Source organism: Podarcis tiliguerta, assembly GCF_965153285.1.
Source record: "Podarcis tiliguerta genome assembly, chromosome: 7".
NCBI classification, from domain to species: Eukaryota; Metazoa; Chordata; class Lepidosauria; order Squamata; family Lacertidae; genus Podarcis; species Podarcis tiliguerta.
In genome coordinates this window covers 84,172,385-84,235,470 of record NC_139540.1, presented here as the reverse complement: position 1 = coordinate 84,235,470, position 63,086 = coordinate 84,172,385, and the positions used below count along the sequence as shown (strand labels likewise).

Genomic DNA, 63,086 nt, shown 5'->3' with positions numbered 1-63,086 from the left:
TACATGGTACTCTACAGAGGTGCCCAATATCTGCGAAACCACTTTCTTCCATATCAGTCTGCCCATGCTTTAGCAGATGAGGCCCTCTTGGTGGTCTCTAAACAGGATGGTGCAAGGCCCAGGGGAGGGCAGTGTCAGTGATGGCTCCTCACATGTGAAACTCCCTCCCTTCTAAGGTGCATCTAGTCCCATATCTATATAATTTTAGGTGGCTAGTTAAGGCAAACCTTTTTCAGGTGATGTTTGGAGAAGGAGAGACTTGATTAGAAAAAAAATTGTTTAGTTTGCTGTTGCTGTTCCTATTAGGAAATTGCTACTTAGTTGAATTGTTATGAGTTGCCATGTTTTCCATTTAAAAATTTGTACTAGTCTATGGATTTTATATATTGATTTTATTTTATCTGATTGTAAACCTGTGGCTTGAAGAGTAGTGTATAAATCAAGTAGATAAATAAGCAAAAAATAGACAAATCTATTCCTCCAAGGAGCAAGTTGCCTGACGTGCACAAGGGGTGGGGAATGGAATGATTAAAGATGAATGGTAATAAACACATTTTTACATGTGCTTAAGTACCATGTTACTCTATCAAACTTTTGAATCCACGAATATGTATCCATGCATAGTTTCTGGAGTCTGGAAAATAAGTGCCTTAAAATGTGAATTATAACAAAATTCTGTACCCGTCATCTTGTATATTCATATAATTTTATCATTTATATTCACACTTCTGTGATCACACATATGTAAGTTTCAACATTGTACTGAGTTGTTCATTTCTGGAGTGATCCAGCTCTCTGTTTGTTCAAACTGAAGGTAGGACATAGAGGCATCCATGGATCTTTACAGGCCCTGGACTCCAGGTATGGATGCCAGGAGCAATATTATCCTGTATCTGGGGACCACATCTGTATCAGGACAGCACTATGGGCATGTCAAGTGTCAAGATGCATGGTGTGGTTAAAGGAGGGTCTTTTCTAGAGCATTCAACACTGCAAACACCATCTGGTACAGACACTCAAGATGCTTACTGACAGTCAGTTTGCCTGGGCCAGGAAGAGCAACCTGCAAGGATAGAGTGACTGATGAATGAGATGGGCGGGCAAGGTGGGTCTCCAAAGCTCATACAAAAACATGTTTTGTATATGTAGAGGTCTCAGACTGTGAATCCAACCCTAGTACAATTCTCATGGCATACTCAACCTCATGAATCAGGTGGCAATGGTTATGATCTGGTGCTGAGGTCTTTCTGCTGCTTTCAATATTTTAAATGAAGTTACATAACTATTTCAGCTATGTTCCTAGAACTGTGCAGCTAGAATATAAATGTTAACAGTATTGCAGCATTGTCAGCCTGGATAGCTCAGTTGGTTAGAGTATGATGCTGATGATGCCAAGGCTGTAGGTTCTATTCCTGTATGGGACAGCTGCATATTCCTGAATTGCAGGGGATTGGACTAGATGATCCTCAGGGTCCCTTCCAACTCTACGATTCTATGTCACAACAGTATTTGAGGATACGTTGACAAACAGTTCAAACTTTGGCCAAACTGTTATTTAGCACTCATGCATGCCATTATGTATTCACCTTAAACCCAGGCCAACATTTTAGTGACAAATGATGACAAAGTTAACTACTTTTAAAGGTCTCTGTTTTATTCCTCTCTCTGTATTTTGTACCCTGTGTGTCATGCATAAAATGAATTAGAAAAATAACCACCAGTGCGGTTTTACAAGTGTTTGTGCAAGCGTTTAGAGAAGAGTTTGGAGTAAGTAGCAAGGACTATTTTAGTCCTCTGTTGTAAGTGGTCCCAGGGGACCTGGGATTCTGCAGACCTTCGCCTTTGAGCAGAGGAAGTTATCTAACAGCAGAGAGGAAGCTCCACTGGAGAGGTCATTCCTTGACCAGTGACAGAACACTCCGTTGCCATGGCTGTATTGCAGGCAGTGCTCTATGGGTGGAAGAAGCAAGAAGGGGGTGCTCCAGGGAGGCTTTAGATTCCCTTGTTTCCCAGACCTACTCAAGGATGGAATAGGTGGGAAACTACACCAGCCCTGGAGTTATTTTCCTTCCCTGTGGAACCAATTTTTTTTTTTTTTACAAGAAAGAAAATGGGGAAAGTTAAAAAAGCTACCTCCTATCATGTGCCCTATTCATCACTTGGTTCCTCTGCTACAATTATCTCTGCCATCCATGCTGCCTGTCCAACCTCAATAGGATTGCTCTGTTAGTTGCTCACATTTTCATTAAAAATAGTGATATTGCTGAATTTTATTAAATGTATTGTTTTACAGAGGAGGGCTGGGCATAGAAGTTGCATTAATTGGCTACAAAATGTTGTTGAGTGCTAACAATCTCTTCCATCAGTTATCTGTGGAAGTACAGAGGGAAGATGGAAAATTTGAGGGATGGGGAGGTTGTTGCATCTCTAAAGCACTTGAAATGTATTTCCATTCCCTGCTCCTGTAAATGCAAAACACCAAAAAGTAGTTACAAAGCAAGAAAACCTTCTCATACTGCATTTGAAAATAGATTGCTCTTTTATTCTACATCTAAGCACTAGAGGAAGGGGGGGGGGAAGCAGCACATGAAGTTCTCCATCTCAGACTCAGAGTGTCGCTGTTGGCTAATGTAGTTCTCATGGTGCTGCATGGGATCTGCTAAGCGATGCTTCCTGCAGTGCCATTGTTCAGCCACAGACTGCAGAACTGGAAGATAGTAGAACACAGGAGCATTAAAACACTTTTGCTGAGGAAATAAAACCCACTGCAACATATAGAAAGAGACAGTGACTGCTTTTATACTTCCTTATTGTGGATTTGTGGGACCTGATGGGAACTTGAGAATCTCCATCTGATGAAAATATGCAAGAAAATAATAAAGCAATTGTCTCACCAAATCAGATGGACAACAGGGACAAAGAGAAAAATGGGTCGGTAAAAAGGCAAGTACCACTCCTCTTGTTATTGTCCTTGTTGTGCCAGACTGCCTCAGAGCACGTTCAGTATTCTATCGCTGAGGAAATGGAAAAAGGCTCCATTGTAGGAAATCTTGCCAAAGATTTGGAGCTGAATGCTGGAGAAATAGCAAATCGCAATCTGCATATCCTTTCCCTAGGTAAAAAGCAATATTTCTCTCTCAGTGCAGAAAATGGGAATCTATATGTAAATGACAGGATAGACAGAGAAGGAATATGTGGGAGCAATGCATATTGCCTCATTAGTTTTGAAGTGATGGTTGAAAATCCTATGAATATTTTTCATGTTACTGTACAGATCCAGGATATCAATGATAATGCACCACATTTTGTGAATGAGAATATCAAACTAGAGACAAGTGAACTCACTTTGCCAGGAGCCCGATTTGTGCTTGGGTTTGCTGAAGATCCAGATGTTGGAATAAATTCTCTCCAGAAATACCACCTTATGCCCAATCAGTATTTCATAGTTGAAGCTAGAGAGAGAGAAGATGGGAAGAAATATGCAGAATTAGTACTGAATAAACAGTTGGATCGAGAAAGTGAAAGCAGTTTCCATTTAATTCTTATGGCTCTGGATGGAGGTAAGCCTGCCAAAACTGGTACAGCCAAAATATGGATCAATGTCATTGATGTAAATGATAATTCACCAATCTTCACACAAGAAGTGTACAAGGTCTGTCTTAAAGAGAATACCCCAAAAGGATCTTCAGTAATACAAGTGAAAGCCACAGATAGAGATGAAGGCTCAAATGGTCATATCACGTATAGTTTTAGCAACATCCCTGAAAATACTCACAAAAAATTCTTCCTAAATCCCCAGAATGGGACAATTACAGTTAAGGAGTTGTTGGACTACGAAGAAGCAGAGAAATATGCAATGACAGTAGAAGCAAGAGACGGAGGTGGATTAGTGACTCATTGCAGTGTTGAAATAAAGCTATTAGATGAGAATGACAATGCCCCAGAAGTGATCCTGGCTTCCTTATCCAGCCCAATTCCTGAAGATTCTGCGATAGGAACCCTGGTAGCCCTTATCAATGTAAACGATAAAGATTCTGGAGACAATGGGAACATTACTTGTCATTTACAAAGTCATTGGCAATTTAGAATAATTGCTACATCCAATAACTTCTATAAGTTGGTTACAGATGCCCCCTTGGACAGAGAAAGCACTCCAGAATACAATATCACAATTATAGCCACAGACAAAGGTGCACCACCTCTTTCCACCCACAGAACCATCTCCCTGCAGATTTCAGATATCAATGATAACCCCCCAGCTTTTGAAAAATCTTCCTATGTCACCTATTTGTCAGAGAACAATCCAGCTGGAACTTCCATTTTCCGTGTAAAGGCTACAGATGCAGATCTAGAGTACAACTCGCAAATCACTTATTCTCTGCTCAATAGTAATATGGAGAACCTGCCTCTGTCCTCTTATATCTCCATTAACTCAGAAAATGGCGTGATCTATGCCCAACGCTCCTTTGACTATGAACAAATCAGGGAGTTTCAGTTCCAAGTGAAAGCACAAGATGGTGGCTCCCCACCACTCAGCAGAAACACCACAGTGAAAGTGTTCATTGTGGATCAGAATGATAACAATCCTCAAATCCTCTACCCTTCACAGGAAGTCAAGGGTTCATCCTTGTTTGAGATGGTGCCTCGCTCAGCAGAAGAAGATTATCTGGTGACCAAGGTGGTGGCTGTGGATGCTGACTCTGGACACAACGCTTGGCTCTCCTACTATCTGCTCCAGGCAACAGAACCTGGGCTGTTCTCAATTGGTTCCCATACTGGGGAGATCAGGACCTCACGGGCTTTTCTGGAAAGAGATGCTGTGAAGCAGAAGCTCATCATCTTAGTCAAGGATAATGGGCAGCCACCACTGTCCGCTACCGTGAGTCTCAACCTGGTGTTTGCTGAGAACTTCCAAGAAGCGCTCCCAGAAGTGAGCAGTGAAAGTATTGATTCACATAATCAATCTGACCTACAGTTTTATTTAGTATTGACTTTAGCTGTGATTTCATTCTTATTTCTCCTTACGGTGATTCTAGCAGTTGTTACGAAGCTTCGCACATCAAGCAGTCCTCAGTTCCTTCAGTGCTTTGGTCCTACTCCTTTTTCAAAGGCTGGTACCGTATTCCCACCGAATTTTGAAGAAGGGACTTTGCCCTACACCTACCAGCTCTGTCTGTCCTCAGAGACCAGGAAAAATGAGTTTGCATTCCTGACACCTAACGTTCAGATTGCAGACAATGCTATCTGTGATGACAAAACTGCCCCACCTTTTACAGGCAGCAGAGAAAACCATTTTAATTCTGAGATGGATAATACAAACATGGTGAGTTTTCATTCTAGATATTATTCACATTATCTCCTGCACTACTTTTAAACTGTGTCTATATATGAAGAACTATCTTGTAGATAGTGGATGTATCTTCCAATAGATTCATAATGATGTACAGTCTGAGGAAAAGAAATATAATTTCTTTTATAACAGATGCTAAATAGTCCTTGTTTTTCTAGTTGCTTCAGCTTTAATGAAGCAATCATTTTTTCTATATTAATTCTGACTAATCCTACTGTCGTTATAGACGTGTTCTGTAGTTACTTATTTACAGATGTACATATTGCCATCTATATGGATACTTAATAAGGCGGATAAATGTGCATATATGTCACAGTCTGGAAGCGATGGGAGTGGAGAAGGAGGAAGGAAGAGGAAGTGATAAATAATTTTGGATCCCACCCACTTAGTTCACATCTTATGATATCATTTCATAGCACCCCTGTGTGCAATGAAAATTGGGGTGCTTTACAATGTCTGCCATTTGATACGGCAATATTCTTTCACCTTTAATTGCAGTGAATACTAGAGGAATTATTTATACACCTAATAGATAATTAGCAATGTCTTCAGTTTTCATTTGTTCTAATAGCTTGTCACTACCTGCCCAAATTCCCAATCCTCAACTTAGAATTGAAACAATCAGCACCCTTCTGTGATGTTGGGCTGTGCCGTTTAAGATTTTGGATAGAGGAATCTTAATATTTGAAGATTCCACACATTAACCAAATAACTCCCTACCCAAACAAAATGATCAGGTGAGGAAAGAGGCAAATACTAACTTAGCCCTGACAAGCTAGGATGGGCATTCAGGTTCAGATCCAGTTATCTGTGTGTGGATACCTTGTTGCTGGATGAAGGCGGATGCATATTCCAAACATTCTGCAAAACTTTTTTCTTAACTTATTTCAGAGATAGGGTGGTGGTAATTTTCTCCATATTTTTGAATTAGTTTGGTCACTCATTTCGAATCATTTGCTATAATTCTACACTTTTATGATTTTTTTTTAAAGGAAAAAAGAATCAGTTTTCAAACCAGTTTAGAAAGAAAGAGATGATAAAGATTTCAGAGAAGCAGAGAATTTGAGAACAGTTGATGCAGTTTTAGGTGACAAAATCAGAATCGGATATTTCATGTCATGCTTAGCATCACAACACAGTATAAGATAAAATGTCCCCCCCCCCCAAACACTTGGCAGAATCACATTCCTACAGACATGCTTGGTGTCGGATGAATCTTCTAGAAATGTAGTGCTTATAGAAAGAAAGTTCTTGTGGTGTAGCTGTTTGACTGTTGGACTAGGGGCCCCTTGAGACAACCTGTTTATTGAGAAGTCATCCTGATTTGCTTGCACAAAGCTTACTGGGGAGGTTAGACTATATATTTCTTGCACGCTTGTTATGATTTGTTTGCAGGGAGGTTCTGTGACAATGAGCATGGATCCTGATTTGTTTCTGCAGCATTTATACATCTTCCCATGAATCATTCATTCACCTCACTCTTTCCAGTGCATTTCCCTAGCACTTGCCTAACCATAAAAAGTCCCATTTTTTTACAAACAGATTTGTTGTGCAATGGCAGCAGAGCACTTCAGTCGAGTTTAATTGTGTGCTTGAATCCCTCCAACAAAATTCTAAAAGTTTGGAGATGAAAGGATTGGGGAGAGACAGGTTAAAATCCTCACTCAGCCATGAAGCGCACTGGGTGAACTTGAGCCTGTCACTAACCTATCAACCTAACCAACATCATTTGTATTGTGAAGATAAAAGAGGGGTGGGGGCCATGTAAGCTCATTGGAGGAAAGGCAAAATATAACTATAATACAAAAAAAATCTTAGGAGTCCTTTAAAATCCTTTTTTGTATTTATTTGTAGTGCTCTGCCCTGTTTGAGACTGCATGTAAACATTTCAATCAGAAAAACACTCTTCTTTAAAATAGGTTTTAGCAATTCTTAGGATTCAGGATTCTCTGTTTCTACACATACACACACTCCTATGCTTGAACGCAATGGATCTTCTGAGAGATAAACTAGTTGTTACATAGGAGCTCTGCATTTGGCGATCCTAATATAATTTTCTTCTTTGTAGAAGCAGTTGTGAAGATTTTCTAATTTTGATCAGGGCCACAGCATGAGAATGGGCGGGTCTAAGGTTTTTTTCTGTGCCAGAACTCTGTGCAGATCACCCAAAGCAACATGTTGGGGGGAAATGAGAGCCTGATTAGGTACCCCCTGCATCACGGCACTGATCTAAGTCACAGGGTCTACACAAGATATTTTAATGTACCATGTATTCGGCCTTGAGTAAATGTGCATATGAATGTGTATGTTATGGGCACAACCCTTCCTGTTACCTTATCCTTATATTTCTTGAGATAAAGTTGCTCTGAGCAAATTTGGGGGCATAGGTAGGATAAACATTTTAAAAATAAATATTTTGGAAACATATTTTATCGTTATTTTATTCCCATAATTTAAGAGTTATCTATTTTTATAAGAGAGTTGGTTTAAATTCTAGATAGCACAGAAAAGATTTATGATCACATGCGTGCATGCATATATACATGTGAATTTCTAGCTGGATTCCACATTATTTAAAATCTGAACAGAAAAAAATGCTTATTAAAGTACCAGAAAATATCAGGGGAATATATTTCATGATATTTCAGACAAGATCGTCACAGTGTCTACCAACTTCCAAGAGACTGTGTGGAGAGTAACAGCCTACAATAGCAGTATAATGATTATAAGCAGAGAACAATCAGTTTCCATGATCAGAAATGTGATTCAATCATGAACCTGGATTGCTACAAAATGTCACACAGATGGAGTGGGAGTTTTTTCCCCTGTCATCTACTGTACTTGCAGCTGATGTATCAGGATGAGAAATATACCATACTAAGGAAAATGGCATTTCAGAAAGCACCAAGAAGATGAAGTTATTGTTTTAGGACTCTGGGTGTCGCTGTTTACCAACCAAGGCTGAACAATTTAGTAAGAGATTCAACTTTCCCATCCAACCGCTTCATTGCAGAAAATGCAGAAAGAGAGATCACACGTACGGAATCTGAACAACTGGAGGATCTTATATTAAATCAAATCTGTATTTTAAATACAGGCAATAGAGATATCTGTGTTGTATGTGTGTATATATTAAGAATTTCAGTCACATACAGACAAATCTAAAATATAGCCACTCTATCAAAGAAGTGGGATCTTCACCTTGGCACAGAAGTACAACTGGCAATGGAAACCTTTTCCCAGGATTGCAGAAGGAGAGCTGTCTTTTGTTTCATTCTGGTTCATGTTTGGCAAGCTGTTACAGGGCAGATTCATTATTCCATCCCTGAAGAAGCAGAAAAAGGTTCTTTCGTGGGGCCCATCGCCAAAGACCTGAAGCTGGAATTAAAAGAGCTCTCACGCCGTGGAGTCCGCATTGTTTCTCGAGGTAGGACACAGTATTTTGCTTTGAATTATAAGAGTGGTCATTTGTACGTCACAGAGAGAATAGACAGAGAGGTGCTCTGTGGACAAGTGGAAAAGTGTGTCTTGAATTTTGATACCATAGTGGGGGATTCAATGAAAGTATATGGTGCTGAAGTGGAAATCACAGATATTAATGACAACGCTCCCACCTTCCATTCAGAGAAACTGGAGCTCAGAATGAGTGAGACCACAGCACCTGGATCTCACTTTCCCCTCGATGAAGCTCAGGATCTAGATTTGGGCACCAATACCCTTCAGGGATACAAACTCAGCAACAGTAGCCATTTCTCCCTAAATGTGCAAGAGACAGTTGACGGTAGACAATACACTGAATTGGTACTGGAAAGGCCTTTGGACCGTGAAGAGGAAGCTATTCATAATCTGGTCCTCACAGCATATGATGGGGGAGATCCAGTCAGGACAGGAACTGTACAGATACAAGTGACAGTTTTAGATGCTAATGACAATGCACCAGTTTTTAGCCACCATAGCTATGAAGTAAGCGTTAGGGAAGATACTCCTGTTAGTACCACAGTGGTTATATTAAAAGCCATTGACCTGGATGAAGGTATCAACAAGGAACTGAAATATTCATTCAGAAAGATCACAGAAAGGGCTTCACAAATATTCCATTTGAATTCACATACTGGGGAAATTACACTTGCAACAGGCTTAGACTATGAGGAGTCTACACTTCATGAAATTGAGGTCCAGGTCCATGATGGTGGAGGTCTATTGGACAGATCAACTGTCATAGTATTTGTTACTGATGTAAATGACAATGCACCGACACTGGAAATAACTTCACTTATCAGCTCCATCCCTGAGAACTCCCCACCAGCGACTGCAATAGCCCTTCTGAATGTGCAAGATGAGGATTCGGCAGAGAATGCAGAAGCCACGTGCTCTATCTCCAGCAACCTCCCATTTCTATTGACAAAAGCCTATGGCAACTACTACAGTTTGGTGACAACAAGAGCCCTGGACAGAGAGCAGGTGGCTGCCTACAACATCACTGTCACAGTCACGGATCACGGGACCCCTCCACTTTCCACATCGATTGTTATTCCACTTGAGATTTTAGACACAAACGACAACCCTCCACACTTCCTGCAATCCGTTTATACTTCGTATTTAATGGAGAACAACCCAAGAGGGGCCTCCATATTTTCCCTGAAGGCTGATGATCCAGACTGTGGAGAGAACTCCAGAGTCACTTATTCCATCATTGAGCACAACATCGGTGACTCCCCAGTATCTTCCTTCCTCTCCATTAACTCTGAGACTGGGATTGTCTATGGCCTGATCTCTTTTGATTATGAGGAGATAAGGGAGATTAAGTTCCTGGTCAAGGCCCAGGACGGAGGCTCTCCACCACTCAGCTCTAACGTCTCAGTGACTCTCTTCATCCTGGACCAGAATGACAATGCTCCCCAAATCCTGTACCCCTCGCCTCCCACTGATGGCTCCACGGGGATAGAGCTGGCCCCTCGCTCCTCTGAGCCAGGCTACCTGGTCACTAAGGTGGTGGCCGTGGATGCGGACTCTGGCCAGAATGCCTGGCTCTCCTACCAGCTGATCAAGGCCACCGAGCCAGGGCTCTTCACTCTGGGGCTCCACACGGGAGAGATCAGGACGGCCCGCTTCTTTCTGGAGAAAGATGCCCTCAAGCAAAGCGTGGTGGTTTTAGTCAAGGACAATGGGCAGCCACCTCTCTCTGCTTCAGCCACTCTGACTGTGGTGCTGGCTGACACCATCCCTGCAATCCTTTCAGACCTTAGCAGCATCTCAGCTCCGGTAGAGCCACCGTCAGATCTCACCTTCTACCTGGTCCTTGCAGTGGCTTTTGTCTCCTGCTTGTTCTTCACTTTCCTCCTTGTGTTACTGGCTGTCAGGTTGCATAGGTGGAGAAATTCTCAACTGTTTGAGTCGGGGAGTGTGAATTTTAGTGGGGCTCCCGTCTCACAGTTTGTGGGGATCGATGGAGTCCGAGCATTTCTGCACTCCTACTGCCAGGAGGTTTCTCTCACCACAGACTCTAGGAAAAGTCAGTTTAATATTTCTAAGGCAAATTATTCCAATACTCTGAGCAATAAAGATACATCTGAAATAAAGGATCCCTTCCTCATTGCTGAAGATATTAATAGCAGTAACAGAGATTCGGCCAATACACAGGTGAGCTATCCCTTTCAGATCTGGGGTCTGAGGTTTTAAATATGATGCCTGCTATTAATTGTTATGTGCTTTTATGAAGAGGGGGTTGGAAGAACATTCTTCCACTCATATTATTTTATCTTTAACAGAAGCTTATAGTTTTTGGTATTTGAAAATACCTATGCCACACATACAACAAGCACACCACTTTTCCCCATAAAAACTAGACTTCTTTTGGTCAAAAGAAATATTTGTCAGAGTCCCCCAGGAAAGAAAGAATCAGAGTGAATGTTTGCTTACTCTCTTTGACGAGAAAAACTATTTCATAGTTGTTAAATAAGTAGATTTGAGATCAAAACAGTATTATGCATTTATTTGCCTTGTTGGAAGTATAATGTATGCCTAGTTCTTAGATGACACACACTACTAAGGGAGGACGATACCCAGGTTTTATCACTCACCACTCTTGTGGATGGGGAAATCCATTTCTAACCCCACATATGGGGTTAGACCCATAATATGATCAAAACTCATCAGCTGTATTTTCCCAATGAAAGTCTGAGACAGTTCAGGAGTTTGAGATGATTGGGAAGCTTTAGAACATGCTAAATTAAAACATTACAGTCATTATACAACAACTGCATTCATCAAATCTTATTAAGAAGTATCCAAACCTTTGGAGTTAATTATGTGCTTTCACACCTTGAGTATAAAATCTAGGGCTAGTTCATGTGAACAACTACATCACTTGTTAACTGAGTGAACACAGTTTGATCACTTGGCAGCTGAACTGATATGTTGGATTTGTTTCAGAACATTCAACCATTTTATTTGTGGTGTGACATCTGTGTTCACACTAGATGCTGCAGTCATCAAAGGATAAATATGCACATGTGGACCGGGACCTACTGTCACCTGTTTGTAAACCAATTTCATTGCAGTCTTTGATTCTCCATAATATTAAATATTTAGTTATAGGAATTTGGCTTTATGTGACAGTGTATATTATCTTTAACCAGCAGTCTATGCATAGTGATTTCAGCTTATGTTTTTACCAGTTTAGGAGAAGGCAAAGAAGGAGAAATATCTAGAAAAAGTATCTCAGGTATGAACAGAATATGTTTCACATAAGTAGACATATTAATAATAAGTGTATTGTGGCAATGCTTAGGTATGGCAGCTTTGAGAGGTTCTATATTTGAAGCCTGTGGTGCAATGGACAGAATGTTGAACCATGGAATCTTGAGTTCTAATAATTACTCATCCAAAAAGAAGCTCACTGGGCAGCGTTGGTCACATCTCTCTCAACCTGGCCTTTCTCCAGGGTTGTTGAGAAGATAAAATGGAATGATCCCACACTCACATACCTCTAAGCTGCCCTGAACTTCTTGGGGGAAACGTGGGATAAACAGGTGACCAATAATAATCTCTACTCCCCCACATTTGGAATTCTATAGCTGAGTGGTGGAATTCTATAGTTTGTTGTACTCAGAAGGTCCCAGATTCAATTCTTACCCTCTCCAGTTAAAGAATCTCCAGGAACATAGCTGGGAACGATCTCTCCATGAGACCGAGAAGAGCCACTTGATGGAAAATGTGGTCTTCTCTGGTGTCTCATCTTAGAACTGTACAGCAGCATAGTTTTTAGGATGTTTGGATTGCTCATGATCCTCCATAATGCTAAGGTGGCAAAGCCAGGGGAACTTGCAGCCTGTATGTATGATATGCAGACAATGTCACTGACGCAAGTATTTGGTAAAGTCACAAAGTAAGAGAAGTACATACATGGGTGGTTGGGTTTATTGGCTGCTTGTCCCACTAGCATTAGAACCTGTCTTGCCCTCAATGCCCATCTGAGACAGTCCCATGCAGAAGGATACTATGCCAACGCCAAAAGCAGCCTTTTAAAAAATCTGTAACATCTAATGAATCTTGTTGCAATTTTCCTCACTTCATTGGTTGCCACATGCATGGGTGATGAAGCTTTGAAAGCAATGGCATCATGTTACACCTTTTGTTTTACTTTGAGTTCTTTTGGTGAGAGGGGGAGACACAGAACTGCTGCATTTGATGAAAGCCACACAACCTTTGAAAGAACATCTAGTTCCAGCTTTAACGCTATTCATTTTTCCCAAAAATGTTACACAGAGAGATCTCTGGTCAGGCAGAAGTGTCCAATAAAGTATGAGCTTCTGATTGAAAAAATGTAAATACTTCTGCAAACGGAATTGTAAAAATACTGCATCTCTGGAAATTTCTAATATGAGAATTTCAGGAGCTAGAATTTGTGGCATTTTTGTTGGCAATAATGAAGGTATTGCCTGACCATGGAGTTTGAAAGTTCTCTTCATAGTCACAGTAGCAGTTCCAAGACATTAAAAGTCACTGGCTAGCATGAAAGAATCTAAAAACTGCGTCTAAAAAGCAATGAAGTATTAATTCCAAAAGAACCAAAGGAGGGCATTCTCAAATATGTGACTCTTTCAGTTGTCCTTTTTACTGGAACACAAAGATATGATCATACTGGTAGTATTTCTGCTTTTTATTTTCATAACAAAACAACATTTGCAATTCTCTCTCTGAGCCTCAGAGTGTCACTGTTGGCCAGTGTGGTGCCAGAAAAAAGGATGGAGATCTAGTTATGCTTCTCCTACAAAGTGAGTGTTTCATCAGTTCTGTACAGACTGGGCAAAGAGAAAAACACAAAGGCGTTGCAGTCTGGCTGAAAAAAAGGAAAAGGCTCCCAATCCTCACAATCTAAGAAGGAAGGCAGTTTATATTTACTTACAGAGATTTCCTCTGTGCTATTGAGAAACTGATTTGGTCACTACAAGCTGCAGAAAAGGAGGCAGAAAATTTCTCAGTGATCTGGATGGACAAAAGGCAGGAAGAGGATGGCAGAACATTCAGAAGGCAAGTACTGCTTCTCTTATTTTTGCCTTTCTCCGGCTGGGCTGCCTCAGAGCAGATTCGCTATTCTATCCCTGAGGAGATGGCAAAGGGTTCGATTGTGGGGAATCTTGCCAAAGATTTGGGACTGAATGCCAGAGATCTCGGAAGGCGCAATCTGCATGCTGCCTCTGTGAACAAAATGCAGTATTTCAGTATCAATGCAGAGAATGGAAACCTCTATGTGAATGACAGAATTGATAGGGAGGAAATATGTGGCACAACTCCACTCTGCCTTATTAATTTTGAAGTGGTGATGGAAAATCCTTTAAATGTTTTCCATATAACAATAGTTATACAGGATATTAATGATAATGCACCACAGTTCCTCAGTGATATAACCAACTTGGAGATTGTTGAATCAACTGTTCTAGGAACCAGATTTCTCCTTGGGAAAGCAGAAGATCCTGATATTGGGTTGAACTCTCTCCAGAATTACCAGCTGAGCTCCAACCAGTACTTCACCTTGGAAGTAAGGGAGAGAAAAGATGGAAATAAATATGCAGAATTAGTGCTAAGTAAAGTTATGGATCGAGAAAGTGAACAGACTATTCACTTGATCCTTACAGCCTTGGATGGCGGCGAACCAAGAAAAACTGGGACTGTCCAGATACGGATTAATGTCACAGATGCCAATGACAACCCACCTGTTTTCACTCAGGAGGTGTACAAAGTCAATTTACCTGAAAATGTTCCTGTTGGGTCACTTGTGCTCCAGGTTGTAGCCTCAGATAAGGATGAAAGCTCTTATGCTCAGATCAGGTATCAATTCAGCAACATAGCAGCAAACACCCACAAGAAATTCAGCTTGGATCCAATTAATGGCATAGTCACTCTTACGGGACTACTCAACTTTGAGGAAACTAAAGAATATACCATGACAGTAGAAGCCAAAGATGGTGGTGGATTGGTGGCACAATCCAACATTGAAATAACTGTACTTGATGAGAATGATAATGCCCCAGATGTGACCTTAGCCTCCATGTTCAGTCCTGTTCCTGAAGATTCTCTGCCAGGAACTGTTATTGCTCTGATCAATGTAAATGACAGAGATAGTGGAGATAATGGGAAGGTTACTTGCTACTTACAAGATGATTTACCCTTCAAAATTCTTCCCTCATCTAACAATTACTTCAAGCTCCAGACAGACAGTCTCCTGGACAGAGAAAGAACTCCTGCATATAATATTACAATCACAGCCAGTGACAGAGGAACTCCACCTCTTTCCACACACAAAATAATCTCACTACAGATCTCAGAAGCCATCCTACAGCATCTACGTGCCAGAAAACAATCCTTCAGGTGCCTCCATTTTCACCATCAAAGCCTCTGATCCCGATGTGGACCAGAACTCACGGATCACATACTCCATCCTCAACAGCAACATCGAGGAGCTTCCCATCTCCTCCTATATCTCCATTAATTCTGAGACCGGCACCATCTATGCCCAGAGATCCTTTGACTATGAACAATTCAGAGAGTTCCGGCTGCAAGTGAAGGCCCAAGATGGGGGTTCTCCGCCTCTCAGCAGCAATGTGACCGTCAGGGTGTTTGTTCTTGACAGGAATGATAACAGCCCTCGTATCCTGTCCCCCTCACAAGAAGCCAAGGGCTCAGCCTTGTTTGAGATGGTGCCTCGTTCGGCCGAGGCAGATTATCTTGTCACCAAGGTGGTGGCCGTGGATGCAGATTCTGGACACAACGCCTGGCTCTCCTACCACCTGACTCAGGCCACTGAGCCGGCACTCTTCACGGTTGGTTCTCATACTGGAGAGATCAGGACAGCCAGGGCCTTTGTGGAGAGAGACGCTGTGAAACAGAGACTGGTCATTATGGTGAAGGATAACGGGCAGCCGTCTCTCTCGGCCACCATGACTCTGAACCTGGTGTTTGCTGAGAACTTTCAGGAGGCCCTTCCGGAAATGAAGAGCCAACCCATCAGCTTGGACTATCAGTCTGACCTGCAGTTCTACTTGGTGCTGGCCTTAGCTGTGATCTCCTTCTTGTTCCTCTTGACTGTCATTCTGGCCGTTACAATGAAGCTCCGTCAATCAGGGCATCCCAGGTTCCTACAGTGCTTTGGTCCTGTTCCCCATTCCAAGAATGGTGCCATCTTCCCACCCAACTTTGAAGATGGGACTTTGCCCTATTCCTACCAGCTGTGTCTGTCTTCTGAGACCAGGAAGAATGAGTTTGCCTTCCTGACACCCAATGTTCAGATGGTAGACAATATTATTGGCAGTGAGAAACCTGCTGTGCCTTTTACAGGCAATGTAGGAAACAATTTTGATTCTGCAGTAGATAATGGAGAAGAGGTAAGGTTTGTTTTCTGAAATTAAATGTTATTATCCATCATTCTTTGCCATTAGTGACATTGTCAGAGTGCTTTTTATCCAGCTAATATGACTGCCTTTTTGTTTTTCATCATATAAATGAATAGTTTGGCTCTTACATCATTTGGCTTTCATGAATCAGGATGCGTCCTTTTCACTCCATGGGGAAGCTACGCATTGCAGCTTCGAGCCATGCCCTTGAAACCATCTGGTAGAACTTATCTTGTTGTCATTTGAACAACTAGTATTTTGAGGAGTTGACCTTCAACTACTTTCATTAACTTAAATAAATTGAGGGAAAGAACTTTGTTTTTCACATTACTTGGCTTTGGGGGGGGGCAGCAATTTTGGCTGTAGAATCAAAGGAGGGCACCTTGCTATATAGCAGAAAATACTGTCACTGTTATTAGTATTACTAGCAATTTTGTAAAGCAATAGATTTTAAAGATATACGCTTTTGAGAGGTGTCTGTAAATTATGCTTTACTTCCTTCTCCATAAAATCAAATTCATAGGCATGTGTGTTCTTGCATGAGTGATGTAAAAAAAAAGTCAAGTCAAGACTGATTGACTGACTGACTGACTGGCCTTCTAGAGTAGATTGTGGATATTTCCAGCCCCCATATTCCTTTAAGTGAAACCACATTGCATTAAAGCTCTTTCTAAACAACTGTCTAAAAGACAGGCAGGCAGACAGACAATGTGGGATATTTTGTTAAAGACATGCATTGTGCATTTATTTATTTTTTAAATTTATTTAAAACAAAAATAAAACAATTACATACAGCCAGAGAGTTATCTTCGAATACTCCACAGAGCTTTGCTAAAGTGTATATTCTAAAATCATTTCAATCTCAACAGAAACAAAATGGTACGTAATAACCTCCATCTCTTTGACTGTTGTCCACAACTACAAATATATATTGTATCAACAGCAGTGCTGGTCTGCAGGGATTATACAAAGGCAAGGAGGAAGGAGGAAAAATAAAATAAAATATGTGCTTCATGCACACCAAACTGCTGTAGGCCAAGGCACCATTCTGCCACAGGCCTCATTGTTTGTATAATCTATAAAGTCATCCAAGACTGCATAAAAGTTATCATATTTCCCCTGGCCTCTTGCTATCTTCAATTTCCATGTCAGTTTTTTAAATAATGCTACCTGCCAGATTGCACTGCCTGCGTTATGTATTTCTGCCTCATGATTTAGACAAAAATAATGATACTTACAGTGTATATAATATTTATATGTTTCAAAGGGCATTGCATATAATGGTCAGATTCAGAATTAGTTATCCTTGGACCACGTTAGTCAAGCAAGACTAATTTAAGTCATATTTGTTTAAGTGGGGCTACTCTAAGTATGAAGCGGTACGCGGGTGGCGCTGTGAGTTAAACCACGGACCCTAGGACTTGCCGATCAGAAGGTCGGCGGTTCGAATCCCCGCGACAGGGTGAGCTTCCATTGCTCAGTCCCTGCTCCTGCCAACCTAGCAGTTCGGAAACATGACATAGTGCAAGTAGATAAATAGGTACCGCTCCGGCAGGAAGCTAAACAGCGTTTCCGTGCGCTGCTATGGTTCACCAGAAGCGGCTCACTCATGCTGGCCACATGACCCGGAAGCTGTACGCCGGCTCCCTCGGCCAATAAAGCGAGATGAGCGCCGCAACCCCAGAGTCGGCCACGACTGGACCTAATGGTTAGGGGTCCCTTTACCTTTACCTTACTCTAGGTATGATGGAGTCTGGATTTGACACATTATCTTATAATTCTTATATAAGTCTATTTGCCTGTCAGAGGCAAAATTCATACCATGGAATTCCTGGTTCACAGTTTTGCTATTTACATGAGACCAGCTCAATATACACAAAGCATGTTGAATTCTTGAACTGCTCTACCAACATGTTAGCTATGCTGCTTACATGACATGAATGCATGAATAGATGGATAACGGTATTTCTGATCATAGCATTGTGGGATATCTTAGCAGGTTCTTGAGTTCCTTAAGCCTGCAATGAACCACCCCCTCCAACTCCCTGCTGGGTTCATGGCCAGTAGGGCAGATGTGAGGATGGAGGGATGTTCTTGCCAGGGTTGTTGCTTGCTGCTGGAAGGAATAAGGGCACAGGACCATGACTGACAATTGCAGTGTGCTCAGTAAACAAAGAAAAAAAAGTTTAAAAATGGAAGGGAAAGCTCAAAACATTTGAGGTCCAGCATATAACACCCAGGGCTTATGTATGCAGATTTGTTCCTTGATTAAATGAAGTTGCATTGACAGCTGGAGATGACATGTAGCTTCCTAAAATACTGAAAGTACTGTAGAGATTTCTGAGTAGCTTTCTAGTTGTGCTATCACGTCCCCCGGCAAAAAAGGGGTCTCCATATTGTTTGCATATGTAGAGGGGATGAACCATAACTGTGAGATTGTGAAGTAGCTGGGGTGTTGTGTAAGGTCAAAAGCACACACCACAAAGAAAATGAAATCAGCAAAGTGTCTATCGTAACTGGACAAATAGGCAGGTGGGGAAAATGGCAAAGGTAAATACTGACACAGTACAACTGTTGAAGGAGAAAGCTACACAAACAGACCAGAAATCGTGTGGACATAAGGTGACAGAATAGGACTTGAGATGTGGCACTATTTTCAGTGAAATTATGTAAAGATAAACACAATTTTCAGACACGTACTTAGGCTTTCCACACACAGTCTAAAATGCCTGTAAATACCTAATACCATATTTTTCTTTGTTTAAAAGTCTTTTATTCTCATACTGCAGTATGCTATTCTGATTTTTTTCTAAAGAAATAGTGGAAATAGTGCTATAAATTCATAACTGCTTTTTCTTTGCTGTAAATATTCACTTGACTCTGATTTCTTTTAACCTATTGTAATGGTGAACAGATAGCACTTTCTAACAGACATATTCACATAACCTGTATGAGAATATGGTCTGAGTCATTACATAAAAATACTACTCTGTCATGTCATGAATTAGGGAAGAAAAATCACTGGGAAAAGATTGCAGTTCTCTGCTTCAGACTCACAGTGTCACTGTTGGACAAGGCGGCAATCCATGGGCAGCTGAAGTTCCACTGATGCTTTCTGCAGAGAGATCTCTTTGTCCCAAACTGCACATCGGGAAAACCAGCAGACGCTGGAACAAACGTTTCAGCTGGAAAACAGAAAACACTGCAGCATATACAAATTAAGCCAAAGGATCCAGTTCTTTTTTTTACTGGGGAAAATCTCCTGTCTTTGTGGAAATCTGAAATCCTGTGCTCATCAAAGAGAAGAGGAAAATGAAGATGAGAGGAATCCTTCATGGAGAGAGCTTTCAAACACCAGGAAGGCATATAACACTTCTGATATTATCATCTTTGTTTTGTGGAGCAGTTTTGGAAGAGGTTCACTATTCCATCCCTGAGGAGATGGCAAAGGGGTCTTTGGTGGGAAATCTTGCCAAGGATCTAGGACTGAATGCCAGAGACCTGAAGAGCAGAAACCTGCATATCCTTTCTGAAGGTAAAAAGCCATATTTCACTATCAGTGCACAAAATGGAAACCTATATGTGAATGAGAGGATAGATCGTGAGAAAATGTGTAGAGGGAGCACACACTGCATTATAGATTTTGAAGCTGTGGTTGAAAAGCCATTGAACGTTTTTCATGTAAGTGTAGCAATTCAGGACATTAATGATAATGCCCCACAATTCTTAGAAGCCAATATTAGACTGGAAATAATTGAATCCACATTGCCAGGTGCTAGATTTCTCCTTGGGAAAGCTGAAGATCCTGATATTGGGATTAATTCTCTCCAAAACTACCAGTTAAACCTAAATCAGTTCTTTGTATTAGAAATTAAACACAGTCTAGATGGCCATAAAAATGCAGAGTTGGTCCTTCAAAAACCTTTGGATCGGGAAAGCGAGCACTCGCTTCAGTTGATCCTTACAGCTCTTGATGGAGGTGAACCCAAAAAAACTGGGACTGCCCAGATATGGATTAACTTCACAGATGCCAATGATAACCCACCAGTCTTCACTCAAGAAGTTTATACAGTTAGCCTGAGGGAAAATTCCCCTGTGGGGTCCTCCATACTCCAAGTAAAAGCCTCTGATAGGGATGAAGGTTCAAATAGTCAGATCAGTTACACATTCAGTAAAGTCCCAGAAGAAGTCTACCAGAAATTTAGATTAGATCCACAAAGTGGAACAATTACAATTAAGAAAGCTCTTGATTTTGAGGAAATAGAAAAGTACACAGTGGCAGTTGAAGCAAGAGATGGAGGAGGATTAGTGGCTCACTGTAATGTTGATGTAAAGATTATAGATGAGAATGACAACGCTCCAGAGATCATCGTGGCCTCCTTATCCACCCCAGTATCAGAAAACTCTGTTTCTGGAACAATAATTGCTCTCATCAATGTAAAGGATAGGGATTCTGGAGAAAATGGAAAAATTACATGCCATCTACAAGGTAATGTACCATTTAAAATATCATCAGTATCTAAGAACAACTACAAAATCCACACAGACAGTCCTTTGGACAGAGAAAAAGCCTCAGGATACAACATCACAATCACGGCCACCGACAAAGGTAGCCCCCCTCTCTCCTCCAACAAAACCATCTCCCTGCAGATTTCAGACATCAATGACAACCCCCCTGCCTTTGAAAAATCAACCTACAGTGTCTTTGTGCCAGAAAACAATCCCTCAGGTGCCTCCATTTTCTCCATCAAAGCCACAGACCCGGATCTGGACCGCAACTCACGTATCACTTACTCCATCCTCAACAGCAACATGGAGGAGCTGCCTCTCTCCTCTTACGTCTCCATCAACTCTGAGATGGGAACTATCTATGCACAGCGCTCCTTTGACTATGAGCAATTCCGGGAGTTTCAGATCCAAGTGAAGGCCCAAGATGGCGGCTCTCCCTCTCTCAGCAACAACGCCACCGTGTGGGTGTACATTTTGGATCAGAACGATAACAGTCCTCGCGTTCTGTATCCTGTCCCGGGTGCTGAGGGCTCTGCCTTGTTTGAGATGGTTCCTCACTCGGCAGAGCCAGGCTACCTAGTGACCAAAGTGGTGGCTGTGGACGCAGACTCTGGGCACAATGCCTGGCTCTCCTACCAAGTGCTGCAGGCCACGGAGCCGGCCCTCTTCACCATTGGGACCCACACGGGAGAGATCAGGACGTCACGAGCCCTTCTGGAGAAAGATGCTGTGAAACAGAAGCTGGTCATCTTGGTGAAGGACAATGGGAAGGCTCCGCTCTCAGCTACTGTGGTCCTCAACCTCGTGGTTGCCGAGAACTTCCAAGAGGCACTTCCAGAAATGACTAGGCAATCCAGTGACACAGAGCATCATTCTGACCTCCAGTTTTACTTGGTGCTGGCTTTGGCATTGATCTCATTTTTGTTCCTCCTGACGGTGATACTGGTCATTGTCATGAAACTTCGACAATCAGGAAATCCCAAATTATTCCAATGCTTTGAACCTAATGCTTTTTCGAAGGCACAGGTCATATTTCCACCAAACTATGAAGAAGGAACTTTACCTTATTCCTACCAACTCTGTCTATCGTCAGAGATGAGGAAAGAGCAGATCTCTTTCCCCAAACCCCATATCCAGGTGGCAGAAGACTTGCTATGCAATGATAGCTCTCAGGTGGTTCTTGTGGATGGCAACTGTGGGGATGCCAGTGCCAAAGAGGAGGTTGGTGAGCAGGTAAGCATTGCTTTCAGAAATGGCCTTACCTTATAGGAATAAAACTATTTTTTTCATTTTACTGTATAAAGGGGCCAGGAAAATTAAATTACAGTGTTAACCGCAGTTGTTCTGATTGTGAAGAACTTTCCCTACACATAGAAATGCTAGATGCAGCATAAATTCTGAGGCATACAATAATGGCAGAGTGAGTCTTCATCTCTGGAATTAAAGGAAATGTAGGCATGCATACAGCTTGAATGTTCAATCTTCCTGTGGGGTATTATCCCTCATCAATTAAAAATACTGATTTGTACTTTTTCACTCACACAAAGCACAGTTTATTTGTCCTGTTATGATCAACGTAACAGAAGAATGCATAAAATATGAATGCTTCTTGTTTATTTGTAGTATAATTTGGGGCTGTGTGTGGGTTCTCTGGAGGATTCATAAAAAGAAGTTGTGTGAAATACAGCAAGCACAGAAAAAGGCATCCCAAATGATCGATGGGTGCAACAACTTCTGTAGGGATACTTAGTTTAGATAAAAGACAACCAGGGAAGTGAGACAGCTGTATAGAATTATGAACGAGGTTGAGAAAATGAATAGAGAGATCCCCCTCCCCCATATTACCGGAGCCTGTGGCCATTGGGTGAAGCTGAATATTGGGAGATTCAGAACAGATAAAAGGAAAACCTTCTTCATACAATACATAGTTAAGCTATGGAATTCCTTGTTGACAACTAATTGCAACAACAGATCAGTGAAAATGAGTATGGCAGCAAACAATTAGTGTGACTCTTAAGGAACACTTGTATAAGTTTGTTTTTTGATGGTACATGACACTTCTGGGCTTCGTCACATTTATAGAACAGGAAACAAATATGTTGGAAGTACAATTCGACCAATGCTAGGATGCAATATATTTGGGAGGCATGTCCCTAAATTAAGAATTTGTGGGTGTACATGATAAGGGAAATTGAAAGAATAAGAGGATGCACTTTGCCAATGGATCCTCTCATTGTCTTATATGATTACTTTAAGGATTAAGAACAACAGAAGACAGATAATTACTCCAACAGTTACTGTCTGTGGCCAGAGCAACTATTTGTTATAATTGTGGGCAGGGCAGGGCTAAGCACACCAGCTTTAGTGGAATGGATTACTACAGCATGTAATATTTTATCAATGGTTCAACTAATTAATACAGTAAGAATCAGAGAGGGGAGGCAGTCTGATAACTTTCTGTGTGTTTTTTCATAATTTATTGGTGCAATGAAGTTCAAGATAATGCAGACCCACATACTTTATTTGGATCTTTATGAAGGCTATATGCTTTATTTGAGTTCATAATACAAATTTACTGATAATTGTATACCCAGCCATTTCGTTTTTATATAAACCATTTTTAATTAATTCACCTATTTAAACAAACAATGGAAATCACTATCACAAGGTGCAACGATGGTCACCTACTTGGGTGGTTTTAAATCATTGTCATGTTGGCTATATTATGTCTAGTAGCAGACACCTCTGACTGTGGACCAAGGGCAGAGCTGGATTCAATAGAGCTCTGGCTGATCCAGCAGGGCTCTTCTTATGTTTTTATGTTTTTTATTTATTGGTGCAATGAAGTTCAAGATAATGCAGACCCAAATACTTTATTCAGATCTTTATGAAGGCTATATACTTCATTTGAGTTCATAATAAAAATTTAAAGATAATTGTATACCCAGACATTTAGTTTTTATATAAACCATTTCTAAATAATTTACTTATTTAAACAAGCAAACAATGGAAATCGCTACCACAAGAGGCAATGATGGTCACCTACTTGGGTGGTTTTAAAGGGGGATTAGAAAAAAAAATCATTGTCATGTTGGCCATATTATGTCTAGTAGCAGACACCCCTGACTGTGGACCAAGGGCAGAGCTTTTGAGGGGCATCTGGTTGGCCACAGTGGGAGAAAGGATGCTGGACTCAATAGAGCTCTGGCCTGATCCAGCAGGGCTTTTCTTATGTTTTTATGAAATTGAATTGTGTGCAATGTTTGTGTGTGATAGACTAGCAGATGAAAAACTAGAAGCATGTTGAAAATTAGGCAGCACTCTGGTTGTGATCACTTGGAAATGTCAATTCTGTTCAATGGGGTTCCAGTTTCAAGGGGATATATGGCAGGCAAAAATATTTGAATAGCATACACATCTCCAGATTGGGTTTATGGTCCTGGAGGCTGTTCTATGGAGCAATAAAGGCTGTTCTATAAAGCAATATTATCTTCTATAAAGCAATATTACCTTTAATGCGTACAAACTGAAAGTAAATTACTTTAGTTAGTTTCTAATAAAACCTCTATAATATGCTCTTTCAATTAGACACTCTTGATTTCTTCCCATACCTCTTGTCTCTCCACTGTTCTCAGTTCCCAAACTTCAGGATGTTATTATCATAATATGAAATCATGTGTAACGTGTCCAACAAACATTTTATCCTGTTGGATCATGCCTAGCTTCCGTCAAGGTGTTCCGTTGTGCCAAAAGCTGTTTAGTCATTCTGGCCACATGACCTGGAAAGCTGTCTGTGGACCAATGCCGACTCCCTCAGCCTGAAAGAGAGATGAGCGCCGCCACCCCATAGTCGCCTTTGACTGAACTTAAGTATCCAGGGATCCTTTACCTTTTTTTACTACTGGTAGAGCAGCTACAGCCATTGGTTCTGCACTTGTGCTGTGTTCCTGCTTTGATCACAGGGGAGCAACTGCTAAGCAAGGACATTTGTGTCACCAGCAGGTAGGAGGCAGGTGGCAGAGTCTGATGTAGAACCAATACCAGTGAACACACTTTTATTACCTAGTGCTGCCTAGACAGAAGCTGTAGGTGTTGCTTCTTATCTTATCCTCAACAGACAGAGAGAGAACTCTTGGAATAGTAAGTTACTCTTGGAATTCCTACCCAAAACTGAGAAGAACTTGTGCTCTGTTCCATAAATGTTGATGAACAGACATCCAACAACTTAGGAGAGATAAAAAAAGAGAATAATTTCAGTAGGGTGTTTATATTAATTCTATTTAAGAAAAAAATACAGTAGACTTACAGCTCTTGTGCTACTACAGCATAACTATTATCGTAATACATTAATTTTAAGAAAATGTTTTACTATGTAACTGGATTTTTATATATTAATAATAATGTGTCCATATTTCCAATAAAAAATGAAGATTTGCATAACCTTCATGTAATTGCAGTATTAGATACAACCCCAATTTTCACAGTACTGAAAAGCCACGAACATAAATGAGGGTAGCTGTACACTAAGAAAGAACACCAAGGAAAAGCCTTCTGAAATGCTCCACTCAGTGAGCAGAAAGGAAGGTACAGTATGTGCTGTAGAAACATCTGCATTTACTCACCTCTGTCTATTTTCATAGAACAAAATGCAGTTCCTTGAGTGGTCCTCTAAGTGTCAGTGTTGGCCAGTATGAGAGCCAGAGGGAGGATAGAGATCCAGTGAAGCTTCCTAGACTGCAGTAACTCCCATCCCTGCTATTCAGATCAAGCCAACTGAAGAGCACAGAGACAGGGAACTCTTGCAGAAAAGGAAAAATCTCTTTTGCTTTGCACAAATATAAGAACAAGGGCAGTTTATTCTTCCTCAGTGATACCTCATGTTGTTTCCTTCATCATTGTGAGAGCTTAAGCATAGGAAACTGAGAAAAGGAAGCAGCCTGTTTTTGAGAGAACCAGCCAGATGGAGAGAAGGCACAGAGGGAATGGCAGGACGCTCACAAGGCAAGTACTGCTTCTCTCTCTGTTGTCTTTTACCTGTTGGGCTACATCAGAGCAGATTCATTATTCAACCCCTGAGGAGATGGCAAAGGGTTCCGTTGTGGGGAACCTCGCCAAGGACCTGGGACTGAGCACCAAAGAACTAAGACATCGCAATCTGCACACTGTGTCTGTGGCTAAAATGCAGCATTTCAGTATCAATGCAGAGAATGGAAACCTCTATGTAAATGACAGGATTGATAGGGAGGGGATATGTGGCAAAAATCCACATTGCTTTGTTAATTTTGAAGTTGTAGTAGAAAACCCTTTGAATATTTTCCATGTACTAGTGGAAATCCAGGATGTTAATGATAATGCACCCCAATTCCTCAATGATAATATCAACTTGGAGACAGGTGAGCAAACTTTGCCAGGCACTCGATTTCTCCTTGGGAAAGCAGAAGATCCTGACATTGGGGTGAACTCTCTCCAGGATTACCAGCTGAGCTCCAATCAGTACTTCAGTTTGGAAATTAGAGAGAGAAAGGATGGAAATAAATATGCAGAACTGGTGCTACAGAAACCTCTTGATCGAGAAAGTGAACAGACCCTTCACTTGGTTCTTACCGCTATGGATGGGGGTGAGCCTAGGAAAACTGGGACGGCCCAGATACGGATTAATATCACAGATGCCAATGACAACCCACCTTTTTTCACTCAAGAGGTGTACAAGGTCAGCTTATCTGAAAATGTTCCTGTTGGGTCACTTGTGCTCCAGGTTGCAGCCTCTGATAAAGATGAAGGTTTATATGCCCAAATCAGGTATCATTTTAGTAACATACCAGCAGCTGCCGAACGGAAATTCAAGCTGGATCCCGTCAGCGGCCAAATCACACTACTGGAGCAACTGGATTTTGAGGACAATGATGAATATACGATGACAGTTGCTGCAAAAGATGGAGGAGGATTGATGACACATTCTAACATTGAGCTAAGGGTTCATGATGAGAATGATAATGCCCCAGATGTGACCTTAGCCTCCATGTTCAGCCCCGTTCCTGAAGGTTCTCTGCCAGGGACAGTTATTGCTCTGATCAATGTAAATGACAGAGATAGTGGAGATAATGGGAAGGTTACTTGCTACTTACAGGATGATTTACCCTTCAAAATTCTTCCCTCATCTAACAATTACTTCAAACTCCAGACAGACAGTCCTTTGGACAGAGAAATAGCTCCTGCATACAATATTACAATCACAGCCACTGATAAAGGAACTCCACCTCTTTCCACACACAAAACAATCTCACTACAGATCTCAGATATCAATGATAATGCCCCGACCTTTCAGAGATCAACCTACAGCATCTATGTGCCAGAAAACAATCCTTCAGGTGCCTCCATTTTCACCATCAAAGCCTCTGATCCTGATATGGACCAGAACTCACGGATCACATACTCCATCCTCAACAGCAACATTGAGGAGCTTCCCATCTCCTCCTATATCTCCATTAATTCAGAGACCGGCACCATCTATGCCCAGAGATCCTTTGACTATGAACAATTCAGAGAGTTCCGGCTGCAAGTGAAGGCCCAAGATGGGGGTTCTCCGCCTCTCAGCAGCAATGTGACCGTCAGGGTGTTTGTTCTTGACAGGAATGATAACAGCCCTCGTATCCTGTCCCCCTCACAAGAAGCCAAGGGCTCAGCCTTGTTTGAGATGGTGCCTCGTTCGGCCGAGGCAGATTATCTTGTCACCAAGGTGGTGGCCGTGGATGCAGATTCTGGACACAACGCCTGGCTCTCCTACCACCTGACTCAGGCCACTGAGCCGGCACTCTTCACGGTTGCTTCTCATACTGGAGAGATCAGGACCGCCAGGGCCTTTGTGGAGAGAGATGCTGTGAAACAGAGACTGGTCATTATGGTGAAGGATAACGGGCAGCCGTCTCTCTCGGCCACCATGACTCTGAACCTGGTGTTTGCTGAGAACTTTCAGGAGGCCCTTCCGGAAATGAAGAGCCAGCCCAGCAGCTCGGAGTATCAGTCTGACCTGCAGTTCTACTTGGTGCTGGCCTTAGCTGTGATCTCCTTCTTGTTCCTCTTGACTGTGATTCTGGCCGTTACAATGAAGCTCCGTCAATCAGGGCATCCCAGGTTCCTACAGTGCTTTGGTCCTGTTCCCCATTCCAAGAATGGTGCCATCTTCCCACCCAACTTTGAAGATGGGACTTTGCCCTATTCCTACCAGCTGTGTCTGTCTTCTGAGACCAGGAAGAATGAGTTTGCCTTCCTGACACCCGGTGTTCAGATGGTAGACAATATTCTTGGCAGTGAGAAACCTGCTGTGCCTTTTACAGGCAATGTAGGAAACAATTTTGATTCTGCAGTAGATAATGGAGAACAGGTAAGGTTTGTTTTCTGCAGTTACATGCATGGTACAGTCTGTAGTTCTTTACCGTTAAGTGACATTTCAATGCAACCTTTTATACTGCAGGTGTACCTGCCTTTTTCAGTCTTTAGTTAGTTTTTCATATAGAAATCAATAGGTGGGGCTTTATTTTGTATGTTCATTTTAATTATATATTAGCTTTCTATACTCCCTTTCATCCAAAGATCACATGGCAGCTTGCAATATAAAAGCTCTCATGTGTCATCATCTTTCCTATCTGTTCTAAGTAGCTGAGGCTAAACCACCTGGTGCAATTAGCTATTTCGTAGTCAGTTGAGGTAACCCATTTTCTACTTTGAGGGGATATTGCAATTTTTTGTTCTTTGTTTTGCTGGTGCATTCTTCAACATTTGACACAACAATAGTGTATTAATAGTCAATGTATACTGGATTGTCCACACATCATTTTTCTTTATTACTTGTTTTGAGCTGCCTCCCCAGTGTTATTGCATTTTTGAAGAGAACAGCTGTCATTGCATTAGTCCTTAGCACAGAGCGAGGTAACAAAATCTAAACTAGGTAATAAGATTTACATAAATTTACATGAAAAATAGCACTACTTGCTAGTTAAACCATTGCCATTTGTAGGGGCACTACTGCATAATGAAAGCGGGACAAAGAATAAACCAGAGCATTGGTGTTATAAAAAGTTGCAGGATTTCAGCAGGAAGATATGGGACACTCACTCACATTAGTCACAAAGCGGCTTATTGTACCATAAATAATAACACAGTAGAACATCACAAGCACAATAAAAATCATATAAAATAGTAAGCAAATCATCAGTAAAGTAAAACAGCCACCTTTTAAAATACACTTTTAACAAAACAAGTTTAAAATAGGCTAAAGTCATATTATAAAATTCACAAAGCATTACAGCTCTCATAGTCCACAAAACAATATCAAGAACATTAACAAAGAACCAAAAACAAAATAAGCACTCATACATCATCATGAGTCACAATAAAAATGGCATGGGGGGGCTTATGATTTACTTAAATCTCCCTAAAGCTAGGCTAGTTATAAATCTCTTTTTTTTCAAGATTTGTTCGGGGGGGGGGGTTGGTTACACACATACACACACAACGCACATGTATACCTTGCATAAAGTACGTTGTGACATGGTGATCTAAGTACCTTGTGTTTTTTGGCATCAATTTGACTCAAGAATGGACAACTACAACATTCACCCAGTTATTACTATTACTATTGCTATTGCTATTACAGTTATTACTATTACTATTACTATACTATTATTATTATCACCCAATATAGTGTATCTGTATCGTTTTTAACCTGTAGTGAGCTGTAGCAATCTGGATTTATGTTATAAATTGATTTTAATCTAGTACTAGGCTGCTTATATTTACAAGTCTGAATAGGTTGCCTATAGTTTATATTGAAGATCATTGTAATACACACACACACACACACACACACACACACACACACAAACACACACACACACACACATGGTGGTTCAGATACAGAATTTCCCTGTTCCATTCAATAGCAAGAATTGGGTTCCTCTCCTTAAATTGTTGGCATTTAATTGAACATTGGCTGCAACATGTAACCCATTATTTTAATACAGGACTTCATCTGTAATGTGGATGCAACATTTTTTGTGCATCTATGAGCTCCACAGAAAATGCATTTGCTTTAATTTTTTGGAGATGTAAATGGTTGTGCATGTTCTCAATGCTGCCTCTGTGGACAGTTGGGAAAAACATTGTACAAAGTACTTTGACATCATGGTTCAGATCTAGAGTTTCCCTGTTTCATATACCAGTGAGGATTGGATTTCACTGATCAAATTGTTGGTATTTAATTGAGCATTGGATGCAATGCTTAAGCCATTGTTTTAATGTAGGAGGTCATGTGTAATGTGGATGCAACCTTTTTATGTGTATCTTTGAACTCCACAGAAGACGCTTTTGCTTTAATCTTTCGGAGGTGTAAATTGTGCAGCATGTTCTCAATGCTGCCTCTGTGGACAGTTGGGATGGGCATGGTGGCACCATTCTCTAGGCCTCTCTTTTGGCATGGCAGTATCAGTATCAGTTCCCAATTGGGGCTGAATGGTAGTATTTTGCTCTTGTTGCTAAATTAGCCGAATAAGAGGATGAATGACAGGAGCTTTCTCATCTGCTAGGCAGTCAATAATTAAAGACTGGCTGTATTTGGACCCCAGCCATTCTTTTTAAATGTGCCACAACTGGCAAGTGCTATGTAGGTTAGAAAACATAAGGATCCTATAGTGAGCAGCCCAAGACCTGAAAGGACAGTTACCCAAACCAACCTTCATGGCAATCTGGTGATGGCAATTACTTGTCTGTGCTGATGACCTTATTGACTGTAGCGCTTACTGGCTCAGGGCTGATGATACCTAAAGGTCCACATTTGCACTCAGTGGAGCTGGGGGGGGAGGGCGCTGAAGAACAAAGACCAGTTTCCATATTGATCCAATACTTGGACCCTGGAGGGGGGGCATCAGGGGAGAAACGTCATCCTACTTCTGAGGTAGTTTGTCTGTCTTTGGTCCCCACCATGCACACAGGCACTATGGCAGTGGCCACATCCTGGGATATGACTTTGACTGACTGGCTAAAGCAAGTGAGGGTAGCTGATGGGTCTCAAACCCTCAGTGAGTTAGGGACTTTCTCTGCATGTGAAGACAAATTCTGGTGGATTGAGCAGACAAAATAATAGTGGATTCAGCAATCAAGAAGGTGGTTACTGCACATGCCGTAGAGGGAAGTGAGTGGCAGATCACTTCCTCTTCAACCTGGGAAGGTAACACATTTAGGAGAAGGAAAACTCTGATCCAAAACTCTGCTGCCTTGTATGCTATCCCCTACACAAATCCAGAGTGTAGTCCGTAAGACAATTGGATGTCATCTGCTAATAATTTATAATTAATCCTTGATTGTGTAACAATCTAGTGAGCACTTGTTTGTATCTATTATGTCTAAGTTAACTTCACCCCTAAAAGCTGAGCGATTTTGTTGTTGTCTCCCAACTTGTTGAGATAAAATGTCTTCTGTTTCTCTCTCTCATCACTAATCATCCTGTAGATAGTTTCTGCATGAATGAAGCATTTGAACTCCAGAAACTGAAAGTGATTATTCCAATCTGATTCATGCTGAAAGGTCTACTAACAATGGGCAATTATGCACCAGCAGAGTGGCACTAACATCACTTTGTGGGTGGAAACCAGTGGAGGCCGACCAGGCTGTGCAGAGGAAGTTAGTGTGTGTGTGTGTTTGTGTGTTTCAAGCTGCATACTCAGGATCCCTTACATACTATTGGCTTACAAAAAACCTATTATGTTATTGTTCTGTGTAAAGAAGAGGGTGATGAGCCATACCTGTGAGACTGTGAAGTAGATGTGCAAGGCCAGAAACACACATAGTAAATTGAATTAACACTAGAAATTGGAAAGCTATCTACCGTGACTGAATTACTGGAGCACATGAATGTGGGGGGAACAATGGCAAAGTTGAGAGCTGCTAAATAAATCTATTGAAGGGATTGTCTGCACAAATAGACCAATATTCTGAGCGCTAATACGAGGTGAGATGACAAAACTAAGCATGAGATGTGGGACTAATTTCAGTGATAAGCAATGTAATACAAGATGCTTCCTTAGGATATACACTCAAACACAAGAAGATATATACCTCTAAAAGCAGACATTCTTGTTTCTAAGGTTCATGTGAAGGCCTAGCTATAGGCAATAATACATTTTCCTCAATTTCTAAATAGTCCCATGCTATAAATGATAATGTTTAATTGTGCAGCCTGTAATTCCATTTTTGTCAGCAGCACTGCAAATTAATAAGCTTGGAAATAATTGTAAATATCTCTATCAACGTAGAGTAAAAAATTAACCTGCAAAATACAAAGATTGGGGTGAAAATTAAAGCTATTAAAGAAGGTTCACATATTCTGTTTAAAAGCCTGCCTTGAGCCATCACATATGAACACCAACAGAGGCCTTCTGTGACATGTATTGAGGAGAAAAATCACTGGGAAAAGATTGCAGTTCTCTGCTTCAGACTCACAGTGTCACTGTTGGACAAGGCGGCAATCCATGGGCAGCTGAAGTTCCACTGATGCTTTCTGCGGAGAGATCTCTTTGTCCCAAACTGCACATCGGGAATACCAGCAGACGCTGGAACAAACGTTTCAGCTGGAAAACAGAAAACACTGCAGCATATACAAATTAAGCCAAAGGATCCAGTTCTTTTTTTACTGAACAAAAAAATCTCCTGTCTTGGTGGAAATCTGAAATCCTGTGCTCATCAAAGAGAAGAGGAAAATGAAGAGAAGAGGAATCCTTCATGGAGAGAGCTTTCAAACACCAGGAAGGTATATAACACTTCTGATATTATCATCTTTGTTTTGTGGAGCAGTTTTGGAAGAGGTTCACTATTCCATCCCTGAGGAGATGGCAAAGGGGTCTTTGGTGGGAAATCTTGCCAAGGATCTAGGACTGAATGCCAGAGAACTGAAGAGCAGAAACCTGCATATCCTTTCTGAAGGTAAAAAGCCATATTTCACTATCAGTGCACAAAATGGAAACCTGTATGTAAATGAAAGGATAGATCGTGAGGAAATATGTGGGGAGAGTGTACACTGTCTGATTAATTTTGAAGCTGTGGTTGAAAATCCTTTGAATGTTTTCCATGTAAGTGTAGCAATTCAGGACATTAATGATAATATGCCACAGTTCTTAAATGAAATCATGAGGCTTGAAATTGTTGAATCCACATTACCAGGTACAAGATTTCATACTGGGAAAGCTGAAGATCCTGATATTGGGACTAATTCTCTCCAGAATTACCAACTAAGTCCAAATCACTATTTCATTCTAGAGATTCGACAGGGAGAAGATGGCCATAAATATGCAGAATTAGTGTTGCAAAAATCTTTGGATCGGGAAAGTGATCACTCCCTTCAGTTGATCCTTATGGCCCTGGATGGGGGTGAACCCAGAAAAACTGGGACTGCCCAGATATGGATTAACATCACAGATGCCAATGATAACCCACCAGTCTTCACTCAAGAGGTTTATACAGTTAGCCTGAGGGAAAATTCTCCTGTGGGGTCCCCCATACTGCAGGTAAAAGCCTCTGATAGAGATGAAGGTCTGAATGCCCAAATTCATTATACATTTAGTAATATTCCTAAAAGAGCCTACCAAAAATTTGACCTATTTCCACAAAATGGAACAATTACAATTAAGGAAGCTCTTGACTTTGAGGAAACAGAGAAGTACACTATGACCGTTGAAGCAAGAGATGGAGGAGGATTAGTGGCTCATTGTAATGTCAATATAAAGATTCTAGATGAGAATGACAATGCACCAGAGATCATTCTGGCCTCCTTATCTAGTCCAGTTCCTGAAGACTCTGTTTCTGGAACAGTAATAGCTCTCATCAACGTAAAGGATCGGGATTCTGGAGAAAATGGAAAAATTACATGCCACTTACAAAGTAATGTACCATTTAAAATAGTGTCAACATCTAAGAACTACTATAAAATCCTCACAGACAGTCCTTTGGACAGAGAAAAAGCCTCAGGATACAACATCACCATCACGGCCACCGACAAAGGTAGCCCCCCTCTCTCCTCCAACAAAACCATCTCCCTGCAGATTTCAGATATCAATGACAACCCCCCTGCCTTTGAAAAATCAACCTACAGTGTCTTTGTGCCAGAAAACAATCCCTCAGGTGCCTCCATTTTTGCCATCAAAGCCTCGGACCCGGATCTGGACCGCAACTCACGTATCACTTACTCCATCCTCAACAGCAACATGGAGGAGCTGCCTCTCTCCTCTTACGTCTCCATCAACTCTGAGACGGGAACTATCTATGCACAGCGCTCCTTTGACTATGAGCAATTCCGGGAGTTTAAGATCCAAGTGAAGGCCCAAGATGGCGGCTCTCCCTCTCTCAGCAACAACGCCACCGTGTGGGTGTACATTTTGGATCAGAACGATAACAGCCCTCGCGTTCTGTATCCTGTCCCGGGTGTTGAGGGCTCTGCCTTGTTTGAGATGGTTCCTCACTCGGCAGAGCCAGGCTACCTAGTGACCAAAGTGGTGGCTGTGGACGTGGACTCTGGGCACAATGCCTGGCTCTCCTACCAAGTGCTGCAGGCCACAGAGCCGGCCCTCTTCACCATTGGGACCCACACGGGAGAGATCAGGACGTCACGAGCGCTTCTGGAGAAAGATGCTGTGAAGCAGAAGCTGGTCATCTTGGTGAAGGACAATGGGAAGGCTCCGCTCTCAGCTACTGTGGTCCTCAACCTCGTGGTTGCCGAGAACTTCCAAGAGGCACTTCCAGAAATGACTAGGCAGTCCAGTGACACAGAGCATCATTCAGACCTCCAGTTTTACTTGGTGCTGGCTTTGGCATTGATCTCATTTTTATTCCTCCTGACGGTGATACTGGTCATTGTCATGAAACTTCGACAATCAGGAAATCCCAAATTATTCCAATGCTTTGAACCTAATGCTTTTTCTAAGGCACAGGTCATATTTCCACCAAACTATGAAGAAGGAACTTTACCTTATTCCTACCAACTCTGTCTATCGTCAGAGATGAGGAAAGAGCAGATCTCTTTCCCGAAACCCCATATCCAGGTGGCAGAAGACTTTCTATGCAATGATAGCTCTCAGGTGGTTCTTGTGGATGGCAACTGTGGGGATGCCAGTGCCAAAGAGGAGGTTGGTGAGCAGGTAAGTTTTGCTTTCAGAAACTGAGGTGTTGGCACCACAACCTTGCTCCTTGTATGAGCAAAACTAGTATTTTTAGCTGTCTTCCTCTTAACTGCCTGATTTTACTAAATGAGAGAACTAAAAAAATATTATATTACTAGCACCAGCTGTTCAGACTGTAGAAAACTTTTTTTACAAGTGGTCTACAAATTGCAACGACAGAGGCAAATTCAGTGCTGAGACTGAAAATGATGTTCAGGTGAGTCTTCATTAATTATGGAATTTATATCCTGTTCTACCTTCTAGTAATTTTCTTCCTGTATATTATTGAAATATCACTATCATTATATACTGTAGTTATTTTTTAGTTCCTCCTAGAGGTTAAATATGTGGATTTGTACTTCGTTCAGTCACATAGTTTATTCATCCTGTTCTGATTCTAGTTAACTGAAAAATGTGTAAAACATGAATGCTTCCTATTTGTTCATAGTAGATCTTTTGGAGTGTTTTGAACTTCTCTGGAAGATTCATGTACAAAGAACTTGTATGAAATGCAGAATGCTCAGAAAAGCGCAACTAAGATGGTCAAGTGGGTGGAACAACTTCTTTATTCGGGAAAAAATGCAATGCTTAACAATATTTAGTTTAGATCAAAGACAAGGGAATAGCGATATGGTCCTTCCAGTGTCACATTTCAACCACATCTACAGGACAGCAAGTAATTCAAGTGGGAGGTGCAAGGCAACCAATGCTAGGATGCAACATTTTTGTGGGGCATGTCCTGAAATGAAAGGTTCCAGGTGGATATAATAAGGGAAGCTGAAATAATAACAGGATACACTTTATCAACGGTTATTATGATTGTTTCATTCAGTTGTATTAAGGGTTTAATACTAGCAGAGTAGTAGTCCAAGACTTATTAACTATAGCAAGAACAACTATTTGGTATAAGTTGAGTGGAGTGTGTTGTTAAGAACACCAGCTTTACAGGAGTGGAGTATGGGATATTTTATCTATGGTTAAACTAATGAATATGGTAAGAGTCAGAGTGGGGAGACTGATAACAATGTGGTGGAAAAATAGAACATTTTCATACTTAATTTGCGCAATAAAGTTCAAGATAATACAGACTCACACACACTGTTAGAAACTTTATAAATCAGTATGCTTTCTTAGAGTGTATAATATAAAACTATTGAAACTTGTATCCAGCCATTATTTTTATTTATACAGAACAATCACACATACTTTACACATTTTAATAACTAAATAACTTATGGGAATTGCTCCCACAAAAAGCTGTGATGGCCACTAACTTGGATGCCTTATAGACAACATCATGGTGGCCACAAGTCGTGCTGACTATATCCCGTCAGGTACTAGAAGCAGGATTCCTCCAAATGCCACAGCGGGAGACAAGTTGCTTAACAAGAAAGGCCTTGGGTCTGGTCCATCAAGGCTCTTCTTATGTTGTTACATTTTAATGAAAGGAATTGTGTGCCCTGATGTTGTATGATAGACTGATGGACAAAGGACTATAAGTGTGTTAAAGTGAGGCAATGCTCTGCTGGTGATCCCTTGGGTATGTAGCTTCCATTCAACGGGGTTCAATTTCAGTGGGACAGACATCAAGGCAAAACATGTTTTCAATAGGCTGTATATCTCCAGACTGGGTTTTGAGTCTTGTGAGCTGTTATGCGCAGCAATCAGAGGAGCTGTTGCTTTAATGTGTACAAACTGAAAGCAAATAACTTGAAATTTGCTAAAGGGAAAGTACCGTACATTGTACAACATGGTTTTCCTTGCAGTTCCTTGAGTGGTCCTCTAAGTGTCAGTGTTGGCCAGTATGAGAGCCAGAGGGAGGATAGACATCCATTGATGCTTCCTAGACTGCAGTAACTCCCATCACTGTTGTTCAGATCAAGCCAACTGAAGAGCACAGAGACAAGGAACTCTTGCAGAGAAGGAAAAATCTCTTTTGCTTTGCACACATATGAGAACAAGGGCAGTTTATTCTTCCTCAGTGATATCTCATGCTGTTTCCTTCATCACTGTGAGAGCTTGAGCATAGGAAACTGAGAAAGGGAAGCAGCCTGTTTTTGAGAGAACCAGCCAGATGGAGAGAAGGCACAGAGGGAATGGCAGGGCGCTCACAAGGCAAGTACTGCTTCTCTCTCTCTTGTCTTTTACCTGTTGGGCTGCATCAGAGCAGATTCATTATTCAACCCCTGAGGAGATGGCAAAGGGTTCCGTTGTGGGGAACCTCGCCAAGGACCTGGGACTGAGCACCAAAGAACTAAGACATCGCAATCTGCACACTGTGTCTGTGGCTAAAATGCAGCATTTCAGTATCAATGCAGAGAATGGAAACCTCTATGTAAATGACAGGATTGATAGGGAGGGGATATGTGGCAAAAATCCACTTTGCTTTGTTCAGTTTGAAGTTGTGGTAGAAAACCCGCTGAATGTTTTCCATGTAACAGTAGAAATCCAGGATGTTAATGATAATGCACCCCAATTCCTCAATGATAATATCAGCTTGGAGACAGGTGAACTAACTCTGCCAGGCACTCGATTTCTCCTTGGGAAAGCAGAAGATCCTGACATTGGGATGAACTCTCTCCAGGATTACCAGCTGAGCTCCAATCAGTACTTCAATTTGGAAGTTAGAGAGAGAAAAGATGGAAATAAATATGCAGAACTGGTGCTGCAGAAATCTTTGGATCGGGAAAAAGAGCAGACCCTTCACTTACTACTTACCGCAATCGATGGGGGTGAGCCTAGGAAAACTGGAACAGCCCAGATACGGATTAATATCACCGATGCCAATGACAACCCTCCCATTTTCACTCAAGAGGTGTACAAGGTCAGTTTAAGTGAAAATGCTCCTATTGGGTCCACGGTGCTCCGGGTCATAGCCTCTGATGATGATGAAGGTACAAATGCCCAAATCAGGTATCATTTCAGCAACATACCAGCAACTTCCCAAGAGAAATTCAGTCTAGAGCCCATTGGTGGTGTAATCACCCTCTTGAAGCGACTGGATTTTGAGGACAACGATGAATATACCTTGACGGTTGCAGCAAAAGATGGCGGAGGATTGGTGACTCATTGCAATATTGAGATAAGGGTTCTTGATGAGAATGATAATGCCCCAGATGTGACCTTAACCTCCATGTTCAGCCCAGTTCCTGAAGATTCACCATCTGGAACCTTAATTGCTCTGATCAATGTAAATGACAAAGATGCTGGTGATAATGGAAAAGTTACCTGCTATTTAAACAGTGATTTGCCCTTCAAGATTATTTCCTCATCTAACAATTTCTACAAACTTCTGACAGACTGCCCTTTGGACAGAGAAAAAACTCCTGCATATAATATTACAATCACAGCCACTGACAAAGGGACTCCGCCTCTTTCTACACACAAAACGATCTCACTACAGGTTTCGGATATCAATGATAATACCCCTTCCTTTCAGAGATCAACCTACAGCATCTATGTGCCAGAAAACAATCCTTCAGGTGCCTCCATTTTCACCATCAAAGCCTCTGATCCCGATGTGGACCAGAACTCAAGGATCACATACTCCATCCTCAACAGCAACATTGAGGAGCTTCCCATCTCCTCCTATATCTCCATTAATTCAGAGACCGGCACCATCTATGCCCAGAGATCCTTTGACTATGAACAATTCAGAGAGTTCCGGCTGCAGGTGAAGGCCCAAGATGGGGGTTCTCCGCCTCTCAGCAGCAATGTGAGCGTCAGGGTGTTTGTTCTTGACAGGAATGATAACAGCCCTCGTATCCTGTCCCCCTCACAAGAAGCCAAGGGCTCAGCCTTGTTTGAGATGGTGCCTCGTTCGGCCGAGGCAGATTATCTTGTCACCAAGGTGGTGGCCGTGGATGCAGATTCTGGACACAACGCCTGGCTCTCCTACCACCTGACTCAGGCCACTGAGCCGGCACTCTTCACGGTTGGTTCTCATACTGGAGAGATCAGGACCGCCAGGGCCTTTGTGGAGAGAGACGCTGTGAAACAGAGACTGGTCATTATGGTGAAGGATAACGGGCAGCCGTCTCTCTCGGCCACCATGACTCTGAACCTGGTGTTTGCTGAGAACTTTCAGGAGGCCCTTCCGGAAATGAAGAGCCAACCCAACAGCTCAGAGTATCAGTCTGACCTGCAGTTCTACTTGGTGCTGGCCTTAGCTGTGATCTCCTTCTTGTTCCTCTTGACTGTGATTCTGGCCGTTACAATGAAGCTCCGTCAATCAGGGCATCCCAGGTTCCTACAGTGCTTTGGTCCTGTTCCCCATTCCAAGAATGGTGCCATCTTCCCACCCAACTTTGAAGATGGGACTTTGCCCTATTCCTACCAGCTGTGTTTGTCTTCTGAGACCAGGAAGAATGAGTTTGCCTTCCTGACACCCAATGTTCAGATGGTAGACAATATTCTTGGCAGTGAGAAACCTGCTGTGCCTTTTACAGGCAACAGTGGAAACAATTTTCAGTCTGAGATGGCTAATGGTGAAGAGGTAAGATTTGTTCTCTGTATTTACATGTGTGGTACACTCTGTAGTTCTTTACCATTAAGTGACATTGCAATACAACCTTTTTATACAGCATATGTACCTGCCTTTTAAATTTTCAGTCTTTAGTTAATTTTCCATCTAGATTCATGAATCATCACCTTCTTTATATATAGTAAACAGCTGAGGCAAAACTATCTGTTGCAGGTGTAGTCTATTTTCTCCATTGTATTTTGAGATTTCCAGTTCAATCCTAACCACGTCTACCCAGATGTGAGTCCTGTTGAATTCAGTGTGACTTTCTCTCAAGTAAGAGTACTTAGGATTTAAGCTTTGGAATTTGAATAGTGGGAACATGAAATTAAATGAAGTTAGATGGATATATATATTGCTCATTTAATCTTATGAATGGGTGTGGAATGTGCCGACGTTTTTGTTATGTCATTGAGGAGGTGCACTTCTTTCTGTATGGCAGAGTTCTGTGCTATTGAGTTCAATAGTGCTTACTCCCAGGTTGTACAGTCATACCTTGGAAGTCGAACAGAATCCGTTCCAGAAGTTTGTTTGACTTCCAAAACGTTTGAAAACCAAATTGTTGCTTCTGATTGGATGCAGGAAGCTCCTGCAGCCAATCAGAGGTCTCGGAACCCCCATCGGACATTTGGGTTCCAAAAGAATGTTTGCAAACCAGAACAATCACTTCTGGGTTTGCGGCATTCGGGAGCCAAAACGTCCGAGTTCCAGGGTGTTTGGCATCCAAAGTACAATTGTATTCCAGCTTTCCAGCATAAGTAGCTTGAACATTAAATAATACAGTAAATGAGGAAGATAATTATTTTCTGATCATTTCATGACATGGGGTGGGAGCAATGTGCTGATGCTTCTACTTTATAATCATAGCCCCCTTCTTTCTTTCCTTTTGAATCAAGAATGGTCAACTACAACATTCAATTATTGGAGTACAATGTATGATTTTTCACCAGTAGTGCATTGTAGCTACCTGGATTTAAAATAATATGATATGGCTTCACTAGGTCTAAAATGATTTTAATCTAGGATATACTAGAGTCCTTACAAAAGTCTGGATAGGCTACTTGTGGTTCATGTTGAAGAACATTGTGCAAAGTACTTTGACATCATGGTTCGGATCTAGAGTTTCCCTGTTTCATTTAACAGTGCAGAATGGATTTCACTGATCAAATTGTTGGTATTTAATTGAGCACTGGATGCAATGCTTAACCCATTGTTTTAATGTAGGAGGTCATGTGTAATGTGGATGCAACCTTTTTATGTGTATCTTTGAACTCCACAGAAGACGCTGTTACTTTAATCTTTTGGAGGTGTAAATTGTGCAGCATGTTCTCAACGCTGCCTCTGTGGACAGTTGGCGTGGGCATGGTGGCACCATTCTCTAGGCCTCTGTTTGGCATGGCAGTATCTGGCCTTCTCCTTCTAGCTTCAAACAAGGCAGGATCTATCAGTTCCAAGTTGGGGCTGAATGGTAGTATTTTGTTCTTGTTGCTAAATTGGCCAAATGAGAGGATGAATGACAGGAGATTTCTCATCTGCTAGGCAGTCAATAATTAAAGACTGGCTGTATTTGGACCCCAGCTATTCTTTTTAAATGTGCCGCAACTGGCAAGTGCTATGTAGGTTAGAAAACATAAGGATCCTATAGTGAGCAGCCCAAGACCTGAAAGGAGAGTTACCCAAACCAACCTCCATGGTATTCTTACTAGTTTTGGGGGAATCTGGTGATGGCAATTACTCGTCTGTACTGATGACCTCATTGACTTACTGGCTCAGGGCTGATGATACCTAAAGGTCCTCATTTGCACTCAGTGGAGCTGGGGAGGAGGGCACTGAAGAGAAAAGACCAGTTTCAATGTTGATCCAATACTTGGACCCAGAATGGCAACAACTGTTTAATGTGTCTGGCAGAAAAGACAGTTCCTAGCCTCCATCTTGGCATTAAGTATGTCATCACTGAGGTTGTAGAAGTAGTATAATTTAATCATATGTAGATCAGACTTGTAAATAAATAAGTTGTGGCACATAGTCAAATCCATCCACTGTGTCTGGCTTCATACTGGGGTGTGGAAGCAAACATAGACCACACTTTTTTCTTTTCTTTTTACCTGTATTGTTCAATCATGTTTCAGTATGTGTGATATAAAATCCGCCACCAGGTCAAGACTAATTGGCAGTGGTCTTCTAGAGTAGAGCATGGATATTGATTATTTAGCTGGAGATACATTAAAGCCCTTTATGCACAACTAGTTGATCATATTTATTTTATAGTTGTAAACTGCTTAGAGGCTGCTTTTGTTGAAGAAATGTGAATTGTGGCTATCTTGGAAGGTATATGTATTATTTAGGGTTATGTATATAGTGGGCTGGATCCAGACTTGGCCATACATAGCGCCGAAGCATTGAAATCAACTTGACAAGTGAGCTATTACTGAGTTAACCACATTGATTTTTGTGGATCAGCTATAACCATGACTAAGGCTGTTATCAAAATCCTGGCTTGGGCGTCATGAGGCATAACAGAGCAAAGAGACCACTGTCACATCTGCAGCATTGCTGCTGGTCTGGGCAGAAGGTGGAGTCGCACCTCACTTAGACCCACATCAGGCCCAGTGCCACCATGGGACAGTAGTGGGACTGGCTCCTGTCTCTCCCTGTCCTTGTCCCGTTTCAGAATTTTTCATCAGCTGCCATGAGTGGAGATCCCACTGGCATGACTTCTAACCAAGCATACATTTGGCAGAGGGAACAGGCAATTCTGCCCCAGCAGACTGACCCCCTGTGGGTAGAGGCCAGTGGAGGCTGGTAGGGCTTGGCTGAGGAACAGCTCCAACCAATCCAAACCCTACCACCACCAGCGCAGTGCAAAAGATTGCAGGCTAAGCCTGGAGCTAAAGCTGAGTAAAGTTCCTCAAATATCCAGGATTTGTCAGAACAGCTACATTACTTCCCGTGTTATAATACTTACAATGTATGATATTATATAGTATTAGTGCAATTATTCCCATACTGCAGGAAGAGCCTTGAGGGAAGTGTGGCTTACTTAAGGGAACCTGCTGAGTTCATGCCAAATGCAAGACACAAAATGCATTACTATTCTGTTTCTTACACTACACCAGCTGAAGACACTTAAAGCACATTGAACACTTGAATTGCACTTAATTCAATTTATAAACAGAGGTTGGATGGCCATCTGCCATGGATGCTTTAGCTGAGATTCCTGCATTGCAGGGGGTTGGACTAGATGACCCCTGGGGTCACTTCCAACTCTAAGATTCCATCATTCTATCTCTCCTTCCTTGGAGGTTTTTAAAACCTTGAATAAAATAATTTCCTCAATTCTCCCATCGTCTTTTTCTTTATACACCGTAACACTTCATAGAGAAATCCACTAGAGAAATTCAATTTTTCTCTTAGAGAGGTTTACAGATTGATATTCTTGGTAAAAATTGTAAGTGCTTTAAATTGAGGAAATGAATCTATACTATGTTTTTAGTGCTTGTTCTTTACATCAAATACTCCTTTGAAGTTGATTTTTTTTAACCTGTAATACTAGTGAAAAGATAACACAAACAAAACACAAATATTTCTGCTTTATAACAGAAGAGGGTTCACATATCCTGTATCAGAATATAGTTTGAGTCATTAAATATAAATACCACCATGCCATGTCATGAATTAGGGAAGAAAAATCACTGGGAAAAGATTGCAGTTCTCTGCTTCAGACTCACAGTGTCACTGTTGGACAAGGCGGCAATCCATGGGCAGCTGAAGTTCCACTGATGCTTTCTGCAGAGAGATCTCTTTGTCCCAAACTGCACATCGGGAAAACCAGCAGACGCTGGAACAAACGTTTCAGCTGGAAAACAGAAAACACTGCAGCATATACAAATTAAGCCAAAGGATCCAGTTCTTTTTTTACTGAGGGGAAATCTCCTGTCTTGGTGGAAATCTGAAATCCTGTGCTCATCAAAGGGAAGAGGAAAATGAAGATGAGAGGAATCCTTCATGGAGAGAGCTTTCAAACACCAGGAAGGTATATAACACTTCTGATATTATCATCTTTGTTCTGTGGAGCAGTTTTGGAAGAGGTTCACTATTCCATCCCTGAGGAGATGGCAAAGGGGTCTTTGGTGGGAAATCTTGCCAAGGATCTAGGACTAAATGCCAGAGACCTGAAGAGCAGAAACCTGCATATCCTTTCTGAAGGTAAAAAGCCATATTTCACTATCAATGCTGAAAATGGAAACCTGTATGTGAATGAAAGGATAGATCGTGAGGGAATGTGTAGAGAGAGCACACACTGCATTATTGATTTTGAAGCAATGGTTGAAAAGCCATTGAACGTTTTCCATGTAAGTGTAGCAATTCAGGACATTAATGATAACGCCCCACAATTCATAAAGGGCTATATTGGGCTTCAAATAATTGAATCCACATTGCCAGGTGCCAGATTTCTCCTTGGGAAAGCTGAAGATCCTGATATTGGGATTAATTCTCTCCAGAATTACCAGCTAAGTCCAAATCACTATTTCATTCTAGAGATCCGACAGAGAGAAGATGGCCATAAATATGCAGAATTGGTGCTGCAAAAATATTTGGATAGGGAAAGTGAGCACTCCCTTCAGTTGATCCTTACGGCCCTGGATGGGGGTGAACCCAGAAAAACTGGGTCTGCCCAGATATGGATTAATGTCACAGATGCCAATGACAACCCACCAGTCTTCACTCAAGAAGTTTATACAGCTAGCCTGAGGGAAAATTCCCCTGTGGGGTCCTCCATACTCCAAGTAAAAGCCTCTGATAGGGATGAAGGTCTAAATGCACATATTAGTTATATTTTTAATAACATCCCAGAAACAGCCCACCAAATATTTGAACTAGATCCACAAAGTGGAACAGTTACAATTAAGGAGACCCTTGACTTTGAGGAAACAGAGAAGTACACTATGACAGTTGAAGCAAGAGATGGAGGAGGATTAGTGGCTCACTGTAATGTTGATATAAAGATAATAGATGAGAATGACAATGCTCCAGAGATCACCGTGGCCTCCTTATCTAGTCCAGTTTCTGAAGACTCTGCTTCTGGAACACTAATTGCTCTCATCAATGTAAAGGATAAAGATTCTGGAGAAAATGGAAAAATTACATGCCATCTACAAGGTAATGTACCATTTAAAATAGTGTCAACTTCAAAGAACTACTATAAAATTCTCACAGACAGTCCTTTGGACAGAGAAAAAGCCTCGAGATACAACATCACCATCACGGCCACCGACAAAGGTAGCCCCCCTCTCTCCTCCAACAAAACCATCTCGCTGCAGATTTCAGACATCAATGACAACCCCCCTGCCTTTGAAAAAGCAACCTACAGTGTCTTTGTGCCTGAAAACAATCCCTCAGGTGCCTCCATTTTCTCCATCAAAGCCTCGGACCCGGATCTGGACCGCAACTCACGTATCACTTACTCCATCCTCAACAGCAACATGGAGGAACTGCCTCTCTCCTCTTATGTCTCCATCAACTCTGAGACGGGAACTATCTATGCACAGCGCTCCTTTGACTATGAGCAATTCCGGGAGTTTAAGATCCAAGTGAAGGCCCAAGATGGCGGCTCTCCCTCTCTCAGCAACAACGCCACCGTGTGGGTGTACATTTTGGATCAGAACGATAACAGCCCTCGCGTTCTGTATCCTGTCCCGGGTGTTGAGGGCTCTGCCTTGTTTGAGATGGTTCCTCACTCGGCAGAGCCAGGCTACCTAGTGACCAAAGTGGTGGCTGTGGACGCGGACTCTGGGCACAATGCCTGGCTCTCCTACCAAGTGCTGCAGGCCACAGAGCCGGCCCTCTTCACCATTGGGACCCACACGGGAGAGATCAGGACGTCACGAGCCCTTCTGGAGAAAGATGCTGTGAAACAGAAGCTGGTCATCTTGGTGAAGGACAATGGGAAGGCTCCGCTCTCAGCTACTGTGGTCCTCAACCTTGTGGTTGCCGAGAACTTCCAAGAGGCACTTCCAGAAATGACTAGGCAGTCCAGTGACACAGAGCATCATTCTGACCTCCAGTTTTACTTGGTGCTGGCTTTGGCATTGATCTCATTTTTATTCCTCCTGATGGTGATACTGGTCATTGTCATGAAACTTCGACAATCAGGAAATCCCAAATTATTTCAATGCTTTGAACCTAATGCTTTTTCTAAGGCGCAGGTCATATTTCCACCAAACTATGAAGAAGGAACTTTACCTTATTCCTACCAACTCTGTCTATCATCAGAGATGAGGAAAGAGCAGATCTCTTTCCCGAAACCCCATATCCAGGTGGCAGAAAACTTTCTATGCAATGATAGCTCTCAGGTGGTTCTTGTGGATGGCAACGGTGGGGATGCCAGTGCCAAAGAGGAGGTTGGTGAGCAGGTAAGCTTTACTTTCAGGAACTGTGATGTTGGCACCACAACCTTGCTCCTTGTAGGAATAAAACCAGACTTTTTTTTCAGTCAGAACGCACCAGAACTCAGTTCTGGCTCCTCTCAGGTAGGCTCCTTTGCCATTATAAGAGAACAAAGTAGGGGCCTCTTTGCCTAGACAAATTGCACTGAGTAAAACTAATATTTTTAGTTTGTCTTCCTCTTACCTACCTGATTTAGTAAATGAGAGAACCAAAAAAGCATGAAATTATATTACTAGAACCTGCTGTTCATAATGTAGAGAACATTTTTTACAAGTAGCCTTCAAGTTGCAATGGCAGGGACATCTTCAATGCTGTAGCTGAAAATGATCTTCAGGTGAGTCTTGATCTTGTTATGGTTTAACTTCTAGTAATTATGAATGAAATGAAAGAGTGCAGTGAATTTGAGTTTTCCGTACTGATGTAGATATCAGTAATAAGGTAACAGCAATTCAATGTAAGACCCCATGTAAGAAAGTGCAAAGAGATCTTTTTTCACACATTTTGTGATCAGTGGTGACTGACTAGGAACAAGATCCTGGAGTAATAGTGGATAGCTTGATGAAGATATTGACACAGTGTAGAACAGATGTGGAAAAGGTGAAAACCATGGTAGAGAATGCTAGGAAAGGAATTAAAAATAAAACTGAAGAATGTTCAGGAAAGGGCAAGCACAATGACAGGTGGGTGGAGTAATTCCCCTATGAGGTAAGGTTGTGACATTTGGGATTTTTTAGTTTAGGGGAGAAAAGGCATATAAGGAAGGACATAGTTGAGAGGCATAGATTTCAGCATAGTGTGGAAAATGCAGAAATAGAAAAGTTTTCTCTCTGTCTCATAACTAACAAGAGGCTGTGATAGCCCACAGCCTGAATGGCTTTAAAAGAGGTTTAGACGAATTCCATGGCTACTAACCATGATGTCTAGGTTCTGCCTCCACTGCCAGAGGCTGTATGCCTGTGAGTATGAGGTTCATGGAATCACAGGTGGTGGCAGTGCTGTTGTGCTCATGTTCTGCTTGGGGGCTTCCCATGGGCTTCGGGTGGCCTCCATGAGTGCTGGACATGCTCCACCTTTGGGCCAATATTGCAGGCTTCTTCTTATGTTCCTTTGTTCTTTATAACAATGTAAGTCATAGTTCACCTTATAGTTCAGCTATGGAATTTGCTACTACAAGATGCAGTGATCACCCCCAACTTGGTGGCTTTAAGGAGAATTAGATCATATGAGGGCTCCTACAGGAAAAATGGCAAGATGTAAATTTAATAAAGAAATTTATGGCGGATAAAGCCATAGTCATGGTGACAATATTACCCCTAGTCCCAGAGGCATCGTGTCCCTGATTTTAGTTGCAGTGGTCCAAAACTGGAGCTTCTGAGAGGAATCTGGCCAGCCACTGGGAGACAGGATGCTTGACTGGATAGGTCATTGGTCTGATTTTATGGAATGGAATTCTGTGCATGCTGTGCGGTGTTGTGGGACAGACCGTAAGATGAAAATTTAATGAAATTAATTAATGGGGGGAAATTGCATCTTGCGGGCTATTATACAGAACAATAATAGGGGCTATTACCATTAATGTGGACAAATAAAAAACAAACTACTTCTGTTATTTTCCAAAGAAACCTCTACAGTATCATAAAATACTTCTGAATTAGATATCTTGATTTCTTGTATCACTCTCTTACTTTGTCTTTCTATTGCTCTCAGTTCCTGGCCGTCATAATGTAATTATCACTATCTTTTCATTTAATGTATTTTCATATACTACTTAATTGCCAAAGTCTCTAATCTAGCAATCCTTTGACATCCTCCTTCATCTAGAGCATATGAGTTCAAATATACCAGTAATGGTGTGTACAAACTGCATGATAATGTGCATTCAGTGCCGGATTCAGATACGCCTTTTGGGGGTGCTGAGCACACGTCATCCCGATGTCAGCCCTGTCCCACACTATTTGTCATTTTAGGTGTATCCTTCTGGAATGGTTATAATCTGTTTTGTGCCAAGATTGTACTTCTCAAGCACTTGTTGCATGCATGTGTAGACCAAGAATGCTTTCTTAGGTCACCTCCCATTGGAGCAGATCTACTGATGTTGCATGGCTGTGCCACTGCTCCTCACCTTGTTTAACCTGTCTGTGAATGAAATAGGCAACACCCCCCCCCAAAAAAAACAGAGCAGTACAGCAACTTAGCTCTCTCCATAAACATATATATATGTATATGTATATGTATATCAACACATCAGTTTCCAACCCCCTCCCAAAAGACTTAAAAATGTGTGCTTTTTTTAAGGTATGTGAAAATAGAAAATACTGATGGGGAGGGGAACACAGAACTTTATTACACACTAGTTTGAAAACATGCCCACCTGTGTATAGACAGCACAGAGAGTAGCTGCTACTTTGGATGATGTTATTGCACAAAGGTGTGTGAAATTGCAAACAACCAGGTCTTTTTTCCAGTAGCACCTCTCCTGAGCGTTCCGGCAGACCTGGGATGGATTGGGACTTGGCGTGGTGAGTGTTTTGGGCTCTTTTTAAGGTAGTTGATGCGGCGTGGTGTTTTTGACGGCTCCCAAAAAGAATCTCAACAACTTTGGGAGTTCCTGCACATCTCTTTGTAAAAAAAGAAAAGAAGAAGCACTGCAAACAACTACGTACAAAAGTGAAGGGGGAGGATTTCCCTTGTGCATTTTAGAGGCTACACGTGTACACAGCCTATGGTGTCCAACAAACCTATTTCACTCTGTTGGATTCAATACCATGCCAAGCGCTGGTAGAGCAATTACTGTAATTGTTCCTGCATTGGTGGTTAGATCCTGCTCTGGCCACAGGGGAGCAAATGCTGCAGAAGGAGCTCTGCATGGCACCAGCAAGTAGGAGGCAGGAGGCAGGGTCTGCTATGGAACTAATACCAGTGAACAGATTTTTATGACCCACCACTGCCTAAGTAGAAGCGGGAGAGATCTTAACATTGCTGCTTATTGTACCCTCAGTAAACAGGCACTGTCTAAATAGAAGCTGTTTATTGTACCCTCAGTAAACAGAAAGAAAGGAAGGAAGGAATAATAGAGAATAATAGAGTCATAGAGTTGGAAGAGACCACAAGGGCCATCGAGTTTAACCCCCTGCCAAGCAGGAAACACCATCAGAGCACTCCTGACATATGGTTGTCAAGCCTCTGCTTAAAGACCTCCAAAGAAGGAGACTCCACCACACTCCTTGGCAGCAAATTCCACTGTCAAACAGCTCTTACTGTCAGGAAGTTCTTCCTAATGTTTAGGTGGAATCTTCTTTCTTGTAGTTTGGATCCATTGCTCCGTGTCCGCTTCTCTGGAGCAGCAGAAAACAACCTTTCTCCCTCCTCTATGTGACATCCTTTTATATATTTGAACATGGCTATCATATCACCCCTTAACCTCCTCTTTTCCAGACTAAACATGCCCAGCTCCCTTAGCCGTTCCTCATAAGGCATTGTTTCCAGGCCTTTGACCATTTTGGTTGCCCTCCTCTGGACACGTTCCAGTTTGTCAGTGTCCTTCTTGAACTGTGGTGCCCAGAACTGGACACAGTACTCCAGGTGAGGAAGGAAGGAAGGAAGGGAGGGAGGGAGGGAGGGAGGGAGGGAGGGGATGGGATTCTCTGAAAATGTTCCTTACCTCCAGAATTTGGCAGATTGTAAAGATTCAACTGTAAGGACGTGTAAGGAAACTATAATCAAAAGCACAGAAAATAACACTTCTGAAAGACAGAGGGAGCAGACGCTAGATGAATACTGTTATACGAGTCAGCATTGTGATGCTGTGGAGCAAAAGAGCTGGACCATGTGTAGTTTGCAATTACAGGAGAAGTCTTGGAGTAGCCAGATTCCTACTAGGGACCAAGAAGAACTTGTCTTCTGTTCTGGACACATGCATTCCGTAAATGCTGATCGATAGACAGCTAACAACTTAGGAAATATTCAAAAAAGAATTACTCCAGCCCTTCTGCTGAAGAAAATAATTATAATAAATAAATTTTCAGAAAATGTTTAATTAAGCATCCATTAGTTTGCATTTTTCATATAAAAAAGTTTTAGAATGTTTTACTTTGAAATTATTTTATAAGTTCCCTCCCCTCACCCGCTCTCATAATGTTTTGTGAGGAATTCCTAGTAGATGCTATGATGTATTGAGCCTTGAAAAGACACACATATTTCCAGTAAAAATGTTCTTAAAATACTATATATATTCAGGAGTCAATGTTCCAAGAGCTAGGGAAAATGCATAAAAACATAAGATTTTCATGATTTTCATCTAACATGAGGATTCCTGTGTACAAATTTCCATACTTGTTTATGCGGTAACTGTGCGCATTACATACCTATGTAGAAAACTTAATCTTACCAAGAAAGGTTTAACTGACTTGTTAGTTATTGGGGTTCTCTCCTTTTCTAGAGAATAAGAATCCACTTCTACGCTTACAAGGCATAACTTGGTGTTTCATGATAAATTAAAATAAATAGTCACTTGGCTTTGTTTATCTGTGAAACGGTGTGCACATCAGCAGCATTCCAGCTTATGTGGGATAGCTCAGCCAGTAGAGTATGAGACTTTTAATCTCAGGGATGTGGGTTTGAGCCCCATGTGGGACAAAAAGATTCCTGAATTGCAGGGGATTGGACTAGATCACCTTCGTGGTGCCTTCCAAATCTGTGATCCTATTATATGTCTTGTGTATTGATGCAAATAAATGCATTAAATTGAAAGAGCAAGGAAACATGAGTATGGCATTCAGTGATAAAACAGGTTAGTAATTATTTTGTGCATTGTATTTAAATATTTCTCATTATATTTAAATACACACACACACACGGAGTTGGATATACAATGAGAATCGAAACAAAAAATGTAGTGTGTGCAGTTCCTGGCTGTGACTCTGAGTGTCGCTGTTGACCAACCAAGGCTAAGAAATGCACTGAGAAATTCAGCCTTCCCAGATGAGCAGCTCAGCTCAGAAAATGCTGAGAGATCAGAGTTTCAGTGAACATTTTTGCGTTGGGAATCTCAGCTGCAAGACCTTTTCTGGCAACACTCCGTCATCCTGAATCACAGATCTCCCCAACAGCTTCATATCAGACCAGGAATGGCAACAGCAAAGTATCCTCAAGCTTGCAAAAGGAGAGTCTTCTTTTTATTTCTATTTGCTAACATCTGCCAAGCCATCACCAGACAGATCCAGTACTCCATTCCTGAAGAAACTGAGAGAGGCTTTTTGGTGGGGAATATTGCAAGGGATCTTGGACTGGACGCAAAGGAGCTCTCAGATCGTGGAATTCGCATTGTTTCCCCAGGTAGGACTCAGTATTTTGCTTTGAATTATAAGAGTGGCCAATTGCACACCACAAAGAGAATAGACAGAGAGGAGATCTGTGGTCAGGAAGAGAAATGTATTTTGAATTTTGAGATTATAGTTGAAGATTCAATGAAAATTTATGGAGTTGAAGTGGAAGTCACAGATATCAATGACCATGCGCCCACCTTCCCGTCAGAGAAATTAGTGATAAATATCAGCGAGAATGCAGCTTTGGGGTCCCAGTTTCCCCTCTTGGAAGCTCAAGATCCTGACTTAGGAAACAATTCTCTACAGGGGTACAAACTCAGCAACAATAGCCATTTTTCTTTGATTCTCCAAACATCAGTTAAGGGCAAACAATATGGAAAAATTGTGTTGGAAAGACCTCTGGACCATGAAAAAGAAGCAGTTCATAATCTTATCATTACCGCATATGATGGTGGTGATCCAGTCAGGAGTGGCACTGCACAGCTGCACATTACAGTCCTGGATGTGAATGACAATGCACCAATTTTTAGCCAACGCATTTATGAAGTGAGCGCAAGGGAGGATTTACCTATAGGAACCATTGTGGTTACATTAAAAGCTACTGATTTGGATGAAGGGACCAACAAAGAAATGACATTTTCATTTGCAAAAATCACGGAAAAGATTTCCCAGATATTTCACTTAGATACACACACAGGTGAGATAACTCTCATAGGAAGCTTAGACTACGAAGACTCTGCTCTTTATGAAATGGAGGTCCAAGTCCATGATAATGGAGGTCTATTTGACACTTCAACTGTCATAGTATTTGTTACTGATGTAAATGACAATGCACCCAAACTGGAAATAACTTCACTTATCAGCTCCATCCCTGAGAACTCTCCACCAGCGACTGCAATAGCCCTGCTGAATGTGCAAGATGAGGATTCGGCAGAAAATGCAGAAGTCACGTGCTCTATCCCCAGTAACCTCCCATTTCTACTGACAAAAGCCTATGGCAACTACTACAGTTTGGTGACAGCAAGAGCCCTGGACAGAGAGCAGGTGGCAGCCTACAACATCACTGTCACAGTCACGGATCACGGGACCCCTCCACTTTCCACATCGATTGTTATTCCACTTGAGATTTTAGACACAAATGACAACCCTCCACACTTCCTGCAATCCGTTTATACTTCTTATTTAATGGAGAACAACCCAAGAGGGGCCTCCATATTTTCCCTGAAGGCTGATGATCCAGACTGTGGAGAGAACTCCAGAGTCACTTATTCCATCACTGAGCACAACATCAGTGACTCCCCAGTATCTTCCTTCCTCTCCATTAACTCTGAGACTGGGATTGTCTATGGCCTGATCTCTTTTGATTATGAGGAGATGAGGGAGATTAAGTTCCTGGTCAAGGCCCAGGATGGAGGTTCTCCACCACTCAGCTCCAACGTCTCAGTGACTCTCTTCATCCTGGACCAGAATGACAATGCTCCCCAAATCCTGTACCCCTCCCCTCCCACCGACGGCTCCACAGGGATAGAGCTGGCCCCTCGCTCCTCAGAGCCAGGCTACCTGGTCACTAAGGTGGTGGCCGTGGATGCAGACTCTGGCCAGAATGCCTGGCTCTCCTACCAGCTGATGAAGGCCACCGAGCCAGGGCTCTTCACTCTGGGGCTCCACACGGGTGAGATCAGGACGGCCCGCTTCTTCCTGGAGAAAGATGCCCTCAAGCAAAGCCTGGTGGTTTTAGTCAAGGACAATGGGCAGCCACCTCTCTCTGCTTCAGCCACTCTGACTGTGGTGCTGGCTGACACCATCCCTGCAATCCTCTCAGACCTGAGCAGCATTTCAGCTCCTGTAGAGCCTCCGTCTGACCTCACCTTCTACCTGGTCCTTGCAGTGGCTTTTGTCTCCTGCTTGTTCTTCATCTTCCTCTTTGTGTTACTGGCAGTTAAACTTCATAGGTGGAGATATTCACAGTCTGGAACTGAGAAGTTTAGTGGAGTTCCAGTTTCCCAGTTTGTGGGGATTGACGGAGTCCGAGCATTTCTGCACTCCTACTGCCAGGAGGTTTCTCTCACTACAGACTCTAGGAAGAGCAATTTCGGATTTCCCAAGGGAAATATTTCCAATACTATGACCAGTCACCAGCCCTGTGAGATAAATGATCCCTTTCTCATAGCTGAAGAGATTGCAAACAGTAATGGGGATTCAGCCAATATACAGGTGAAGTCTTGCTAACAAATCAAAGGTTTTTCACTTTATATTTTCAGTTAGACGTTAATGCCATTTATATTATTTGTTTTGCACTTGTTCTGAAGAAATGGAACTGGAGACATATTCTCTTATTTATACTTGTTCTCTTCAGATAAAATGAGGTTTGGGAGTTCACATAGATTACTTTTTGTATATGTGGTTGTTTCTGCTACAAGCAAATGCATGTAGAGATAGGAAAATTGTAAACAGCTTGTCCCACAAGAGCTTAAGTGCTTAAAGAGCAACCATGAGACAAATATTAGAGATATTCATATATTTTCTTGTTCAGCAATTTTTGCATGATTGTGATGGTTCTCTTGTTTAAATTGAATGCTTCTTTCGGAGCTTCTTTCTTGACCTTCTTGACTCTTGGAAAGGTTATTTAGTTCTCAAATAATAGTATCCGTGGAAAATCCAGGCTTCCCAAAATATTTGAACTTTTATTTACTGCCCTCTAATTCTGTGTCTGAAATAGTTTATGTCTTTACTCATATGGATAGATCAGTTGTGTGTTTACTAAACAGGGTCAATAATCTATCTAATTAGTAGTATCCAGCCTTATGAGCAGTAGGTAACAGCTCAGGTGTTTCTCAGCCTAGTTTTATTAGATGTTTTAAAAAAACTGGAGATATCAGGAATTAAACCTGTATACTAAGTAAGAACTCATCTAGTTTATTTGCCAAGTATGTGAGCTGAAAGGCATGCGATCTGTAATTTGAATTTTGGCGCTTTTTGGTGACATTAAATGATTTATTGCATTTAAAAATGGAAATAGATCCCTTGATGGTGCAGCAAGAGCAGGGTTGCAAGAAAAATCCTAACCCACTTCGTTATTTGCACTGAGAAGAAGAATGGTCCCATTGATACTGTCTCTGCACCCGTGGTCATGATCCTGCTCCCCCAGTGACATCTATTTCCATTAAGAATGCATTCTCATTCAGCGTAATAAAACATTTAAAGCCACATATACTTTTGCCCTCATTAGGCATGTCACTTTTTCTCATTCTCAGCTGCAAATCTGTAATACCAGTGCAATAAATAACACTGGCCTAACACTCAGAAGTGCCATATAATGGCCAAGTATTGTCTCTGCCAGTGGGGAATGGCTCCCTGCCCTTTCCCTTCCCTTGGTTCAGTCTCCCAGAATTTCATCATATAGAAAACAATGGTGTGTTAAATATTAGTGTAGTAGGATATTGTTGTTGTTTAGTCGTTTAGTCGTGTCCGACTCTTTGTGACCCCATGGACCAGAGCACGCCAGGCACTCCTGTCTTCCACTGCCTCCTGCAGTTTGGTCAAACTCATGCTGGTAGCTTTGAGAACACTGTCCCACCATCTCGTCCTCTGCCGTCCCCTTCTCCTTGTGCCCTCCATCTTTCCCAACATCAGGGTCTTTTCCAGGGAATCTTCTCTTCTCATGAGGTGGCCAAAGTACTGGAGCCTCAGCTTCACGATCTGTCCTTCCAGTGAGCACTCAGGGCTGATTTCCTTCAGAATGGATAGGTTTGATCTTCTTGCAGTCCATGGGACTCTCAAGTAGGATATTATAACAAGGCAAATTTATTTCACATTTTGAGCAATAGTATTTGGCATCATCTGATAGTCTAAAGAGGTCAGACAGGTATTTTAATAAGCCAGTGATGATACACAAAGCAATTCAACCCCCATTTCCACTGAGCCAGGGAACAGAGTTGGATTAGGCAGAGAGGTCCCCCTGCCTGGCTCTCTCAGCTCAGCTGACATCACCTTCTACCTGCTGGATGTGCAGGAGCCAATGGAGAGCCCCAAATGGGGCATTCTGAGGGCAGGGACATGGCTGAGCTGGCCCAGTGACTGCTGTATCCTGAGCCAGTCTTGCTGCAGTCATGCAACAGACTCGGACCAGGTCATTCTGGATCTCCATATTCTGCTATGGCTAATGTGAACAGCAGGGCTGTGGATCTGGCAGTGGCCGCATAACTCTGCAAAGTCCCAACGGTGGGGGGGGGGGGTGTGGTTTTGATGTGTGTCCTCCTATAGTTGCCTCCAGTTAGCTCAAGCCATATGTAATTGTATATTTATCATCCTTGTATTTTATATGATTAAAAAAAAAACTTTCTGCAATATGAATGAGAGAAGCTATGAGAGCAATGAAAATCTTTCATTTCTGGATGGAGTTAGATAACTTTATAAAGAATGTCAGGCTTTTGTTGAATATGTCTGAACATGGCACAAGGCCCGTTTGCATTTCTATGATTTGTCTTAGGAGCAGCAAAGAGAGATTCTTTGTTCGCTGAAATTGCATGGGGGTGCCACGCAGGATTGTTTTAGCTGTTGACAGGAAGTTACAACTCAATCTATCCCCACCACCCAAAGCAAGCTACCTCCTAAAGACCACGGTGGCATATTTTCAATAAAACCTGCTAACAAAATTGCTCACATTGGTCCTATTTATACCTCAGAATCTAAAGATCTCCCTTCTAACACCTTAGACTGACAAATCTTTTATCACACGCTGTCTCTTTTATCTGTTAACATTGTCAACTCATTACCACTCCTTGAAGATTCGCCACTTTTTCCCTGAGGAAATGGTGGAAGGCTCTTCACTTGGAAGTATCACCAAGGATCAGCAACTACTGGTGATAAAGAAACTCTCAAACCATGAAACCACCCCACACTGTTTACCATGACAGGATTCAATTCTCTGCTTCAAATTAATGGCACAGTTCATTTGTGCAACACAGAAATGTAATATGATGGGGGAACGTTAAATATACTTGTTATAACTGTACACAAGTATATATAAAAACAATATCACCATATTACCAATAAAAAGTGGATATGAGTATCATCTTCATGTAAGTGAAACTACAGTCCCAGATGCAATCTCAATTTTCACAGTACTATCTAGAAAGCCACTGAAAGTAGCTCTAGCCTCTGTGTTCCTCTGCTGTCTTCTGACTCCTTTGCTGAAGACCTTGGAGAGCGCCACTGGCCTCTTCTGGGAGCTCCTCAGTCAAAGTCCTAGTGCATGAAGAAGCTACACCCATTATTGACAAGGAAGGCAAAAGAGGAATCTTCCTTTGAATATGTCTGCAAAACTCTAACTGCCATCTCTGCCCACATCTACCATGAACTGAGGTTACTGAGAAGAGTAGCAGGGAAAAGAGAGCCCATTCTTCACTTTGTTGCTGAAGGGAACTGAATGAAGTGGGGGGGGGGGATTATCCAGAAGTTTATCCACACCTAGTATCTCAAAGGGCCTTCCATTGCATTTAAAAAGGGATAGTTTGTGCTTCTTTTGCATGTATGTGTAAGGGGAATAATGAAAATCTGCCAGAGCCACCAATCCCATTTTGAAAGGGAGCTGGATTGAGGCCAGTTAGAAAATAAATGAAATCTATTCATAACCAAACATTATGAGTGTAGTTACAGGTAGGTAGCTGTATTGGTCTGCCGTAGTTGGAACAAAATAAAAAATTTCCTTCCAGTAGCACCTTAGAGACCAACTAAGTTTGTTATTGGTATGAGCTTTTGTGTGCATACACAAAGAAGTGTGCATGCACATGAAAGCTCATATCAATAACAAACTTAGTTGGTCTCTATTATGACAGTAAGAGCTGTTCAACAGTGGAATTTGCTGCCAAGGAGTGTGGTGGAGTCTCCTTCTTTGGAGGTCTTTAAGCAGAGGCTTGACAACCAAATGTCAGGAGTGCTCTGATGGTGTATCCTGCTGGGCAGGGGGTTGGACTTGATGGCCCTTGTGGTCTCTTCCAACTCTATGATTCTATGAGTGTAGTTTATTTTATTTTTGTTTTATTTATATTGCTGTTTTGGACCTGTACTCCACCCTGGAAGCCTTTGTTGCTGAAGGTGTGGACAATAAAAGTAATAAGTAATAAATATGCTAAACAAAGGTGAAACAAGGAAAAGCTTTTTCAAATGCCCCACTTGCAGTTGGCTAAAGAGAAAGTTCACATTGTAGAAACGTGTACATTCTTTCAGTTCCATCTTTCTATGTTATGGTGAACATGGTTTTCCTTGCAGTTCCTTCAGTAGTCCTCTAAGTGTCAGTGTTGGCCAGTATGAGAGCCAGAGGGAGGATAGAGATCCAGTGATGCTTCCTAGACTGCAGTAACTCCCATCACTGTTATTCAGATCAGGCCAACTGAAGAGCACAGAGACAGGGAACTCTTGCAGAGAAGGAAAAATCTCTTTTGCTTTGCACACATATGAGAACAAGGGCAGTTTATTCTTCCTCAGTGATACCTCATGTTGTTTCCTTCATCACTGTGAGAGCTTAAGCATAGGAAACTGAGAAAAGGAAGCAGCCTGTTTTTGAGAGAACCAGCCAGATGGAGAGAAGGCACAGAGGGAATGGCAGGGCGCTCACAAGGCAAGTACTGCTTCTCTCTCTCTTGTCTTTTACCTGTTGGGCTGCATCAGAGCAGATTCATTATTCAACCCCTGAGGAGATGGCAAAGGGTTCCGTTGTGGGGAACCTCGCCAAGGACCTGGGACTGAGCACCAAAGAACTAAGACATCGCAATCTGCACACTGTGTCTGTGGCTAAAATGCAGCATTTCAGTATCAATGCAGAGAATGGAAACCTCTATGTAAATGACAGGGTTGATAGGGAGGGGGTATGTGGCAAAAATCCACATTGCTTTGTTCAGTTTGAAGTTGTGGTGGAAAATCCGCTGAATGTTTTCCATGTCACAGTAGAAATCCAGGATGTTAATGATAATGCACCCCAGTTCCTGAATAGCAATATCAGTTTAGAGATCCTTGAATCCACTCTGCTAGGTACACAGTTTCTCCTTGGGAAGGCGGAAGATCCTGACATTGGGATGAACTCTCTCCAGGATTACCAGCTGAGCTCCAATCAGTACTTCACTTTGGAAGTTAGAGAGAGAAAAGATGGAAATAGTTATGCAGAATTAGTGCTAAATAAACCACTGGATCGGGAAAATGAACAGACCCTTCACTTAATCCTTACAGCCTTGGATGGGGGTCAGCCTAGGAAAACTGGAACAGCCCAGATACGGATTAATGTTACTGATGTGAATGACAACCGACCCGTTTTCACTCAAGAGGTGTACAAGGTCAGTTTGAGGGAGAATACTCCCCTTGGATCTCCTGTGGTTCAGGTTGCAGCCTCAGATAAAGATGAAGGTACAAATGCCCAAATCAGGTATCATTTCAGCAATATACCAGCAAATGTCCAATTGAAATTCAGACTGGATCCAATCAACGGTACAATCACTCTTATAGATCCGTTGGACTTTGAGGAAACTGAAAAATATACAATGATGGTTACAGCAAAAGATGGTGGCGGATTGTTGACACATTGCAATATTGAAATAACTGTGCTTGATGAGAATGATAATGCCCCAGAGGTGACTTTAGCCTCCATGTTCAGCCCCGTTCCTGAAGATTCTCTGCCGGGAACTGTAATTGCTCTGATTAATGTGAATGACAAAGATAGTGGTGATAATGGGAAGGTTACTTGCTACTTAAACGATGATTTACCCTTCAAAGTTCTTCCCTCATCTAACAATTACTTCAAACTCCAGACAGACAGTCCTTTGGACAGAGAAATAGCTCCTGCATATAATATTACAATCACAGCCACTGATAAAGGAACTCCACCTCTTTCCACACACAAAACAATCTTACTACAGATCTCAGATATCAATGATAATGCCCCTACCTTTCAGAAGCCATCCTACAACATCTATGTGCCAGAAAACAATCCTTCAGGTGCCTCCATTTTCACCATCAAAGCCTCTGATCCTGATATGGACCAGAACTCACGGATCACATACTCCATCCTCAACAGCAACATCGAGGAGCTTCCCATCTCCTCCTATATCTCCATTAATTCTGAGACCGGCACCATCTATGCCCAGAGATCCTTTGACTATGAACAATTCAGAGAGTTTCGGGTGCAAGTGAAGGCCCAAGATGGGGGTTCTCCCCCTCTCAGCAGCAATGTGACCGTCAGGGTGTTTGTTCTTGACAGGAATGATAACAGCCCTCGTATCCTGTCCCCCTCACAAGAAGCCAAGGGCTCAGCCTTGTTTGAGATGGTGCCTCGTTCGGCCGAGGCAGATTATCTTGTCACCAAGGTGGTGGCCGTGGATGCAGATTCTGGACACAACGCCTGGCTCTCCTACCACCTGACTCAGGCCACTGAGCCGGCACTCTTCACAGTTGGTTCTCATACTGGAGAGATCAGGACCGCCAGGGCCTTTGTGGAGAGAGACGCTGTGAAACAGAGACTGGTCATTATGGTGAAGGATAACGGGCAGCCGTCTCTCTCGGCCACCATGACCCTGAACCTGGTGTTTGCTGAGAACTTTCAGGAGGCCCTTCCGGAAATGAAGAGCCAACCCATCAGCTCGGAGTATCAGTCTGACCTGCAGTTCTACTTGGTGCTGGCCTTAGCTGTGATCTCCTTCTTGTTCCTCTTGACCGTGATTCTGGCCGTTACAATGAAGCTCCGTCAGTCAGGGCATCCCAGGTTCCTACAGTGCTTTGGTCCTGTTCCCCATTCCAAGAATGGTGCCATCTTCCCACCCAACTTTGAAGATGGGACTTTGCCCTATTCCTACCAGCTGTGTCTGTCTTCTGAGACCAGGAAGAATGAGTTTGCCTTCCTGACACCCAATGTTCAGATGGTAGACAATATTCTTGGCAGTGAGAAACCTGCTGTGCCTTTTACAGGCAACGGAGGAAGCAATTTAATTTCTGAGATGGCAAGTGATGATAAGGTAGGGTTTATTCCAGAATATTTTTCATTGCACGCTGCATGATCTTTTACCATAACTGACACTGAAACATTATATGGAGGAGAATTCATTTTCTCTGACATATATGTTTACTGAAAAATGAGTTATTTAAATCTGGAAAGCAGTAGCTCAGCCTTATTTATTGGGCCCCTCATGAACCGTCTACTGATTTATGCATGATAAAAGAGTAAGGTTTACAGTGTCAAGGCAAAAATATCTAAGCATTGGATCCAAGTAGCTTTGCTTTTCTCAGTAGGACTACTAAACCAGTTCTGTGGTATTTATGACATTGGAAGTTAACAGAGGGATCCCATGCATGTCTACTCAAAAGGAACTCCAGGTGAAGTGAACATGTGTAAGACTGCAGTCTCAGTGTCTTGGACTTTCAAAGTAATGATGTCCATAAGGAGTAGCTTTATTGAGGTTTCCAGAAGTAGTGTGCAGAAGTGCTGAACGATTTAAGAATAATTATATTTAGGATGCATCTGTCTGCAAGCTTCTTACTTGCTTCCACTCCTCTTTCCTGCCATATCCTCAGGTGCACACAAATGCAATGTGCTGGCCATCATTTTATGTGTGGCTTTGCCTTCTCCTGCCCTCTATCTTCTCCCATCACCCAGCCTTCAAATTAGCTAAGCTCTATAGAGCAGCTAGTTGTAAGCTGGAGCTCTGGGGGATGGAAAAGTATAGGGGAAGTTTTTCAGGGATTCCCATCAAAAGTAATGGCCAGCATGCTGCTTTAGTTGCAAACTGGCCATTTCTTTCTTCATTTGCAGTTGCTTCCTCATTTGGGGCAGGGGTTGGGCTTTGCCATTTTTCAGTGTTGTAGGGCCAAGCTGATCTCTTAAATACTGTTTATTAGGACAGTTGGGGAACCCTCCACAGCAGAGGAAGGACTGCAGGGAGGGGAGAGGAGAAGAAACATAAGCATTGGATGCAACCCAAACATATTTGTTATGGTATAAACTTTAGGGGACTCAAGTCATTGGGACTGAAAATATTCAATGAAGAGTGTGCTGTAAATACTGTAAATCAAAATAAGGCTAAATGTAAGAGTGAGAACAAAAACTACACATTGTGATTCCATTTTCTGATACATCTCATCTATACCGGAAGTTCTATTTATGGCATACTGCCATTAAATTATAATTTTGTTTTACAATTTTTCATTCTATTGCCATTCTTCTATTTGCACTTTGTCAGCTATTCTTCTCCTTGAAATACTCAGTCCACCTGATCCATCTCTGTTCCATTCATTTGTTTCTTGTGGTCCTCTTACCATTTTTTTATCTTCCTGGGTTGCCATATTTTGAATAGAAAAAAGAGGACACATTTACTAACCTCTACTTTTAACTAATGTTTTAATGTATGTAAAATGATGACTCTCATTTTACATTCCCATGAAAAAGAGGACATGTCCTGGCAAAAGAGGACATATGGCAACCCTATGACATGGATTCAATTTTATTTCTTTGTTGCATCCTCCTAGGTTTCTGTGTAGACCATCTACAACTGTTTCCTTTTAAAGCCTGTCGTTAAAACCGTGCTCAAACCTGTCATTTGGTTGGATTTGCAATTGTCATCATCAATCTTTATTACGGTCCAGAGACACAACAAATCATTACAAATCAAAACACAATTCATACAGCCTACCTCCAGGTTAATCAAGCATTTTGATTAGAATATAGGGCTCATTTGTTCTTGCAACCACCGATAAAAACTTTGCCACTGCTAACGTTCTAGCATTTGTCCGGACTTCCAGTAGGAACCTGACATAGTGAGCCTCTGATTTTCCCGGGAAAGGTACCAGGAAGGGTAGTATCAGTTCAGCCCTGGCCTGCTCATATTTTGCGCAATGCAACAAAATATGATTTATGGAATCAATGTCTTGAGCACACGAGCAAAGTCTGTCCTGGTAAGGAACTCCTCTCAACCTACCATCCAACACTGCAGAGGGAAAGACATTTAGTCTGGTGAAAAGCCTTCGGTAGTTAGATACTGTCAGGTTTTTGATGTAAGATGTTAACTTAAAGACATACCCATATTGAACTCTTACTGCCAGTGGACTACAGACTGCGTGTGATCGAGATCGCAAGTCACTGTGTGCATTGTCCTATAATCTTCGCTTTAAAATCTTTTGGGCACCTTCATAACCCAGGTAATACAGTTGGGGGGGGGGAGACAGACCAATAGAGGTGGCTTTTTTAGCCATGGTTTTCTGCCATTTGCTGACAAATTACTCATTGGTCAGGTGTTGGTACAAACCCTTCCCTAGATTAAGCACTGAAATCCTGAGCCAATGTTTTAGGGCAGCCCACCATGCTTTAGTTGAAATTGGGCATTCACCAGCTTCTAACAGAAGTACGGAGTTGGGGACGCAGTTAGGTACCTGCAGCAGAGATCATAAAAATTTTGCCTGAAAGCCATCTAGCTTGATTTGCAATTGTTCTCCAGATGCGTTCCAGACTTACTGTAGTAATTTTTGCATACAACTTGAATGCACTATGACAAAACTTAGCATTTTTATGTCAGCAAAGTATCAGATCACGTGATTACTACACCCATCCTATTCCAGGAATCAGAGGCAACATCAAACCAATGAAACCACCATCTCATCCCAATCTTGGCCATTCTCTCATAGCAGATACTTAAGAGCATTTAACATAAACGTGTTGCCCCTAAACACACTTTCAGAATTGTAATCTAAAAATGCTCTCTTATACATCCTTCTCTGTGTTACTTGTAGTGAGGATCTTAATTTATCAGTGCTTATGAGTAATGAAGTAGGATTAACTGATTAACTAACCAGAAGCAGCAAGTTATA

General features: G+C 41.9%; 4 protein-coding genes and 1 pseudogene across 5 annotated transcripts; all 5 read left to right on the top strand.

The window, feature by feature from the left end:
* Nucleotides 1-8,575: 8,575 nt before the first annotated feature.
* Nucleotides 8,576-11,029, top strand: LOC310682077 (protocadherin gamma-A4-like; the record flags this gene model as incomplete). The annotated part of the gene is made up of 1 exon (XM_083450319.1): nucleotides 8,576-11,029. The coding sequence occupies one exon, from the start codon at nucleotides 8,576-8,578 to the stop codon at nucleotides 11,027-11,029; it is 2,454 nt and encodes an 817-aa protein (XP_083306445.1).
* A 2,812-nt stretch (nucleotides 11,030-13,841) lies between these two features.
* On the top strand, nucleotides 13,842-18,006 carry LOC310682076 (protocadherin gamma-B5-like; annotated as a pseudogene). The gene is made up of 2 exons (XR_014515489.1): nucleotides 13,842-17,611; nucleotides 17,984-18,006. The product of XR_014515489.1 is annotated as a protocadherin gamma-B5-like (transcript).
* Nucleotides 18,007-19,168: 1,162 nt separating this feature from the next.
* Nucleotides 19,169-22,180, top strand: LOC310681149 (protocadherin gamma-B5-like). The gene has a single exon (XM_083448665.1). It carries the CDS (start codon nucleotides 19,555-19,557, stop codon nucleotides 22,018-22,020), a length of 2,466 nt encoding a protein of 821 aa, XP_083304791.1. The 5' UTR covers nucleotides 19,169-19,554; the 3' UTR covers nucleotides 22,021-22,180.
* A 1,594-nt stretch (nucleotides 22,181-23,774) lies between these two features.
* LOC310682075 (uncharacterized protein) lies at nucleotides 23,775-35,033 on the top strand. Its single transcript, XM_083450318.1, has 3 exons — nucleotides 23,775-24,221; nucleotides 24,253-28,132; nucleotides 32,472-35,033. Exons 2-3 carry the CDS (start codon nucleotides 25,712-25,714, stop codon nucleotides 34,953-34,955), a joined length of 4,905 nt encoding a protein of 1,634 aa, XP_083306444.1. The 5' UTR covers nucleotides 23,775-24,221; nucleotides 24,253-25,711; the 3' UTR covers nucleotides 34,956-35,033.
* A 22,910-nt stretch (nucleotides 35,034-57,943) lies between these two features.
* On the top strand, nucleotides 57,944-60,286 carry LOC310682073 (protocadherin gamma-B6-like; the record flags this gene model as incomplete). Its single annotated transcript, XM_083450317.1, has 1 exon — nucleotides 57,944-60,286. One exon carries the CDS (start codon nucleotides 57,944-57,946, stop codon nucleotides 60,284-60,286), a length of 2,343 nt encoding a protein of 780 aa, XP_083306443.1.
* Between the last annotated feature and the right edge of the window lie 2,800 nt (nucleotides 60,287-63,086).

Excerpts from the sequence above, each read along its gene's own strand:
- LOC310681149 (XM_083448665.1), top strand. The coding sequence starts at position 19,555 with ATGAAGATGAGAGGAATCCTTCATGGAGAGAGCTTTCAAACACCAGGA.
- LOC310682075 (XM_083450318.1), top strand. The coding sequence starts at position 25,712 with ATGGAGAGAAGGCACAGAGGGAATGGCAGGACGCTCACAAGGCAAGTA. Across the intron at positions 28,133-32,471 it reads CAGTAGATAATGGAGAACAG|AATCCTGTGCTCATCAAAGA; the intron begins GTAAGGTTTGTT and ends GTGGAAATCTGA.